Here is a 67,219-nt window from a genome sequence, read left to right as displayed (position 1 = left end):
TGCCTCAGCCCTGACTCCTAACACGTTGGTGCCATATTAGGTACGCTCGTGAGGAGCCGGGTGGTGCTGATATTGGGTATTCTCGACTCAGTCACGCCAAGAGTTCGGCGTGGTGAGCCCCTGCTTCGGATTTTGGCTAAAAGAGAGGCGGGACGGATCTTAAGTCTGCGCCACCCTTGCCCTGATTGAGCCATTTCAAGCTTTATCAAAATATGGTGTCTGGAGGAAGGGCATGATTTCTTCATCATTTGTTGCGATCTCAGAAGAATAGAAGGGAGTTAGTACGAAAGTGATGGCCTCCTGCTTGCCTTCTTATAGGAAGAGCAGAACGGATGGCATTAAATGCATTCAACCTTCCCAAAGAATCTGAAGAAAAAAGAGGCGTCCGTTCCACTTCTCCACCTTATCAAATGAGCCGCCGGATATAAATGAGCCTCGTTAAGGGAATTCATTAAGGGCGCGTCTGGGACGTCCAAGCGGCAGGAGCAGATTCCGAGCGGATTAAAAGGAATCCCTCAAAAACCGCCTAACTTCCTGGGAAACCGCTCATATAAATGCGGGATCAAGCTAAATGGGCCATATTAAGGGCCCGGGTTTGCCAAAACCCTCCTTTCCAATCCGGAATTCGGATAGAAGGGTTTTGAGGGGCTATTGTGGGGCCCAACAATTCGTGGACCAGGCCCATTTGCCCTTAGAGAGTCCGAGGGCCCAATCCGAGGAGAACTGTGGCCCAAGCTCCATGACGCAGAGCACAGACCAATTTTGGGAGGCAGCCGAGGACAGTCTAGTCCTCGGCAAGCCCATAATCCGCCCAGAATAAAGGGATAAATTCGTAAGGAAATCCAAAATACCTTGGGGCGATTACCCTAAATACCCTTCTAGATAAGGCCCAATGCCTGACAGAACCGTACTCTGCAGCTTTATCAAGTCATCCCCAACAATTCCGGGATTAGACTGATGGGACCAATGTCAGTATTTGTAAAGACTGACCCTACACGTGGACGAAGGACATCGAATGCACGCTAGTATAAAAGGAGAAGTAAGTGAATCTAGAAGGGGGGGGGGGGAGAAAAAAGGAAGGACTTCATGAATAAGATCGCTGGAACGATCCATGCACAGAACAGAGAAGGTCCTCCGTTGGACAGCCGGAAAGGATCACAAGGGTCCTCGGATCAAGTCCGAGGAGCCCATTCTCAGAAGTGGCAGCATGGCGGGGCTTTAAACGTTTAGGCCCAGTCCATTTTCCACAGGGACCTTTCTGAAATCCAGACCGGACCATCGCCCCGTGACCAAGCCCAAGCTTTTCAAGCCCACTCTCTACAAATCGTATTGTGAGGGATCTCTCCCGCGTGAACCCAAAAATGTCACTGGGCCGCGCAGGAATCGTGTCCTTACATCCTCCATACTTAAAAAATTTCTAGAAAATTAAATATCAATAGCTATGTCATCAATAAATTGTTTAAATTGCAAGTTTTTGTAATTTAAAATTATGTATAAAATATAAGCTTATTGTAATATCCGATTAATATAAAATTTGATATGTGTATTAAAAGCGAAAAGAACATGCAATTCAACAATTAGATTTTTAAAATATATAATAATATTTATTTTATTGAAGTATATTTAATATCTACAGCCAATTTAATAATAATTTAGTTGCGACCAATTTTGTAGCTAAATTTTGTCTTTAAGTTAAAGTGTATTTAATATCTACCATATGTAAATTAATTATATTTTATTTTTATTAAATTGACTTCTATAGTTTTAGACATATCAAGACTTACTTTTTTTGTTAAATTTTTTTTTTCTTTTTGCAAATATGTAAAAATTTATTGGATTTCTTTTTTATTTTTTTGCAAAAATGCAAAGATTTATTTGATTTAAATGTTATTATTTAAGTAAGAAAATATCATATGTTAAATCAAAATTATAAACATTCCATGTGTAAGTAATAAATAAATATAATATATGTGTGTGTATTATTCTTTGGATTTAATTTTAAATATATATACACACACTTAGTTTTCCCTCATTTGAAAAATTTTCATTGCTTCACCATTGCATTCTATATGATTAATCTGTAATATCAGGTTAAAACTGCAGTTGGTTTTGGTATATGTAGGGGTTCAAATACCAGATCTCTTATTTGACGCAAAGTGATTTTGCCAGTTAAGTTGATTGAAATCTACAATTTTTTTTTTTTTAATATGAAATTGGAATCCACATAATATAATATATAGAGTTAATTGGCTTACTGTGATGCAAGATAAAATCATAAAAGCAATTTTGTACCCTTAAGTGAGGTGATGCCACGGTGGACAATGCCTACAAACTTTGAACCACAATTTAGTTCACTCTTTTTTTTAGGAACTATTTAGATGAACCATGATGCAATGACTATATATATATATATATATATATGGGGAAAATGATATATATATATATATATAAATCATAAATCTGAGTGGATATCTGAAAGTTCAAATATGTGTATAAACACTTTTGAACGTTTAGACCCCCAATTTACAAATTAACCAATTCAAACTTTATGTCAAACAATTAGTGTGCGGAAAATGAACATAAGCTATAAACAGAATTGGAAATCAATCTATGCTAATTATAAATCACATCCACAGTAGAAAATAAAAGGCAAAGATAAAGGGAAGAGAGATGCAAATACAAGGATAACACACGATGTATTATCGAAGAGGAAACCGAAGCCCTCGGCGTAAAACCTCTCCGCCGCCCTTCAAGCGGTCAATAATCCACTAGAAAATGTAGTTGGGATACATGAACAGTAATAGACCCTCCAAGCCTAATCTACCCGATGTACCTAAGCCCTCCAAGCTTCTTGCTCCAACGAGGTTGCGCCGAACCTTTTTCTTTTCTAACTTACCAGATTCCGCTATAATCCATAGCATCCACCATCCTTGGCATCTTCCAATGCTTCCCAAAACTCCAAAAACACTCAACACTCTAAATGGGTGTGGGTAGTGTTTGTATAGAAATCTCATCTCAATAGGTATGACAATGAAAGAGGGAATGAGAAGAGACTACAAAGATTTCTCTCTAAGAATGAATAGCTCTCTCTAATTGGGTGGGTGTTTTGAAGAAACCTCTCTTAGGGTTTTTCTTTCTGAATGGCCACCCATATTTTGTGGGAATGAGGGGTATTTATACTGGTATAAAAATAGAATGCGAAGAGTCAGTTTATCCAAAACAGGGTTAGCTGGCAACTTAACCTTGCGACTTGACTGAATCGCGAGTTCAAGCCGTGAGCTAACTAAATGGCCAGTCTGGATTTTTGTCCTATAGTGCTTCAGTTGGCATGACTGTTCAGCTCCCTTGCATGCTCTGCGCGTGTGCAACTTTTGGCGGCTTGCAAGCCGCGAGCCTACCGCGAGATCCAACCATGAGTCTCTGCTTCACTGCACAGTTTTGAGCATTTCTTCACACTCTCTCACACACTACCCTTACATGATTCCCACCTAAATATAGGATTTCTAAGTGCTGTATTACAAGCAAATTTGTCACGGAATAAAGCCAACACATGGTTGATTGAATTTAACCTTACAATATCCATTAATCAATTTGAGAAAGGAACGACGTCAATCAATCTTTCATCCGAATTTCTAAATATGCTATTAAAGAATGGAAAATTATTAGGTACTTCCGGAGTACCATAAATGTGTACTTTCCCCTCTCACATAAATAGTGGGTCCTACCATGAATGTAAGAGAAGGGAGTATGCATTTATGATACTCCGGGAGTAGACAATAATTTCCCTTAAAGAATTACAATTATTGCTTTCAGGTTCTTCCCCATTTACTAGTTCCCATCTATAAGCAAGCTTAATTGTAAACAAAAAGGCTCCAAGATTACAAATCTTGATCTAAAAAGTGATTGCCCCCAACCATTGACTCTTCGATTTTGTATAAGCCAAGAAACAACTTCCCTAATCAATTGAACTAGCAGCTTACCCATCACCTCCTCTACCACTTGTGTCTATTTCTTGTAAAGTATGCCTCTAGGATTGGTGTGAAGTAGACATTGTGCTCAAATTCTCAAGAGCAACAATGTAAGATGGTTTGTTTTAATATTATATTGTTACTAACTTCTTGGGTGCGTGAGATTGAAGTAAGGGTATAGTTTCACTTACATATGGGAGCATATGTGAGGGTCATTTCATGGGTCTGTATTAACCTAAAAGATTAGGACAATGGTTCATTAATAGATTGAGGTTAATATGATCACGTAGAAGTAGGCTTATGACAATTTTTTTTTTGGTCACAATTGGTTGCCTTTTTTGGTTTTGTGGGATTAGAGGAGGGAAAAGCTTACTAGTCTAATATAAACAAGTGTTTGTCAAGTGTCAACGCTATCATTTGCACCATGATTGCCGGCTTGCCGACTTCATTCCTAAGTTACAACTTTACTTTTGTATAGTATGCAAAATAGACATCACTATGTTGATCTTTCATTTGTATATACGTAATATTTATTAAGAAAATTTAAGACCTCTTAAGAGTCAAGTTTATCAATGTCGAACTTATCACAGTTTGAATGAGCTTAGTTGATTCCTCACTTTTAATCATAAGGATTTATATAAAAAAAGGTTTAAAGACACAACTTTTGTATAAAAAGTATTACCATAATCTGAATTGGTATTGTAAACAAGAGAGTCAATACCGTACCAAAGAGCATTTCGGTTTAGTTATGAAAATGATATATTTTTGTATCAGTTAATACTGGTACACTGTTTCGAAATTACCGCTAATATAATAATAATAATAATAATTTTTATTAACATTTAAAACAAATAAATTTAATAGTCTTTAAATAATTATTGGGTCAATCTGTACAATTATGTTATAGTGTTAGTCAATACCATAAACATCTTCATTAACTCAATCCTGATCTCTTTTTATTATAAAAAAATAAAAGTCAACCACTGCATATTCTTAATGCAATGGTTATTCTACAAGTATAAATGCTTGTAGGATATAGGGAACAAGGGTCAAAGTTCAAATTTTAAAAAAAAAATTTCACATACATATATACTTAGATTAAACTAAAGTAAAAACTCTATACTGTATCAAAAAATAAATAAATAAATAAAAGTCTAACCCCTTTCTCCGATTCATTTTTTTTCTATTTTCTTTCCTCTACTGTCTTGTCAACTTTATCTTTTTTTTTTTTTATTTACTTACTTTTTAGCACTATCTCATTTCTCTTTAATTCCCATCCACACATTTTCAAACTGAATCTTATCTTAAGATTCACTACACAGTAGCCCACGTTGTCCTTCAGTACTTCTCTCTCACAAATCTGCTTCACTGATTCTCTCTCTAGTCTCTCTCGCATACTTTTCTAATCAAAAGATTTAAAACTAACCCATAATCACACTGAGATATTTCTCTCTTCCCTCACAAATCAGTTTCTCTCTCGCAAGTTGCTTCTCCTTACTCAAACGTTGCACTGGCTGGTTCGACCACCCTGTGCTTGAGCTACACTGCCACTACCGTGCCTCCTATCTTTCTTTCTTTCTTTCTTTCTTTCTTTTTCAAGTTGCAGAGGAATTACATTCTGGGCCGAAACACATTTTTCTGCCGGAATGACCAAAATTCGCTGGAAAGGCTGGTACAAACCGAAATAGTCCAGTATTTAAAACGAAACGAAACGAAATAAGGGTCTACTGGTACCAGATTGTTCACCGGTACAAAAAATTCCGGCTATACCAGCTAGTACGAAACGATATTGGCTTCCTAGTAAAACAAAATTGATGAGTTCATAAGAAAATTATTATTCACCACTCTGATTTGACAACTTCTACAAAGAATTAAATTTAAACGAGGTGGTCTGGCTTAAGTTTCTAAAGTGAATAACTTGGGCACGTGAATGATTAACCTAATCACCGCTAATTTGCTTTTGTCAAACTTAATTATTATCATAGCCCACGTTATTCTTAAGCTTCCGCACTATTTGGAAGAGGCGTATGTTTTGTGTTATTATGTTCCAAATAATATAACTGGATTTAACTTTTGACTTTAATCTTTTTAATTAAAGACGAAAACCAAAATAGGGAAAAGAACAATTTAAGACCGTTCTTGCTCAACCACATATTTTCAAGAAAAAAAAAAAGTTCGAGATGAACCTAATGACTTCCTCTTTGCCTTGCTATCAAATTAGTTATTAAAATACGAAGAAAAAGTTCTCACCCTAAGGCTTCTCCTCATTCATTGTTGATGAAGTGAAAAACTTTACAACCAACAACATTTGTTCAAGTTACTAGAGTTAGTCACGTACTGGAATCCATGCAAAGAATTAGTTACAAATTAGAGGTTTGTGCATCAAAGGAAAAGAATGCTATCACAAGATTAAATTTAATTGGGTATTGGAGCAAAGGTTCAACTATAGGTTGGTATTTCGGAATAGGCCAGGGTAGTTGGTAAGATTTCTTATACTTGTAACTGCTTGATTGTTAATTAGTAGATTCTTGGGAGTGCTGACCTTAAAATCACCTAGTGAGATTTTTGTCTTGCAAGATTTTCCTCATTTATCAACAAATCACCGTGTCTATTTATTTTCCGCTGCACTTAGTATTTTTTGTGATTTTGTTGGTACCTTCACGATTTGCTTGCAATTGAATTTAATTAATCAACTTTGGTAATTAAATTAATTAACTTGGATCAAACTATCTTAACCCAACACATACAATCTTTTATGAGTTACTCAAGTGGTAAGTCATGGTAGAAAAGCTAAATAACGATCAGTTTATATTCCTTGCAATCATAATTGATCCTTTTAGCTAGTTGTAAAAAAGGTCATGTTAAGAAGTATCTTTGTGCACTTGTTAAGTTTGAGTTTTATAACACAGTCGATTCCATTTTATAAGAAATTGAGTCATTTTTAGTTTAAAGTTCATATTTTTATTAATTTTTGTTATTTTCCAATGCAAGTGAGACTACTTTGAAACATTTGAGATAGTGGTTTTCTATACCCACCACAACACAAAAACATAGAGGTAAGTGTGAAAAAATTGGTTAAACTTTTGGTGCTAAGAGACTTTTCTCATAAGAAACTGTTAAAACTAAATTTTATTACAAGAAAATTTACAAGATGATATGATAATAAATATGATTGATGTTATCTATATATATAATAATAATAATAAATAAAGCTGAGAGAAACTCAAATTAGAATTTCAAATTAGAGTTTCAATTTTGCGTCATATGTCCTAAATTATTTATTCTTAAAGAATTTTATTTCTTAATTTTAGAATCCAATGTGGGACCACATCATAAATATTCATCCAAGTGAGTTATTAAGTACAAAAACCAAATAGTCTAGAATAAATGAATCCTAAAAATAAATAATAATAAAAAGTTCTTCATAATATTTTTTTTAAAAATGGGCAATTTATATTTTATACCTAATAATATCCTTACAAATTTTTTTAAAGAGTTAACAAAATATAAAAATGACTATCAATAGTATTTAAATTATATATATAAGAATTATATTATACATTTTATTGTATATCTTTAAGTGTATCCATGTATATGCATGGAGTTACAAGCTAGTTTTAATAACATAATAAATAAATATTAATTTTTTAAAATAATTTGTTACACATCAATTTGTAACATTTACATAATCAATTCATAATATGTATTTTTAGCATTTTATATATATATATATATATATATATAATTGTAGGATGCACATATTATTGGAAGAAATATATGTCAATAGATGCATGTTCCCTTTATGTAAGAGCAATATGTAGTTATATAAAGGACGTAGAGAGAAGATTCACATTTTTTTTTTAATATATAGCACTCAATATTCATGAGATATTTTGAAAATTCCATAAACCAATTATGGTGGAAGGAAGATATTATTGAGAGAGAGAGAGAGAGAGAGGATGGGTGCTACGGGCTCCCTCAAAACCTTCCATGTGCTCAATTTAAAAAAGAAACAAAGATTAATGGGAAGAGAAAAAGAAGTGATGTGTCAATCATATATAATCGTCTAATATATATTAAAAAATTAAAGTGAACAATGTGTGCGAATTTTCTATCTCTAAACTGATGTGGAATTGTTAAAAAGAGGAAAGCTAGATGAGATGACATATTTGACCAGATTGTAAAAGTCATGTGATTGTATGCTACATTCTAAAATAACTTTCTTTTGTTTTGTTTTTTTTTTTATTTTATTTAAAATTGCATCCGAATTTTCTATCTCTAACTGATGTGGAATTGTTAAAAAGAGGAAAGCTAGATGAGATGACATATTTGACCAGATTGTAAAAGTCATGTGATTGTATGCTACATTCTAAAATAACTTTCTTTTGTTTTTTTTGTTTTTTTTTGTTTTTTTTTTTTTAATTTTAAATTGCATCCAGTTTTACGAAATTTGAGAGGTCATGATAGTTAACTTTAACCCTAACTTTGTTTGGAAAGGCTAATTATCATATTTGATAGGCTAAAAATATATTGACCCCTTTTGGTAAATTAATTAATTAATTACCCAAGTGAATTAATTATGTCAATTTAATATGCAATAGTGTGGTAGCATAAACAAATCATCAACTAAATTAAATGCAGCGGAAAATAAATTTAACATAAGTGATTTGTTTATGAATGGGGAAAATCAGTAAGGCAAAACCCTACCAAGTGAATTTAAGGTCATCATTCTCGAGAATCCACTATTATCAAAACAAGCGGTTACAAGTAAAAGGAATCCTAGTACCTAATACCAACCTACAATTGAACCCTTACCCCAATACCCAGTTGGACTTGTATTGTAACGGCAATCTCTCCTTTCAATGCACGGCTCCCAGTACGTGACTAAACAACAATGCACGGATCTCAGTACGTGACTAATACACTAACTTAAGAAAGATGTTGACTGCAAAGTTTTTCAGTTCATCCCAAAATGAAGATCAAGAAGTTCCTACGTTACAAAAGCCTTAGCACAAAGACACAGTAACTTTTACAAAGAATATGATGAACTAGGACAAGAAAGTCCCCAGTCACAATATGCGTTGTAACAACAATTGCAACAACCTTTGCATCACTTTGCATCACCTGTGACAGCCCTTAAAATAATCCTTATATATGTCTAGGGTTATGAGAAAAGAAACCCTACACAAATACTCATGGATATGCGTGAAATCAGATCTGAAAATTTTAATTTCGTAATTCTCAACAGATACAGCTTCTGTTGAGTTTCTGTAGAGCTTCAACATTAAAGCTCGATAGAAAGGATTCTGTCGAGCGTTAATAAACAGCACTTCTTCACTTGTTTCTTGATCAGACTTGCATAACTTCAATACTAAACTTGAATACTTATTTCTTGAAGTACTAAACTCATCCTAGATCTACCTAATTACAAATAAAATGCGTTTTGTCAAAGAATTAGTCAATTTACATCACATATGTTTCTAACAATTCCACATATGTCCTAACAATACTCAAATTCACAATCTGTCACTTTTAGTAGAAATAACTTAATTGCCATCTCATCAAGGGGGAGATATATATATGTGTGTGTGTGTTTTACGAGGTTTGAGAGAAGTCGTAATAGTTAAAACTTTAATCCTAACTTTGTTTGGAAAGGCTAATTCTCATACTCAGATTTACAATCTGTCACTTTTTTGTACTGTATAGTCTTGTTGAAGTTCTTAATTATTTGTTTAAAGTACTATAAAAAAAACAAAAGAGAATTTTATTATTATTTTTTTTCAAAGTGTGAAATCGGTAAAATAAATTTTAAAAGTAAAAAATAAAAAATAAAAATTTGGGGGGGGGGGGGGTGGATCAAACGTATTAACATGGTGGATGTGCAAATGCAAAAGTGAGTTTAGGCAGATTGGAATCAGGGAATGAAATTTGGATATTCTATCTCATGTTTAAACCAAAAAAAGGAATCAATGTATATAGACAGATTTGTGAAGAATTTCTCATATCACTTCCTCATAAAAAAGGAATCAGTGTATATGATTTTAATTGGTCCTTTAAAAAAGATTAGGAAAACTTTTTTTTTCGGGGTGGTAAGTAATGATAATTTGATGAAGAAAAATAAAATGGAATCAGCCCATTATCCTCTTCAACATGGGGCAAGAAGGAATAGAAGAGATAGGTTTTGGCTCCCAAACCAATCAAAAAGAGTCAGCCCATTTTGGGATTAGGAAAACTCAATTAAAATCTTGATTCTTATGGTGAGAATGATGTTTATACAAAAACAAATTACATAATATTTTTCACAATAAAGTTGATAAATTTTTATTAATTCTTATTTAAACTTAGTGTTAACATCATTTTTTTTATGTATTACTAATAATATACCACATCAACAGGTGTGAATTTTTTTTTTTTTTTTTTTTTTTTTTTTTACATCTATAAAATTTCTCCTCATAAATAAAAATGAAAGACAATTATGGATATATTATATGTAATCATACGAACTTTACAAGATAATTGTAGAATTTATGTTAGGTTTTAGACCCCTTAACACAATATGTTTAACCTAATATTAAGCCAAATTGATTAACAAGTTTGTTAATTAAATCTAGGTTAAAAAAATATGTGTAAAACAAATATAATGCAGAAAGTAAAGAACACACAGATCTAATGACCCAGGAAAACCAAATCGATAAAAAATCTAGGGAGGATTTAACCTAACTATCCTCAAGGTAAAAACAGATCTACTATAAAAGAATTGAAGTTTGTACAATAAAACTTAGACCACTAACATCCTATTGCTATCTCATACAGAAAACTTAATTACTATCACGACCATGTGACAGCTCAAAGTCCACGGACTACTTCTTTCATTGATCTGTAGCAACCACAAGTTCTCCTACTTGTAACTTTAAGACTCCACTCAAAGGTTTTAGATCTTCTTTAAAGTTCTTTATGCAACAACTAAAACAACCATCAAGTTTTTGATATGAATCTTGATCTAGATAGCTCTATGTGTGTGTTTGAAGGTAAACACTTCTCAGATCTCACAAAAGATTCAACACACAACTCAACAAAGACCTCTAAAACTTAGTTAGGATTTTTTCTTTTATACTTGGAGTGAAACTCCTAACCCTACACGTCATATGGACTTGGGCTGGTTTAGAAATTCTGCAGAAAATTCCTGATCCACGATTCTCAATCGATCGAGTCTAATTTTCAATTGATCGAGCCCTGCAAAAATTGAATAGTAATTTCCTGCAATTACTCAATTTCAAACTTATATTAAACCAAACTTTGAGCAAGTCTAAACCTAAACTAAATTTTTTTATCATGGTTTGCCAACATATACAAAATGAAGTTCTAATACATTAGTTCCTAAAGTCTTAGAACCTAACAATTTATACATTATAAATTTTTTTATTCTCATTAATTTGGTACCAAATACAAAAAATTAAAAAAAAAAAAACAAACAAACAAACAAATCAACATAATAAAAAGCCATAGATTTATCTCTTAAAAATACAAAAAAGTTTGGAACAAAATTTGGAAGAAAAAAAGAGACTAAAAAATGGATAATCTTTTTGTCAAAGTGTTAGTCAGCTGCCTGCCTGGCAGATCCCAAATTTTTTTTTTTTTTTCTTTTGGCAATTTTTATTGTGAGATTTTTTCAAAACCTTTTGGTGAGATTAAAATAAATACTTTATCATATAAAAATAAAGCTCTGTAAGGTCCAAGAACTGTAATGATTTTATATATATATATATATTTTTTTTAAAACCTTCACCCACCCTACCGAAACTTAAATTTTGAGTCTTCTTCTCCTACAAACACCCAAAAGAGCTCAAAATTTCCAGAGAAGAATCATTCAATTTTAGTCCAAAACAAAACCTCCATCAACCAATAGTCAAAATCATCAACCTCAATCTTTTTCTCCCCCTAGTGAATGAATTTTTATTGGACTCAATCAATACCAATAAGTCTATGACTGCTATATATATCCACCAGTTATATAAAAACCAAATAGTTATCAGTTTGGGAACGTAACTATTAGACTATAAGTGATTGTTTGGAAAGCGTTACCTTCAGCACGTCTGCGTTTGACGTTTAAAAGGTAGGTCCCACAGCAATTATGCACTTGTCAGCCAACTCCACTTTAAACACATATTATATATTTTGTTGGGTCTCACACAGCACTATTCATATTTAAAAATTATTTTGTTATAGTGGCAATAAGTTTTCAGTTTTTAACAAATCGACAGTATCCAAACAGACTCTAAATAGTAAACATTCAGAAATAGATTTCTATACAACCTTCCCCCACCCCCAACACACACACACACACATATCTTGGCATAAATGCACCAATACATGCACACACTGACACACATGCTTACTTTTAAATTGTTGAAGTATTAAAAATCTTATAACTTAATATAATTTTCTAGTCAAAAATCTTGTAACTTACTCAACACTTTATAATATTTTCAATAGAAATTATGAAATGTTAAATATCTTTGTCTAATATGGATGAATTATTTTTTTGTTCATATAAATACGCCTCAAATCATATTAATTAATGTCAAAGTTTCCATTATTATGCAACAATTGGTATCAAAGCAATTGATTCGAGTTTTTGGCAATGACAAACACAAAGTTTGAAGTGGAGTTCTTTTATCGGGAAAAATATTTTTTTTCTTTGACAAAGCATCGTTAAAGATATCTTGATGTAGTAAGGATTAAGTGTTTCTTAAAAAGTCAAAGAAGCATGATCACTATGTCTGATGGTGAATGGAAAGAGTTTGAAATGAAAGTAGTAAGGGGTACCATTTGCTTAAGACTTGTGAGAGAGCTTGAGATTAAAGTAGTTATGTAATTTTTGTTTTTTTAAAAATGTAGCTTTTGGTGATGCAAAAATACATTTTTTTTTTTTTTTTTTTGAATCTCACTTATCACTTATCACACTGTTTCGGAAAAAAGAAATCATCAAGCATGGTAACATAATGGGCTAGCAATATGCTTTTGATGCTGCAATAACAGAAGGAAAAACATTTATGGCAGTAGTAGGAAGAGACCAGGGAGGTAAACTTGTAGCTGCATGGGCAGAGCAGCTGAGCCCAGGTAGCCCTTTATTTAGTGAGGCAAATGCAGCCTTGTTGGCCATTCAAAGAACAGCAGATGCAAGTTTTAAAAATGTTGTAATTGAAGGAGATGCATGGAATGTAATTGAGCCCTTGAGAAATCAAGAGTCAGCACCTCATTGGAGCATTAAGCTTGTGATGGAGGACATTTTGTATTTTGTTAAAGATTTTGATAATGTAAAATTTTCTTTTGTTTTTAGAGAAGATTGTATCTCTTTGTTTTGTAGTAAATAAAGTATTTATTCAACAAAAAAAATTAAAAAAATTCTTTAATTACCGACAAGGCCCATTACTATCCCAGTAAATCGGTAATAGGTTTGCTTTTCAAATCTTGTTTGAGAGGTCCACCTTCAGAATACAATTGCAGCCCCCCTTTCTTTTTAAGTACACTTGGTTTCTTGAATTTGGGGCTATTTTTTTATTTTAAATTAATATTTTTATTTTGTTAATTCATGTTTGATTGTTTTTATAGTGACCATGCCGGCTATTTATGTTAGTAATTTGACTGTTAATTGCATTTCATAGTTAACTATTTCAACCATTGTACACCTTTGATGTGATGGTCACTCGACAAGTATAAATACTTTTGGAGTGTAGGGGGTAAAAGCAGAGGTTCAAGTCTCCAGGAGAAAACTTCATACATATATACACTTAGATTAGGCTAGAGTAGAATTTATATCTTGTATAAAAAAATAATTTTTTAAAAAAAAACCCATTTCATGAAATACCAACTCTTAACTACAATAGAACGTTGGAATTTCTTCATTGTATGTAGAATAACATATTATGGACAAGTAAATTACTAACATAAATGGAATGCATGATCAATATGAAAACGATAAAAATAAAAAATAAAAAAAAAAGTGATAAAAAAATTATAAATATAAAAGACTAAAATGGAAACCATAGTAAACTTTAAAGGCTAAAATTGCATTTAGCCTTATAATTAATTATATTGGTTTGATTCCTTTTAAGATCACAACAAACAAAGGGAAAATTATTACGTGCTCGCAGAGTACTATAAATGTGTACTCCTTCCTCTCACATGAATGGTGGGTCCCACCATGAATTTAATTAGTGGGACCCATCATTCATGTGAGAAGAGGGAGTACGCATTTATAGTACTCCGGAAGTACACAATAATTTTTCCAAACAAAGAGTCTAAGACCTTGCACTTATTCACATGCTTTAACTCAGCTTAAACACGTGGCAAACAATGATTGTATTATTTTTCACCATTTTTTTTTCATTAACTGGAAAGATTTTATTACTAAACAAGAAAGATACAAGGAGGGGAAGATAGATTCCTCCCTGATTACAATTCAAAACAAGGAGGGCCACAGGCCATAATAAAAGAACCATACACCTTGTTCTTTAAAAACCATTTGGCCAAGTCATGAGCTGGACCGTTCTAGGAACCCAAGAAATAAAGCATTTTGAGACTTGTGACAGCAAAGCAAATATATCATAGTAAATGCTCTTAACTTTTCACCAATTTCCAATAATGGACCCGTAAGTGATATAATCGTAAATTAACCAATGTCTAAGTTTTGTAAAGTGTGCGTCCATAAAAAATAAAAATAAAAACCTTTGCAACAACACTAAAGCGGCCTACTTTCCCATACATGGGCCATCAAAAAAAGAAAATTAAAATACCATATGATGGTGGGCCCAAGTATAAGATGATATTCCTAAATTTTTCGTAAAAAATAGATTAAAAAATGTTGTGAAATTATTGTGATCATAGCTTTATTGTGATCATCGATATGAGACCTCTGGTTAGAGAGCATGAGCCAAGTTCTTGTTGTAATTGCACTTGGAATTTTGTTATGGTGCATAACAAAATGAAATTATTGAAAATCCTGGCCAAGCCCTCAACCCAACATGATTCCAGTCATTTTCTTCGAAAATGATATGGTAGTAGTAAGGTGCTCAAGACCCAAAAAAATGGTAATACATGATATTTCCTTTTCTTGGGCCAGTCTATCATTAGTGCGTTTTGATAACTATAACTTGCTGTGGGTCTGTGGTAATGATTAAGCAACAAGTTTTAATGAGAATGAGAACTGCTTTCTAATTAATTAAGTGCAGTTGAAAGTTGAAATGGATGGAAAACTCACCTCACAAGGTCCTGTTGATTAGAAATGGGGAAAACTAATTTTGTTGGTGACAATGATGAGTCTGAAATACTGAAAATTGTGATATATCTAATCAAGTCTAGTGAAAAATGATGATGTCAATTCTCATCTATATATGAAGAGTTTATTATTTTTCTTTCCTTGTAATTTTTAGATTGCAATTTTCTTATGATTAATGTGATTTTACTTGGGTCTTGCACGATTGACCTTTAATGCATCATTTAGAATAGGCAATACACATGATTCTCAAAAAGAAAAAAGAATAGGCAATACACCTAACAAAGTGTTTGTTTTAAATTAACTGAAATTGTATACTTTTGGTTATGACATGTACCTTAAAAAATAGGCAATTTACCCACTTAATTGGTGGAGTATGATCCACATATAATTACGTCTTTTAATGGAAAATGGGTCACTAAATTCTCGTTAGGAAGAATTGGAGGAATATGATCCACATATAATTACGTCTTTTAATGGAAAATGGATCATTAAATTCTCGTTAGGAAGAGGATAGGACACACCCATTCAAGTTTGGACAACAAATAATAATAAGAAAGAAGAAGCAATAATTAAAATAAATAAAATATTTTATGCTAAAGTTCTTGAAACTTTTGGAAGTCATGCTAGGGGATGGTCTTTATCACATAAAGCTCTCATCCAGGAATACTGGTGGCCAAGTATGCAAAAAGCTACCCAAGATTATGTTAAGAAGTGTAATCAATATCAAAAGTATGCCCCAAATATTCATCAGCCTGGAGGGGTCTTGAATCCACTTTCTAGTCCTTGGCCATTTGGCCTAATGGGACTTGGACATAGTGGGGTCGTTCCCAAGGGCTGCTGGTAACCAAAGATGGCTTCTCATCGAAACTGATTACTTCACAAAATGGTGGAACGTTTTTCCTCAAAGAGAGAGAGAGAAAGATAAACAATGTGAGATTATATGTAAATTCTCGAATGTTAATGTATAAGAACCCAATCTCTGGACAAAACTAGGGGAGAGCACTAATCTTAATAACTACTTGAATTACATCTCTCTATTACTTTGTATTCTTTGGCCTTAAACTTGTGCTTAGTTTTGGATTGCACCTAAACTGTTTTCCCACTCTCTGTAGAAATTCTATTGTTTAAGCTTGGTTTGAAGGACAAGGTATCATTGTTCTTAGTAGGCTTGAGCCCTCATTTTCTTAGCACTTACACCTTCTAGTAAACATGTTAATTAAATATATTTACAAATAAAAGAAACGTTATCTAAAATATAAAATTAGAATAGGATAAAAGTAAAATATATTTAAAAGTATGAAAAATAGAACTTGATTTATCCAAAGAAACTATTGCAATTTCACTTAATAATAGAATCTCCCAATATACTGAAGCTAAGTAAAGATGAATTGAACACATAAATTGGTAAATTAGTACTAACCAAACCAAAATTAGTTTTACGAAGAGAATCAAATATCGTAGCTTAGAACCAACAGATATCATGCCTAGAGTACCAATGCTTTAATTTTTTTTTTTAAATTTTTTTTAATTTATACAGGATAAAGGACTTGGCAATGGACTTGGCAATCCTTTAGGTAATGATTTTCAAGTCACATACTCATATCTTTAGATTTTCATCGTGGGAAAGATGATGCATGTAAATTAAAGTCTTTTGTCTATTATGTGACCTCTTACTAAACTCAACTTTGAATTGTTGAAACTAATATAATTGTTATTCTATTATGTGGACATTTTCAGGAGAAGTTCTTTGTAACTTTAGGAAGTTAATAAGAAGTTATTTTATTTTTCAAGGTATGTGAGCAGCACTTTTGGAAGTATCTAAGGAACCATGGCAAAGAAAGCGCATTGTCAAGGGACCTTGATTTAACTTTGCTTTGTCTTAAGGTGAAAAATGAGGCAACACTTTTGGGAGTATCTAAGGACCATGGAGAAGAAAGAACATTGTCAGGAGACCATGATTTAACTTTGCTTTTTCTTGAGATGAAAAAGGAGACTACATTTTACAAAGATACAAGCTCTTTGCAGAATGTGTGACCATACAAAGATAAAAACATACAAACATAAACAAAATATTTTTGTATTTATTTATATGTGAGTTTCAGTTGAAATTATTGCAAATTTCACATGAAAATTGTTTTATAAACCTACAGGGAGTACTCAGATTACTATCAACCCTTAATTTATTTGTCCATGTCCTCGGTGTGAATTACAACAATGTGTCAAACTAGAGATAACATATATCATATTATATATTTATATCATGATTAAGTTAAAATTCATTGACATTTTATTTATTTGTAATATATAAGAGTAAAAATGCTGAACTTTCTTATGTATAGCACATGTTTTTTTTTTTTTTGGATGAATTATGCATAGCATATGTTAGCCACTAGTATTTAATATATATATATATATATTATATATATTTTGAAAGATGTAATTTAGCAAATGTAGTACTTAATAATTTAATTTCTTGGATACCACCGTAGCCTAGGCTATGGGGCCCGTTGCCCTCTACAATCTCACAGCAATGCAATGTGACCTATCATAGTATGTGAATTTAGCACAAAATGTTACCTTCTGTCAGACTGTCACACGATACCTGAACCATAAATAACCTCGACTTGATTTTTTTTTTTTTTTTTTTTTTTTTTTTTTCTTTTTTTCTATATATAAAAAGTGTAAATGCGCAAACAGTAATTTGCTACAGTAAATTTGGTTCGTTCAACCCGCACTGTTCATTAGCCTTTTTTTTCCATTCTTTTTTTCACGGTAAGCCGGTTTAGTTTGTGCTATTTTTGTCTTTTCATTTAAATATTTATATGTCTATATACAGTTACATTGACTTAATAAATTCTCACAATATTTTCATAATTATTGACAATATGCACTGTTCATCAATTTTTTTTTTTTTTTCTATTTTCACAATACACAGGATTTGCTTGTGCTCTTTTGTCTTTTAAAAAAAAAAAAAATATTTATACGTGTATACACAGTTACACTGATACAATAAATTCTTACAATATTTTTACAATTATTGAGGTGTCAATTTTTTAAAGATCAAAATAAAATAATAAAATAAGAGACTGAGACCAATCACAATTGAAAATAAATGTATTATGAAAATATTATAATATCTTTTTCTTGTCACAATATTTTCACAATCACCAAGATCTCAGTTCCTTATAGATCAAAATAAAATAAAATAAAAAGAAATATTATATCTACAATATTTTCACAACAAATTTTATGTGGCAAAGTATTTTTGATGAATAAAAAAGTGATATAAGTAGTGCGCTCATTTTAAACCAACATCAACTTGTCATTTAGAATTTATTCTAAAAATGTTATGAATGTAGCATTTCTCTCAAATAAAATAAAATATATATATATATTCGGATCCTAAAAATGAAATTATTGTGAAAATGTTGTGATATTTTGTTGTATTCTTAGACTATTTTTTAGTATATATAATCAAATTGGGTGAGCTAAAATTTACAGTTTTACGCACAATTTTCTTGTGCTGTCTTTTTGTTTTGTTTTTAATGCATAATTTTAAAACCAATAATAATTTTTCATTTAAGATTTGTTCTAAAAATGTTGTGGACGTAAAAAAATAATAATAATAAAATATCAAACTGAGGCCTACCCAAGCTGGAAATAAAATATATTGTGAAAATGTTGTAAAATTTTGTTATGCTCCTAAACTTCTTTTTTAGGTGACATTTTGTTGTGTTCCTAAGCTTCTTTTTTTGTTTAATAAAATTTGGTAAGCCAAAATTCATTGTTTTAGGCATAATTTTCTTCAATTGGCTTTTTATTTCTTTTTTCTTTTTTTTAAATACACGGTTAAAAGTGGTTAGCCCAATTTAAAACCAGAAATAATTTACCACCTAGGATTTATTATGAAAATATTGTGAACGTAGCATTACTCTGAAATAAAATAATAAAATATCAAACTAAGACCCACCATAGCTAGAAATAAAGGTATTGTAAAAATATCATGACATTTTGTTGTGTTCCTAGACTTCTTTTTTGGTTTAGTCAATTTGTTGAACCAAAATTCATTGTTTTATACATAGTTTTTTTAGGTTGATTTTTTTTAACACATTGTTTCAAGATTGTTTTATTTAAAAAAAAAAAAAAACACACACACACACATTGTTTTACACACATACACACAAATTGACGAAGTAGCACTTTCCTCCTTTATGTTTGGGGTAATTTCATTCCCCCCCCCCCCCCAAACTAAAGTTGAATTATTTCGTCCTTATAATTCCTAAAATATTCCAGTGTGCAGTGTCTAAAATACTCCTACTAAATTTTAATGTCCCAAAAAATTTCTTCGTGTATTTTGAATTTTATGTGATAGACTAGTAGTCATGCTTAGAAAGTTAGAATGATGATATATGGTATTTTATTTGTTACTTAAAGAACACTAATTTATTAGGTTCAAATCTTCTAGACTTATAATTTTATCTAATAAAAACTTTGATGACAAATGTCTTTTGTTATTTTGTTCTTTTTTTAATTTATTTTCCTGGTTAAAAGGGTGTTCGTTAAAAATAAGTAAGCTAAACATCGTAGTTATACTCATAAAATAAGATAATAAAGAATAAAGTATGAATAACAAAATCTTCATTGTAGATGATTGCAAGTATTTAATTTGGTGAAGATCTTCAAAAAAATTGTAGCATATATCATCATTCATTGCGAAAATTTAAATATTATGGAAAAATGATGACATTCATTATCATTATTTGTAGCATTTTTTGATGAGTAGATATTACATCTAATAAATAGGTTCTAAGAAATTGTCATAGTAAATAGATATTCAAATAGCTATTTTAAATTTAAGTATATGACTTCATACTTCTTCAAAAAAAAAAAAAAAATCTCTAATTGGGCTGGTGTTTGTTGAGCTAGTGTTTAGTGGTGGATGTTTATTGACTTCATACTTATCCAAATAGCTATATTAATTTTCTCACTAATTGAGCTGGTGTTTGGTGGTGGATGTTTATTGACTTAATAAATGCGAATTAGGCCTTTCCCTATAGAAGTTGTGTACTACTTCCTTCGTCCCAATTTGTTTATCCTTTTTGAAAAGTTAAACTTTTTAAGGAAATATCATTTATTGTCTTGTCTGCCTTATAAAAATATATAAATTTAAAAAACTACCCTTAAATAAATTTATGAATTTAAAAAAAAAAAAAAAAAAAAGTTACTCTTAATGAGGCAACTAAAAAGGTGCCCCAATTAGATTGATTTTTTAAATATTTGTTAGTTTTCTTTTCAAATAGTTTTGAAAATAAAGTAGGGTTATAATAGGAACATTAGTAAATTAATGACTTTTATTTTTAGAAACAAGACAATATTTTGGGACATCTCAAAGGAATAAAGGACAAACCAACTGGGATGGAGGAAGTATTTGTTAGATCTCAGTTTGTTTTCATAGTTTTCCTGTCAGCTCGTGCCAAGAGAAGAAAAAGTCTAAAATAGAAAGTAGCGAAATTGAAAGAATAATTTTAGAATATTTTTTATATTATTTTAGAAGAATATTCTTTACATTCTTATGTTTAGGAGTTTTAATGAAGGGAATGAAAAATTCATTTCCTTATTTGAGAGTTTAAGTGGAATGGAATGAAATAGGTATGACGAAACTCTCATTCATTTTTATTCTCTTAAAATCTCAAATTTTCATTTCTCCAAAAATTGAGAGGAATTGGAGGAGGAAATAAAATTAGATTTAATGAATATTTATGTTAAAACTCTCAAAATATACCTATATATTCAACCCTTTTATTTTAAAATAGAGGTTTAATAGTAATATTGTCATATAATAATTCAATTATTTTCCCTCTTTGTTATTCCCAAACAAGATTACATACTTTCCATTTCTTATTTCCTTTACTTTAAAAAACTTCCAAATAAGATTACTTAATTCTATTTCATTCATTTTCATTACTTAAATACATTCCATTCATTTCTATTATTTTATGATCATTTCATTCCTTTATGAACTCCTATACGAAGACTAGGTGAAGACATTGCATCAATGGATTAAGGGAGTCAAATAGTTGAGGAACACACATTTGGACACACACTTTGTCGCAACTAGTGATTAGAAAGCTTTAAGTAGTGGATTCGTATATAAATGATATAATCCAATCACCAATTCATACCCAAATTAATAAGGTGTGACCAAGTGTGCACCCAAGTGTGTAGTACTAGAAGAACTCATGAGGGGCAGAGGATCTCACTCTTTCTTCATAGACCTACAACCAAATTATATACTGACAACTTTTCATTGCAATTGTTTTATGCAAAACTAGCACTATTTTTTTGTGATGTATGAATGAATCTTCAGAGAGTAATGTTAGAAATACAAACTTTTTTACAAAAAGTTTTACAAACTAATGATGTGGTGTGTGGTTATTAGTAAATGAAAAAGCGATGTTAATGGTGGGTCTAGATGAAAACTAATAAGAAGTTAGACACATCAATAATTTGTAGAAATGTTGTAAAATAGTTTGTGGTTGTAGCATTATTCATCTTCAAATGTAAGGAAAACTTAATAAAAGATTTGCAAATATCATAAAAATTAAACAATAAAATAGTTCATTAAAAATACCTGAAGTAAAATAATAGAAGACCTACCATCGGGTAAGATCAAATTTCTGTCATCTTTATTAACTTTGATAACAAAGTTTCACCAAGAGTAGAATACTTCAATAATTTTGTATACTTAATAGTGTGGTGAGCAGTTTTTTGTTAGTTGCGATCAAAGGGACAAAACGATTTTCTATCTGGCTTAAGGAAAAAAAAATTAATAAAAAAGGCAAAATCATTTACTTGGTACAATAAGAAGGGTTTGGCTTACCTCCAATATTATTTTAACTGGAATCTCTTTTTATTTTAATGAGAAACTGCTACATCACTCACTAACTAGATAAAAGATGGAGATTAAAACCCACTACCACTTGTTACTGTGTATTTAAAACAAAATGACACATCCAATTAAAAAAATACTGGAGGTAAGCCAAACCCCAATAACAATTCGTAGGGTATGCATTCTTTTATCATAAAATATATGACTCCAAAAAGGAAGAAGAGAAAGAGATATTTAAACTAGTGGTGTCCACTCTCTTTAAAGCCACCTTCTAAGAATATAATATCATGTGTAACAATTGTATGCAGTGGTGTACATGGGTCGGGTTAGGGGTATTTCAAGTTTTCAACTCATGAGAAATTACCAATCCAACTCAACTTTTCAAATCTGTAAAAACTAAAAACTAACTTAACCCAACCTAGATGGGTTGGGTTGATGGATTGTTTATATATGTTCTATATATTGTAAAAAATTGAGTTTTCATCAAAATTTAAACTTAAAAAAAAAAAAAAAAAATCTTATTATTAATATAATATGCTAAAATTATATTGAAATTTTCCAAATTCATCAGAACTAAATAGCAAAATCAATCCAACTAAAAAAGTCAAATAAGGTAATAAAATAAACTTATGTCTATGGTGAGTCAAGTTGGGTTAGATGGATTTAAAAAATTATTAACCCAAACCCTACCCGACCCAAGGTTTAAAATAGAATTCCAACCCATCAACCCACAATAACCAATCTATGGTGTTGTGTTGGATTGGGTTGGTTTTGTTGGGTTGGTGGGTTTGATGCATACCCTTCTTTTTCTTTTTTTCTTTTTCTTTTTTCTTTTTTTGAGAGATAATTACAATATGCTGCTAACTCTACAACTTCAATCATTTCCCCTCTAAACCTTTAAGCACTTTGTACATGGGGAGGCGCTAATTCAGTTACAATGCTCTTGGCTATGCAAATTTCTAATTGTATGTAATCAATATATCATAATATATGGAGTTTACAGGTGTGTGGTCTTCATATATATATATATATATATATATATATATAAGATGTGATTTTTAACCAACTGTGCCATCCTTAGGGTTTAGAATAATGGAGTAAAAATTTATATACCCACATGGTTGGTGGCCTGATGGAAAACAACTCGGGTTTCCATGCACATTGCATGGGTTCGAGCACACCCATCAGCACTTTGTGGGTGTCCTATCCATTTACACCCAAGGATAAGTTAAGTGTTGTTATGGTAACACCCAGATGGTGTAGCCATGCGGGTTGCCCCTTCCAACTATTTTTTAGTTACCAAAAAAAAAAATTATATAAAAGATGTGCTTTTTAACCAACTGTGCCATCCCTGGGGTTTATAATAATGGAGTAAACATTTCTGAACTTGTTAATGGTCTCTTGCCATATTGACATCAGGGGCGTAGCCAAAAAATTTTACTTAGGGGGGTTGAATTGTAGTATTGATATATTAACCATAGTTCATATTGAATACAAAATTATTAACTTTGATATATTGTTATATTCTTAAATATTAATGAGCATACAAAAATTATATAGTTTATTATAGACAAATACAAAAAAAAAAATTCAATAAAAGAACAGTTCACATCAAAATTATACCCAACAATCTTTAATGGAATAAAGATAGCAATACAAAAATGTGAACAAAAAAATCTTAAATACCCTTATGCATATCAACACACATAGTGCCAGAAGAAAGAAACAAAAATAATACTAATGGTAAAATAATAATGATGTTTGATAAAAGAGAGAGAAAAGAAAATGCACTTGCATATTCACTTCTTTAAAGAGTCAAGAAGATGATGTTGCACCAAGAAAAAAAAAGGATTAATAATTTTGGTTAAGATAGGAGTTTTTGTGTTGAGAGGAAAGAAAATAGGGCAATGGACTGGCACTAGTAACTACAACAAAGCTCCGTAGGTACCTAAAGATGAAAAAAAAATTGAAATTATGTTGGGAAATATGTTGTCAATGATGTTAGAGAGTGAGTTATTATCCATTGGATTAATTATAAATTTTTTGGACAATGGAGAAGATCAACTATTAGTCATTATCTTTTCGACTAACTATAAATCTTAGGAATAATTGGGATGGATAGGTAATAAAGTTTTGAACAATTGAGAAGGCCAATTAAAAATCCATTGGACTAACTAAAAATCTTAGAAATAATTGGGGGGGCCGGTTCTAATTTTTTGGGAGCGCTATATCTTATTACTAGTATAGTTGTAGGAGGAAAAAAAAAAAAATTGGGTACCCCCCCCCCCCCCCCCCCCCCCCCCAAAGGAGCAATGTAGCTCTGCCGTTGATTGACATCACCTTAACTCTGCAAAGAGGTGGCTAGCCAGGGTGCAAAACTGCAAACAGTGTGAACAATATGCTGTAGGTAATTTAAACTAGAGGGTAGGTGGGTATCTATAATCATTGTACCAAATTGAGACAAAGCCTTAGCTATAAATTTATTTTCCCTTATAGCATTGCCCCTCTCTATTAATCAAATCAAATCAAACAGTATCTATAATCACTGTACCAAATGAAGGCAAAACATTAGCTGCATGTAAATTTATTTCCCCTTGTAGCATTCTCCATCTCTATAATCAAAGAAAAGGGTTTAAGTGAACATTAATAATTTAATATCATTAGTGCTTCAACTGATCCACATCAAATCAATAAAAAGGAAATGTGCCCATTTTTTTTAGTTAACATGCAAGATATAAATGTAGGCTCATAATTAGGAGTTTAGATGTCAAATAATCCATACCAGAAAATCATATTGGTACGTTACATGCATGGAATGAACAAATCTGAAAGTGATTGATAGGGTAGAACCGTGCCCAAGTTAGGTTCTTTTTAGAAAATGATAATCATGAAACTCCAAAATTTGTAATTTTATATGTAATATGTTGGGCTAAGAGGCCTGTTAATTAAGTTTATCTGTGACTGTGGTGGTTTCCAATTAACTCAATTTTTTAAGTCTTTTGCTGTTGAATAAAGATGTGGATGCCATAATGTCTTGACCTAATGGTAATTAAAAAGAGTAATCATGATGGAGTGGGTGCCATAAGTTTCAAATACTATCCTATTCATCGAAAAAGTTTATCCATGGTTAGGCTAAGTCATGTAAGACACATTTTAGCTAGTTAAGAGTTCACAAAAAGAAAACGCTAAAAGTAATATGAATTATACTACTAAAAAGTTCACAAACTAACATGACAATCAACTTTATTGGAGTCACATTGACAACATACCATAACAACAACAAAACTTTGATTCCAAAATTTGGGGTTGATTATGAATTCTTAACAAATTAGTCAAGTTCAACCATATATATTCTTTTTCCGCCATCCTATTATATTCGAAGTTATACTTCATGTTACTTTCATAATTGACATTTCATTATTTACTATTTCTATTAATATTATTTTTGGTCTTCCTCTACTTTTTTTCATTTCCTCAACTTGGATCAACTTACTATTTTTACACTAACAACATGATAAATAAAATTTCCTAATTACCTTATTATTTAGTTTGTAAAATATATATACGTAGTAAAATTTGTAATACTTTACCTAAACAACACTTTTCTAAATTACATATCCATATCAATTTTATTGACTATAACTTCATAAGACATAGTTAATTGATATGTTATCTTTCTTTCTTCTTTTTTTTTTTTTTTTTTTCTTCGTTTGAATTCAAGCTTGTGATTTTTACCGAGTAAACAAGTGGTTAAAGGCTATTTATAACAATGAAAGACAATTATAGGTGGCATTTGGGTATTGTGTTTTTTTTTTTTTTTTTTTTTTTTTTTTTTGTCCTAGACGTGCATCTAGCATTGTATATTATCCATAAACAGTGATTTTATACTTATGAACGATTAATACCAAATTCGTGAACAGTATTTTTATTATTTTTAATTTTTAATTTTTAATAAAATAAATAGTATCAAAACGGATCCATAATATTCACATAAATAAATAAATAAATAAAGGACAATTATGGTATCATCTTCTTGAAAAACATATATAAATAAATTTTAGTACGGACGATGAAATGGCCTTGGTGCTTGTCAAGTTAGATGGTAGAAAGGATGCTTCAAAAGATAAGCTGAAAGCGAAAAGACAATGCTTTAATGGTTCAAGTTGAAGTACGGACTTCCAAAATTAATGTTCTAGATGGTACAAGTGCAGGCAAAAACAAAGAGGGAAGCAAAAAAATGCGAGAAGGGGGACAGATAGACAAGGCAATTAAAAATGTGTTTATCTTAAAAGAAAAACAGATTTTCACCAGCCTCATTACCTCCCACTGGGCAGGGAGTGCATATACTCCATCTCCGATCACTCAATCATAAGCAACATTGTTCACATTTACCCGAGACTACCATAGTGAGAGCTCTAAAAGTATACATTCAGTGGGAAAAATTAGTACTCACCCCTAATTTAAAAACTACGTAACAAAATGCTCATATCTTGAGACTATTTAATAAAATGTCCTTATTTTGAAATTTGCTTTTAATAAAATCAAGTTTTGTGTAAAACTCGATATCTTTAAAACCAAGTTCTATGTGTATTTTTAAGTAAAACTCAACATTACTAATGACGAGTGCAACTTAAATTTTCAAAAAAAATTAAGTAACAAAATATACACAGAACTCAACATTGCTAATATCGAGTTTCACGTAACTCGATTTTGTTAAAATTGAGTTCCAAAAATATGGACACTTTGCTAAATAGTTTCAAAATATAGACATTTTACTACATAATTTTCAAATTATGGGTAAATACCCATTTTGGCCCATTCCTAAATAGATGGAACTTTGAGGTTTACTTTACATTTGTCAATAACATGCAAAGATAAAAAGTAAAACCAATAAAATTTAGGTGCAATTATTTAGGTGTTGTACCTTAAGTTCCCTAATTAAATTTGAACATATGATTGTATCAAATTTATTATCCTTGGGAAACATAATACCATTTGTGCTGCATTGCTCAATGTATGCATGTGATTGAAATTTTTTTTTTTTTTTTTTTTTTTTTTGAGAATCATGTGATTAAATTTAATTGAATAACCTAAGTAATAACATCTCAGGAATAGTAACTAACTTTTTGCCAAAGTTAAAAAGGGGAAAACTTCAGCTGGAAGCATGTTCAATATGAGTGTTAGTTGGAATTTAAAACTTTTATTAAGATGAATTTAGTGCTTTTTAGAATTTCAAAGGAAAGCAATGTTCTGGACACGGACTAATATCTTAAGAAGTGGTTAAATGTCGACTTGGATAATTGATTACCATTTAACAGACAGCACCATATAATGTCATTTCTATCATTTAACCTAGCGTTAAAGTCGTCTTTTCCTCACCATTTCCTAACAAATGAAGCCTCTATAAAATGCTTATCAATGTTACAAAACAAAAATCAAAATATGGCTGGAAAACCTTTCAATGTGAAAACTCTTTTCTTCATGTCCAAAACTTTCCTCAGAAAAATAGAGAACCATCTCAACATCCCAGGAAGGCTTAGCAATGTCCATGCACCCCACTTAAAATTTCAGAAGTACTCTCATCTAGCCCATAGATCAGAGGAGCTTCAAAACCAGACTTTATTATTTCATGTGGAGGGAGCACTGTTGAAATCATCATCACTCTTTTCTTACTTCATGCTAGTGGCCTTTGAAGCCGGATGGCTCTTAAGAGCTCTTATTCTGCTTCTTTTGTACCCTCTTGTAAGCTTTCTTTGTTTGGTTTGTGAAGAAGTGGGATTAAAGATTATGGTTTTCGTATGCTTTGTGGGGATTAAAAAGGACAGATTTGTGATTGGAAGATCTGTCTTGCCCAAGTTCTTCCTAGAGGATGTTGGCTATGAATGCTTTGATGTGGTGATGAGATGTGGGAAAAAGGTGGGAGTGACTAATTTGCCTGAAGTGATGGTGGATTGTTTTCTGAGAGATTACATAGGGGTTGAGGCTGTTGTGGGAAGAGAGTTGAAGGTATTTTGTGGGTATTATTTGGGTTTGATGGAGGAAAAGAAGTCAGCTAAAGTAGTTTTGAAAGAGATTTTTGAGGAGGAAAAAGAAGGTGCTCATGTCATAGGTATTGGTTGCTTCAATGTGTCTTTTGACCATCAACTATTTTCTCACTGCAAGGTTGGAATTATTTTCTCTCTCTCTCTCAATCTCTATCAGTTTCTGTGTTTGTATGTGAAAGATGTCAAGTGTTACTACTAACAATCGCTTGAATGATTTGTGTTGCTCCAGGAAATTTACTTGGTAAGTGAGGCTGAGAAGAAGAATTGGCAAGTCCTTCCAAGGGAGAAATATCCAAAGCCATTGATCTTCCATGATGGAAGATTGGCTTTTAGGCCAACTCCAGTTGCTACTTTAGTCATGTTAATGTGGGTTCCATTTGGTTTGTTGGTTGCCATACTCAGAGTCCTTGCTACCTCGCTACTTCCTCTCCATATATGCGTCCCAGTCTTGAGCTGTATTGGAATGCGGGGTTCTGCACCATCGCCAAACTCCATTCCTACTCCAATCATTTATGGAGAAAAATCAAAGGGCATACTTTATGTTTGCAACCACAGAACTCTTATAGACCCACTTTATGCTTCAGCGGCTGTCAGGAAACCAGTCACTGCAGTCACATACAGCTTAAGTAAGACTTCTGAGCTGGTTTCACCCATCAAGACAATTCGATTAGCAAGAAAGAGGGAGGAAGACTCAAAGATGATAGAGAAGCGGCTGAGCCAAGGTAACCTTGTGATTTGTCCAGAGGGAACTACTTGTAGGGAACCATATCTACTTCGCTTCAGTCCTCTATTTGCAGAGACAACTGATGATATAGTTCCTATTGCCATAGACTTTCATTCTAGCATGTTCTATGGAACAACAGCTAGTGGGTTAAAATTTTTAGATCCTCTATTCATAGTTTTGAATCCAACTACAAACTGCGATATCAAGATTCTTGAGAAGTTACCAAAAGAATTTACATGTGGGGTTGGAGGTAAGTCCAAGTTTGAAGTAGCCAACTATGTGCAGGCAAAGATAGCTGAAGCCTTAGGATTTGAGTGCACCAACTTAACAAGGAAAGACAAGTACTTGATGTTGGCAGGCAATGAGGGGAAAGCATAGTTTGTTATATGTTTATTTCATATTTTTATTTCCTGAATATTCTAAAAGAACTGATTGCAAATAATTTTGATTTAAGCTTTCTATCGATACTAAACAATCGTTTTTGTAATTTCTGTAAAATGATATGATAAGAACACTGTGATTTTGAGAATTCTTCTACATGTATCCTATAGTCCATGAGAAACTTGCTTTTTTTATACACTTGGTTGGATCTACTCTCTCTCTCTCTCTCTCTCTCTCTCTGATATGATTCCCAATGTCTTGGAATAGGTAGCCATTTTTACAGTGAAAATTAATTCCCTTTGAATCTTTAATGTCTCCAATGAAGCTTTAGTTAGTAATGACTAATTACCATTTTTGATGATAACATGTACTAGTGTCCATTTTTTTTTTCTAAGGTCTGATTTATGTAAAAGTGAGTATCACCTTTTTGTGCATCAAGTATAAGGGTATTTTTGAGGTTGGTATAGAAACAAAATGTTTGAATTTCATTTGTGTCATTGGTTTCAATATTTCAAACAAAATGCCTGTAATAGGCTGCTGATAACTCTTTTATTGGCCAACACAAGTTATTTCTTGCCTGAAGATCAAAAACACCTTCAGTGTTACAGTATTGAAAATTAATCTTAAGAGGTCAAAGATTCGAGAAACTATTGTATGGCTGATATGCAAAAATATGGGAGACACTACCTGTAATTTATCTATATTTCTGGAGGAGCTTCTTTTACAAGTTAGACTGCAAAGATGAAAGACCAGTGCTCACTTCCATATTGAGTAAATCTGTGAGCACTGAAATTAGGAAACTTGGTCAGCGCCCTCAGTTCAACTCCATTCAGGGCTGGCTGGATAGAGTTTGAGAGCGACAATTTTAAGTGGTTTTTTTATACTTAAATAATAATTGAGCAGTATTTATTCAACCTTCTATATTTTAAATTTTTATTGGCTTTTTGAGATGCAAATTTATTTAGGTTTAGCTAACACCACATTTTCCATTGATAATGTGACTAACCCACATAATTATTTTGTGACATAATAAGGTACCGTTAATAAAACTTTGTAATCAGCACATGCATTTCAAAAAAAAAGTCTGGTCTATCCCCAATCATGTTCTTGTCTCTTTGCATACCATACAAAAAAAGTAGGGCCTATCTGCTCAACAGTCCTCTGCATAATGATGCACTACTCTGTACCCTATAAAAGGAAGGACTCTATTTAAGTGTGTTGAAGCTTATTTAATTTTCCATCAAAAGTAGGGTAGCGACTCTAGTGAGGAGTTGTATCTACCATGTACGAGTTCCATAATAATTTTACCAAAACTCATGCCCCTTCAATTAATGGCTCACTCAGACCATGCTTATGTGGTGTAGCACATTTTTTGTGCTTTCGGATCTAAATCTAGTTTTGCTATCTCAATGCCATGATGTTGAAATGGAAAAGGACTAGTTAATTAAGGTTTAATTTTCTTTCTTTTTTTATGAATTTAAATGTGTATATAGTGTCACAATATTTAAAATCTCATTCCATAAAATAGAGAATAATAACTTATTTTTTATGTGCTAAATCATATATATTTTATATTTATTGAAAAATTAAACCTTTACTATAAAATAGACATTCTCTAGTAAAGTCAACACAAATGCTTGGATGACTCTCAATCTCATGTTGTGAAAATTTATTTAATTAAAAAAAAGTAAGTATAACATGAAAAAATTATCCAGTCATTTTGTTAAATCATTCACATGCTTCTCCTAAATACAGGTAAATCATTGAGGATTTAAGTAAATGTGTGAATTTCCAGCGTGTGTCAGAGTGTGTATAATAGGGTGAGTATAGTAAACACTGCGCCTTAAATTATAAGTTGACAATAATTGTCTTATTATTATTATTATTATTATTTTGATACGTGTCTTATTATTATTAGTCAAGAGGATCACCTGGGCATTCTTGATTCGCCCTTTATACTAAATAATTTCACCACAGCCTGTAACTTTAAAACCCATTTCATGAAAAGCACAATGAGTCATATTGGTCCCCCCAACAAATAACTGAGGCAGTTAAACATAAATACCTTGCCAGTGCCACCAGGCCTATTTTTCATTGCTTTGTACATGGTTGTTGTGCTTGTGCATAATCACTAATCAATAATCATCATGTGCATGTGTGTTTGGTTCGGTTTTTGTTGGGAGTTTATTTAGCTTATTTGTTTCCGTAGTGGGGTAAACATAGAGCCCAAATGCAGGAAATGAATCCAACATGGACCGGATTATTCTAGTAATAGATACAAAATCTCGAGCAATAAATCAGGTCCAATCTCCTTCCTAGCCAACCCTCAAGGTCATGGACGGAGCCATGGTTGGATTCCCCCCCAACCCCCACAAAATTTAAAAAAATAATAATATTATTATATATATGAGTTCTAATTTTAGCAATTTTGTTTTAGAAAATTACACTTTTGCTCCCTTCAAATTATCATTGATTATTTTAATAGCATTGTTATGGTCACAAATTTTTCTATAACATTTTTATAAACAGTTAAGGTAGCAAATTCTTATTGGTTCGCATTTGGCCTCACCACTTACATTATCAGCAATTTGTAAAAAAGTTTATAGTTTAAACATTTTCCACATTTTAAAGACCATTAAAAAATTTTTATAAGTCTAAAATCTAAAAAAGAAATATGCAAGCCCAAAAAAATTAGTACAACAATAAAAATTATTAAAACTAAAAAAAATCAAGCCTAATCAACTAATTTTACTTAAAACAAACACTCTGACCCTTTAAAAAATTTTAAATAATTAGTAGCTAAACGACTAAGTAGCAACAAAGTTGAAGGCCGAAATCACTGCACACAACCGATGGCAAAGCCGCCCCCCCTAACTCTAAGTTCTGGCTTTGTCCCTGCTCAAGGTAGCGTCCGAACTACCGAGGTAAGTCCTAGCCTAGTTCAATGGTAGTGTTTGAGCTACCGAGGTAAGTCCTAGTCTAGTTCAAAGATAGTGTCCGAGCTACCGAGGTAAGTCCTAACCTAGTTCTAAGGTAATGTTCGAACAACCAAGGTAAGTACTCAAGAAGATCAACTGCACCAAGGAAGCTATCTAAGAGTTCCAGATAATTCCAAAACAACCCCTGCATTAAATGAAGATCACCTACATGGTATCACCATATTTAATGTAAAAGGACAACCTTGAAAAATAAGAAAAGCCCTAGAAGTCTCCATTCATGATGAAAAACCTACAAAAGAAAAGCCCGATAAGACTAGATGTTATCCAGGTGAACGCTAGAATAGTAATGAAGACCTTAGAAATTTCCTTTTCATGATGAAAAATCAAGAAAGAAGGGCCCAATAATGCCAGAAGCTGTCCAGATGAACTATGACAAAATTCAAAAATGGCTCATATAAAAGGAGGAGAAGAAAGTGAAAAACAGATAGTAAAAGAGAAAATAGCAAGAAAAACATTGGGGAGAGATTCATGTAACATATCACCCTTAAATTAATAAACAAGATTTTGGTAATTTTACGTGTTTTTGTCCAAATTTCTCATTGTAGATCAATATCGACTCATAACACAAATTAATTGTAACGCGAGTTTTGCTTCATATCTTAAACCATAGAATTAGAGGGCCACCTTCCTACAGTTTCCCTATTAAAGTCTCAATTTTTATGTGTACAAAAGCATTTTTGTCCACAACAAATAAGCAAAAAGCTATTACAAAAACCTGGATGAACCCATGCGTGGTGAATAGGCATTTTTGTGGCTGTTAGGGCACATCAAGTACATTAGTCAAAAGTTCCTCAAAAAAAAAAAAGAAAAAAAAAAAAGAGAAAAGTGCATTAGTCAAAAGCAAAAAGCTATTCTAAATGAACAATAAATTGATTCTCGAAAAATAAAAAGCACACTAAATTATTATTAAAAATGCTCTATAAATTGGTTTTTTTAGGATCATATACTTATTTAGAATTTTATATGACCCTATTGTACCGTTTCACTTGTCTATTGGTCACTGATACTATAAAAATTGCCACTGGTTTCACGGCAACAAGTTCATAGCATTTGTATTAGAGCATCCACATTAGACCGTGAATAATAGAAAAATTGTCTGATTCTACACATTTTACCCAAAAAACACCCATAGTCTTTCTAAATCATTGTTCCTTTCCAAAAATGCTATAGTAATCGTGTATATTTACATGGTTATTTTAACTTTTTATTTATTTTTTAATTTTTTTTCTCTCATCTCTCATCTGATTATCTCTCCTCTCTCATCCAATCTCTCTCTTCCTCTACCCTTTTTCTCATCTTATCTTCTTTTAAATCCAACAACAAATCATCAAATTCTTAAAATGTAAATCAATCTAGATTCCAAATTCATCAAACCCTCTCCTCAAATATATATATATATATATATATATATATATATTCAAACCCATATAAATAATCAAACCCAAATTGCAAAAGAAGAAGAAGAAAATGCAATTAATAGTAGAAGAATAAGAAGGTGTAAAAGAAGAAGGGTTTGATTGAGATCTACTTATTTTGTTGAAACTGAAAACTTTTTACTACTGTAGATAAAAATAAAAGTTAGCTGAAATAGTACTATGGGGCCCGAAATCTGCTCCCAGCCCACCTTGTATTAAGGGCCCAAAGCCCAGGCCAAGGAGCTCTACTACCGAGGACGTATGATGAAAGCCCCTTAAAGGCTCAAGGATGTGACCGAGGACGATCTCACGCTCAACACCTCACAAAACGCCTGAAGTAAAGGACAAACTCAGTACAAGAGCAGTACAGGGGAGAAAGCTGCCAACACCGTAATGTGGAGCCCAGCACCTGACAAGCCCATACTCCAGACCATGCTATTCAACTTTCCCCAACCACTCTGACGTATGGATTGATAGGATGAGTAATTACCCCAAAAAAGGAAAAACTAACACGTAGATGAAGAACGGGAAGTAAATACTAGTATAAAAGGGAAAGAGAGCTGAGATAAAAAGGGGGGGGGGGGAGGATCCTACAAAAAGGAGGAAGAATGGCGAGAATGCGATGCTCCTCGGATTAAGTCCGAGTAGTCAAACCTTTCAAACTACATCGATGTAAGGCTTAGCTATACAGGCCAAACCTACCTTTGTATGAGCTCTCATAAAATCAGAACCGGACCGTTACCCGGCGACCAAGGGCAGGCCTTTCAAACCCACTCTCTACAAATCATATTGTTCGGGTCCATTACATACGAACCCAATGTAATCCTTGGGTCGTTAAAAATCGTGTCCCTACAATTGGCGCCGTCTGTGGGAAGGCTTGCGCATTGGCGCAGGTGGTGGTGAAGTCAAGCCTCTATCAAGCAAAGGTCTGCAAAGGTCCATCCATTTCCAGCGACATGCAGTCGTTGCTCCGACATAAATTTTTGCTAGGGGCTACGCCTCACAGTACCGATGGCGCGGGCAACTCTAGGGGCTTCTAACAGCAAGCTAACTCTCCCCACCTTGGTCGAGGGGCTAACCTTCGAAAAGTAAATAAGTAACAAAAAAAAAATAAATACAAGTTTTGGACAAAACCAAGGCCTTGTATGGTCCTCGGACTCAAGCCTATGGGGAAACCAACTACTTAAAAGAAAAAATACAAGTTTTAGACAGAACCAAGGTCTTGTATGGTCCTCGGACTCAAGCCTATGGGGAAACCAACTACTTAAAAGAAAAAATACAAGTTTTGGACAGAACCAAGGCCTTGTATGGTCCTCGGACTCAAGCCTATGAGGAAACCAACTACTTAAAAGAAAAAATACAAGTTTTGGACAGAATCAAGGCCTTGGATGGTCCTTGGACTCAAGCCTATGGGGAAACCAACTACTTAAAAGAAAAAATACAAGTTTTGGACAGAACCAAGGCCTTGTATGGTCCTCTGGGGAAACCAACTACTTAAAATAAAAAATACAAGTTTTGGACAGAACTAAGGCCTTGTATGGTCCTCTGGGGAAACCAACTACTTAAAAGAAAAAATACAAGTTTTGGACAGAACCAAGGCCTTGTATGGTCCTTGGACTCAAGCCTATGGGGAAACCAGCTACTTAAAAGAAAAAATACAAGTTTTGGACAGAACCAAGGCCTTGTATGGTCCTCGGACTCAAACCTATGGGGAAACCAACTACTAAACAAAAAAAAATACAAGTTTTGGACAGAACCAAGGCCTTGTATGGTCCTCGAATTCAAGCCTATGGGGAAACCAACTACTTAAAAGAAAAATACCAGTTTTGGGCACAGCCCGGTACAATCAAACCTCGGTCCTCGGAGCAGAGGCCAGGTATTATCGAAAACACGGCCAAAGTTTCACATTACTCGGCAACCCTCTCGGACGGATTATTTTGGGTTCCTCATTCTCGGGCACCTACCTGACGCGCGTTGCGGTACACTCAACCGTTATCTCGGTTAGTCTCATAAGTTTAATTTGCTATTGATTGGTGTTATTACATTTGATAGTTTCAATAGGTTCAAATTTGTAGTTTTTTGTCACAAGGTTTCCTGTCCTATCAATAAAGGAAAATATACACGTAGCATACTCATTCACAAAGTAATTACCGTAGAAAAGAAAAATATTTAAAGGGAAACAAATTCATCTTTTATTAACACAAAGAAACAGTACAACGTACAATGAAAAGCTTGAATAAGCTTACACTTAAAGCTAAATACATAAGCGGAAAGAAAAAATACAAAAAAGTGAAGAAAAAGCCGAAGAAGAGGTGCAGAGAAGAGGGACGCTACCATTCCGAAATGTTGTCTAAGGAGACCGTTCCCTAATACTTTTACATGCCTACGACTCAGGCAGCAAAAGAACCCAACTTGGGGCTTGCAACGTAGAAGAAAAGGTGCAGAGAGCTCTACTTCAGGCTAGCACCGCTGAAGAAAAGGTGCAGGGAACCGGAAGTTGATGAGCCTCCGTATAACCACGTCTACGATAGAGCAGATGGCGCTGATGGCAGAAAACCTTACTTCTGACGCACCAAGAATCTGGTGCGACCAGTACCTGTTTCGGATTTTGACTAAAAGAGGGAGAAATACCATTTCCCCCTTGTCAAAACGGAGGATTGTCTTGAATCTGTGCCTTCCTTGTCCAGACCACATCACCTTGAGTCTCGGAAGGATTCGGTACCTCTGAAGCGGGTGAAGACCCTTCATCCCCACCCATGCCTCAAACATATTGCTCTGAGGCTAGATGGCACTGGAAATGGAGATTGTGGGTATGGCGGAAGGATTATAATTCTGAAGGAAGCATAAGGGTTTATATGCAAGGGGAGTGACCCCCTATCCTATTTATATAGAGAGCAAACCGGTGGCATTTAATCCATGCAAGTTTCCAATAAGTGCTACAGACAAGACGGTCTTGAGACAATTTCCAACACCATCTGTAACCGCAAGGTTTGAATAACCTCGTGAAGGAAACGTATTAATGGCGCGCCTTGAACACTGAAACGTTGAGGATGCCGCGCGAGAAAACCTAGAGGGATGTCTCACAAATCTTGTGCGCCCCCCATGCAAACGAAAAAACCCCAGCATTAAAGAAATGTTGAGCTGGGCCAATCATGGTTTGGGCCTAACATAACCAAAACCCTCCTCCCCAACAACAAGGCCGGGCAATAGGATTTTGAGGGGCTATTGTGGGGCTCGAAATCTGCGGTCCCAGCCCACCTTGTATTAAGGGCCCAAAGCCTAAGCCGAGGAGCCCTACTACTGAGGACGTATGATAAAAGCCCCTTAAAGGCCCAAGGATGTGGCCGAGGACGATCTCACGCTCAACACCTCACAAAACGCCTGAAGTAAAGGACAAATTCAATACAAGAGCAGTACAGAGGAGAAAGCTGCCAACACCGTAATGTGGAGCCCAGCACCTGACAAGCCCATACTCCAGACCATGCTATTCAACTTTCCCTAACCACCCCCAACCACTCTGACGTATGGATTGATAGGACGAGTAATTACCCCAAAAAAGGAAAAACTGACACGTAGATGAAGAACGGGAAGTAAATACTAGTATAAAAGGGAAAGAGAGATGAGATAAAAAGGGGGGGGGGGGAGGATCCTACAAAAAGGAGGAAGAATGGCGAGAATGCGATGCTCCTCGGATTAAGTCCGAGGAATCAAACCTTTCAAACTACATCGATGTAAGGCTTAGCTATACAGGCCAAACCTACCTTTGTATGAGCTCTCATAAAATCAGAACCGGACCGTTACCCGACGACCAAGGGCAGGACTTTCAAACCCACTCTCTACAAATCATATTGTTCAGGCCCATTATATACGAACCCAATGTAATCCTTGGGTCGTTAAAAATCGTGTCCCTACAAGTACAATAGGACCCATTAATAGTACCAAAAAGTGTAGTAGAGCCCATGAATAGTAGCAAAAATAAACTGAATAGTAAAATAAATTTAATTTTTGCCAAACACACATAAAGTAGTAGTAGCAACAGTCAATGGAGAGCCCCAAAATCACTGGCTATAATCAAACTCAAATAGAAAAGAAAAAGAAGAAGAATGAGAATGAGAAGAAGAAGAAGAAGATGCTGAAGAAGAAAGAAGGAGAAGGAAAAGAAAAAAAAAGAAAGAAGAAAGAAGAAGAAGGGGGAAAATAAAAAGAGATAGAGAGTGAGAGAGATATCATTGGAGAGTTTGGTAAGGTGGTGGGATTGGAGTGGAAAAAAAAAAGAAAAAAGAAGAAGGTGAGAATGTGTTATTTAAATAAAAAATGATGTAGAATAGACAAACTGGCCTAAGTGTTTTATAAAAATGGGTGTGTAAAACAAAAAAAAAAGTATTTTTTTTCTTTTTTTTTGTTTGCAAAATAGACAAAAATTTTGCATTCACTTATGCGAATGCTATTAAGTGTGTCAAATACTAAATTTTTAGTACTTGATATACCAAATTCCAAAAACCGACACTCCTAAGAGTATTAACATTGTGGGTATAAAACCTCCTAGATTGCTATTTTAGAGCTCATTTGGTTTTGTTGTTTAAATAATAGTTTTTAGTATTTGAATGTTACTACACGTATTTCCACAACACTTTTTAACTCACACGTATTTCTACAACATTTAAACAACGTTACTAAAAATCTCTTATCAAAAGATTCATACATCCCCTAAAACCACAATTACCTTGGGTGGCTTTTGCTAAAAAGAATTTAGCAACTTTGAACAGTAGGTTCTTAAATATAGGAATTATTGTAACTTGGTGGTAAAACTAAAATATCATTTTTTTTTTTGGGGGGGTAAAAGAGAGATGGGAGTGAAGAGAGAGAAATAAATTTTTATATATTTTTTTGATTGTGTAATTTATATTATTTTTAAGAAATGAGATGTTAGATGTATTGTAAAAGTAAAATAGGTAAATAACTTTTTAAAGTGTTAAACATATATATTTTTTAGAAACTCAAATGTAAATGGTCTGAGATGTATAAGATGCCAAATTTTGGCATTTGAGATTAAATTTGCTACAATACAGTTCTATCAATGGCACAGTATGAACATATGTTCTATTTATTTTTATATATATGCTCTATTTATTTTTTTTTTTAATTTTTTAATCAACTTTCTCTTTCCTCTACAAAAAAATGGTAAATGAAAAAAATATTTTAAGTAGGTGACCACAATTTATTGTATAACTTTTACTACAACTTGCTATGTGACAAGTTGTGAGTGTTAAAAAAATGATGGGATCATACCTTCACCGCTTATAACTCGACACATAATGGGTTAGGACAAAAATTGTGCAATAAATAGTACTCCTAAACGTTGCTCATTGTAAAGTGGTAGAGTAAAAAGAGATAAAGTAATAAAAAAATTAAAAAAAGAAAGAATATTTAAATAAAATAATAAAATATGTGATACAAAGTATATTATAAAAAAAGAAGTAATTTTTTGATATATCAAAATAGCATTTGTTTTATATACCTGATGCTCCGTTTGCATTGGGTGTGCTAAAAAATGCTAAATATTTAAACACCAGAACACCTAAACATCAGATGTGCCAAAAGCTATTTGTTTTTAGCATTTTTTTTAACTCAACTATTCTCTCTCTCCTCCCTCTCTTCTTCAGACTTTCTCATTCTCTCTCTCGGGTTTCCTCTCACTCTCTCGGTAGTGTTTGTGGGTTTTGGTGGTTCCGGTTGCGACTGTGGGTGTCGGTGGTTTCGTTTGTGGCGGTGGTTTCATCTCGTCACGGTGGTTCTGGCTCTCGGTAAGTGGTTACAATTTTTCTCGCCATTAATGGGTTGTGGCTCTCCATTTGGTGGTTTTGTGTCACCATTTGTGGGTTTTGTTGGTTTTTGCATTTGGGTTTTTATTTTATTTTTGCAGAAATCACAGTGGCCAGTTGTTATGGGTGGATTTTGTTATGGGTTCACAATAGAGAGAAAAGAGAGAGAGAGGTTTTTGGGTTTTAGAGAAATTAAAATTTTTTTTTAATTTATTGGTTGTTTATTTATTATTTAATCTTAATATATTGTGATGTTAAAAGTAGCAAAAGTATATTTTTCATTTTTATGCCATTTGAATGAATCACTCTCAAAAACCCCATTTGAGTTCTGAGACACTGTTGCTGGGTTTTTGTTGTTTCTGAGTAAACTCTCATTGACACAGGTAGAAAATAGAAGACAATGGCTTGGAGGCAACTAATCTTCAAAACAAGGACAATCTCAATCTCACCACAACCATATCAAACACCTGGCTTCTCTAGATTCTTCTCCAAATCGTCCTTGTATTTAGGTAAGCTTTATTTTTTATTTTTGAGGTTTAACACTTACCCATTATTCAATTTTCTCTCTTTGTTTAGTTTCCAAGAAAAAAAAAGGGAAAAAAAAATTGGTTATTGTAGTCTGTGCTGTTTGAGCTTATATTGCTTTGTAAAGGTTGAAACTTTCGATTGGAAAGGGGAAAGAAATTCTGGGTTTTTTGATTTATGTTGTTGAAGTTCTTGTAAAGATGAGAGATTTACTGAAAGTTGAGCCAAATGGGTGTTTAAGGCTAAGATTGAAGAGTTTGATTTCTTTTATAGTTATATGGTTGCTGAGAAAATTTGAGAGAACTTGGGAATGTGAAAAAAAAAAAAAAAAAAAAAAAAAAAAAATCTGGGTTTAATGATTTATGTTACCTGAATTTAGGCTATTGTAATGAAAAACACACTTCAACCAAGATAAATGGCTGTGTGAGGGTAAGGTTCGTTCCTTCTAGGATCTGGATATTGGAAGAATATTAGATACAATCATACAACCATTTGATTATTATTATTTTTTTGGCAGCCCAATCTAGCTTTATCCTTTGGTTGGTTGCTGAGAAAGTAGGGAAATGAGAAGAGAAGAAAGAAATTTAGTTATTTTATTAATTATTTTTCTTTTTGAGTTGCTGTGAATTTTGTGATAGGCTCAGTTGAGGAGAGGTCTTGTTGTCTCATGCCCTTACTTACAAAGTTACGACTACTTTCATCAAGAAATTGATATATTTTCTTTTATTTCTTTTTGCAATCTAACAGAATATTGAGGGTTTTTAGTAAATTAGATATTGCAATTGAGTTTGAGGTTCTGTTCTTGTTGCAGAGAAGGTTGGCATACCTGAATTTTTGAATGGGATAGGGAAAGGTGTTGAAGCCCATGTGGCTAAGCTTGAAACTGAGATTGGTGATTTTCAGAAGCTGCTTGTCACTCGCACTCTCAAGCTTAAGAAACTTGGCATACCATGCCAACAGGTAATCATTAGAAAGTCTCCAGTTATCCTTTTCAAACAATGTGCATGTGTGTGTGGATTTCATCATAATTGTGGTTAGTGATATATTTGTTCAAATTACAAAGTTTTAGGATTTGGGAGAGTTTGCATCTGATAAATATCACTTTGAATTGTGTATTCAGATGTTTTTGATTACTCTTTTAGTAATGTTGCTTCTAAGTCAACAAATATGGTAGATCCATGGAATATATGACTTGTTTGACTGCCAGAACATAATAGGAGTGGTTTATATGTATGTTAATTTGAGAATGTCACTGTAGTGTTCTCTGTCTGCTCTTGTTTCATTTCTGTGTTTGGTCTATTTCAGTGTGAGAAATTGAGCTAGTAATAGTCACTAACAAATTCCATGGATTGTCTGCAAAGCCTATTGGACTAGTGAACTGATTTCTAGTCTGGCACATAATATTACTAGAATATCAACACTTAAGACTTTTGACCATGGTTGCCTTAGCTAGATGTCATTTTTGGGACTTGGTGGATAGATGGTAATGGTTTCGTTTCTAACTGTAATTCTGTAATTACGTTTTGTACATTAGCCTTAACACAAATGGATTTCATTTAAAAGATATACAAACCAACAACCAAGCCTAAGTTCTAAATTTTTTAGGGTCAGATATGGATCCTTAACAGAATCAGTCAGGCTCAGCAACATTTATAAGATATGCACGGTGAAAAAAAGCTATAAAAAAGAAAAAGAAAAAGAAAAAAGATGAGGTATGATAAAGTCTTGTGTATGTATCTCTTATTCTGTTAATAACTTGAAAACGATGACACAAGTCTATTTGGGCACTGATTCCTCTATAGTGATCCTGGCATTCTGTGCTTAGTACTTGTTGAAACTTGTTAATGGAGGGAATACAAGCTGCAGTTTTTATTAGGATTAGAGGCATGAGTTCATGACCTTAGACATCAGTACTCCACATGGACTTTTGCCCCCTTACACTAACATTTGATTTTTGTTTTGCAGAGGAAGTTGATATTGAAGCATGCCCACAAGTATAGGCTGGGACTTTGGAGGCCTCGAGCTCAGCCTTTAAAATCTTAATTAGTTTTGGAGTGGCTAGTCCTTCAAGGATGAAGACCAAGATAATTGTCTGGTGGAGTTCGTGATAGCTGGACATTTACGCATGAAACTGTTTAATTTTTGAAGAGTTTGGTGTCTTAATGTTTGTAATCCTATAAACAATCTCATGGACCGAGTTTAGTGGTTTAATTCTATGTATTCAATGCATAAACAGCATGATCACTGCATGCATTATCATATAATTTCTTCTAACCACCATGCGGCCCTGTTATGGATTTGGATTCCAGCTTGCCATACTAAGCTCATTTTATTGTAAAAGAAGTTTTGAATCATTTCAGGTTTTACCTGATACATCCCATATGGTTTAATCCTCCAGATGATTAATGAATGAGATGAATAATGCAAATTGTTTAGAAAAAATTGTGGTTTTATTATGAAATGGTATTTATTTATTTTAACTAGAAATAATAAGATTTGGGCTGATGGCTTGTGTCATACACTGGTTTTTTTACCATTAGACCAAGATGACAATGAGCTTTTTTTTTTTTTTTTTTTTAAGTAGGCAGGATTCAATCCCAAGCTACAGATTTTGTAGAGTGTAGTCTTTTCCATCTAGTGGGTTGAATTCATGACTTACCCTCTTAAGATAGCTTGGCTACATGGATGGTGACTGTTGGTAAAATGGTCGTATTTGTTTCAGATTGTTACATCCTCACTCCTGCATATCTTTTCTTTTCTGATTCAAGATGGCTGGCGGAATTCTTTTCAAAATCACTGGCATTTAACAAGGTGTATAAAGTGAAACTGAAAGTTACAAAAGTCACTTGCCTCTCTTGCCGGATACACCAGCCCTTTAGGCATCAAATATCCACCATAAAAGGAACTCCATTTACTGCAAGCCTATGGCAATAATTCTTAATCCACCACTGCATGCTCTGTGCCCCATGAGTAATGATAATTTCTGTGGTCAGTTTGGCCATATTACAATGATACCAAATATTTAAGAACTCTGCCACACATAGGCCAATTCATGAATAGGCTCAATCAGGGTTCAGCGTTCCAATAGACCCTACTAAAAAGACTTAAAGATTATCAACACACATTGTTAGGGACCCTAGCATTTATTGAATTAACAGTGTAACAAAAAAATATTTAGCAGGATCCAAACACAAGATTTTAGATTTTTCTGCAAATTTACAAAAGCTAAAAAAAATTGTAATTTTTTTGTTCTGTACAAAAATTAACGGGACCCAAAAGAGCACAAAGTTTAAGATTTTTCTACAACAGCTGAACGAAAGTTTAAATTTTTCTGCAGAAGTACAGAATTTAGCATACTTGCCAGTGATGCCTTAGATCATTTCCACCAATCTCATCAATAAGAACTAAAAAAAAAAAAGATCTTTCTCATACTGATACACCAAGGATAAGTTACCTACTATCTGCAAAATTCTTATCCTTCAAAAATATACACGCAGAAAACAGGAAGCAAACACCTGCTCTAGCCTCTATGTGAGTGCAAGATTTGGCACAAGACCTCCTTATTCAAAATGCTTTAAGTGCACAGACATTTTCTACACCAGCACTTGATGGAAAGAGAGCAACATACTTGGGAAACCTAGACTCAGATCCATTGGTTCACTTGCACATGCTTGGGAGTTAAAACTAATCATCTTGAATCACACCACCAAATGGTATTGCTGACTCTGGAAATTTGTGGAGAGTAACTGTCGAAAACTTATGATGCAAACCCTGCAATCAATATATTGAATTATAAATAAACTTGCCTACAGAATTGATCTTTCACTAAGAGGTGGGAGAGACTGGAAGTGAAGGCAGCCTTCTCATTTTTCTCTTTGTTCAGTAAATCTCAATTATCACACATGTATAAAAAGAGCGCTACTTTTGGAGCTATCTAACACAGAATTTAGAATAATTAGCATTGCTAGTTATCACTTCTAATCAAGTAAAGGTGATGACTATTGGAGGTATCACCAACATGTTATAGAATAGTAAGCTAAATTGGTTAGCCTACCCAAAACAATAATAAGGGGGAAAGGACAAAGGGCTAAGAAGGAGATATACAAGAATCTGCTTGATGCAATTTGAAGAAAGACACTTCTAGAGGCATCACACGCGAGAGCCCAAGATACCTGAAAGTTGACAATACAGAGACACATTATAATTCTTAAATGAAGGAAAAATATAAGCAGGAAAAAACTACAAGTGAAAAGTAATGACATTATATAGGGGAATCGAATATTGGCACAAGTATTTAGCCCCCATATTCCTTATTCAATTTGCACACTCATGATCTGCTTGTTTAAACCTTTTATATACATTTGCTAAGATTATTACCTTATATTTCCTCTTTTGCAATATTGTCACTCTCGTCTAGTTGCTCTTTCATTTTTGGCATTAACATATATGACAGACAAGCTTTCCCTAAATCTATTTTGAAATTCTACAGATAGGATAGTACTATCCTATGGTTAAAAAATATTCATATCACTATTGGAATTAAAGAGCAAAAGCATCCTTAAACAGGAAAAAAATTCAATAAATCAAAGGGGCCCTGCGTTTATTGTGCTATCACTGACAAAAAAGAGTGTACACAGTACTCATGTAAAAGTAAAACTACGGTTTTTGTTAATCTTCTCCTCTAAAAATTGTCACATAAATGCTAGCTGATTCAGTGATGACCTTTGAGTACAATGATATGAATACAAACAGCAAAAAGAAATGTCAACTAATCAATCAGTGATTACATCATGCAATCTTCAAGTGGTAAGTAGTTACTGTGATTGGTAGAGACAATATTACCTTGGAAGATTATCACCAAGCAAAAGAGAAAGGTGATGACTAGTGCAATAAGATTAGTATTCGATGATGATGCCTTGTCCGTTCTCATCTTCTTCATCTCCCTCCTTTGTTCAATCCTTGCACGCCTCATTCTTGCAAGTTCAGAAATTTCTTTGACCAACTTCATATCGGCTGCATCCAATAATGGCCCATTAGGAGGACGGGGTGGTTTAGGAGGCTTATTAGAGTTCATCTTTTTCCTTTTCTCTTTTTCCATTTTCATCTCTGCCATATTCACTGCCCTTCCCTCCACCTCACCTACCAATATCTCCAAATTCTCACCAGAAAGTAACAGATTTTTACTTGAACCGAACCCATTAGTATCCCAAATTGGTTTATCAAAACCAGTATGTCCATTCCTCAATCTGCCTTTCTTAGCACGCATACTGCTCACATTCAAGTTTTTAACTCCTTCCTCTTCACTTGTAGTCTCACCACTTTCCAAATCAACAATTGAATCATTTTCCTCTGAATCACTACGATCCATTACAAACCCAATTACCCTCCAACCCTATACCATCAATATTCAAACTTTTCCATAAGAATAGACCCTCCAAATCCCCAATATCAAAACCGCATACTTTCACAAAAAGAGAGGAAAACCCACAAATCTTTTTCAGCTAATCCATTTTACTAAAATTTAATGAACTCACAATTCAAGTATATATGACCATGAAACCATCAAAATCACACAAAGAGCCATCAGTTTCTAATTTCTTGACATTCCATATAATAAATTAAAGCTAAAAGGCTTATTCTATTGCTGCATTATCCAAAATAGTCAAAAGGGTATACCAATCTCATCAATATTAGCTAAAAAAAATGATCTTTCTCATTCCCTTTTCTTCTTCCTGCAATTTGACATGAAACCCAAAATAATTAACAATCTAAAATAAATATTAAACAAACAGTCATGAAATTCACAAAGCAACCACATTATTAATAACCCAAATGCCCTATTTGGTTGCAGAGGAAATGTAAGGCAAGCAAAAGTTAGAAATTGTGGAAATAAAAATTTTCATTTTTTTTTTCCTTTAATTTTGTAAGGAAACAAAAAGCTGGAACTTGCATGAGCCACAAAAAGAGAGTTAAATTGACATAAACAAAAGATGGGTTTTGCATTTTGAGGTAAAGCAAAAAAACCATAAACAATAAGATTTAGATTTCACAGGCATTCTTTTCTCTTGTTATCTTTTACCTCGGTTTACTCAGCAACCAAATGAAAAGTAACACACAAGCATTTTTAATCAGAGTCACAACAATGATCATCATAAAACGTACCGTTTGTAGAGAGAGCGAGAGAGAGAGAGAGAGAGTTCTGAAAACAAAGAACCAAACCAATGGGCAAACAGCAAACTTTAGCAGATCAGGCTCGTTTGGTAAATACCACCTTATTACTATTACCAATGTAGTGCTGACTTCTTAGTTCCCAAAATGGTGGTCTTTGTGCCACGTAATCTTCCTTTATTGTCTTTTTTTTTTTTTTATTGTTGTCGACTTGTCGTTTTTGTGGGTTTTTGGTCTTTTCTGTTTACTTTTAGTTTTTACAGTAAAATATCTTATGAGACCATTTAAAAAATGTTATCAACACGTGTATATTTCATAGGTGCAAGACCTACATAAATGAGATTTAAATCGATTAGGTATAATTTGAGACTTAAAACGATAAATTTACTAAATGAAATATTTTATATTTAAATATCAATTAAATAAATTTATTTAATATTAACTAAACTAATATTATTTTGATGAATTAAACACATAACTTAATGAATTAAAATTAATCAAGGTTAATTTTATATAGAGAGTCAAAATCATGGTTCAAGTATAAAATTTAACCAAAAAAAATTTTATTTTTTAAAAATGAGGTCTAGTTTATCTTGGATAAGACAATATATGGATAAGTAAAGTTATAATCCAATTTTCAATTTTTATTTTAGGGTTGAGAGAGAGAGAGAAAGATTGTTTGGTGTGTGCCCATATAAGAGATTATAGGTGACTAATGTTGACAATTTACCAAGTAGGATATTGGTGTGCAAAAATTGAAATTTCAAACTGTTAGGGAAAATTATTCGTTACTAATGATGAGACACATTTAATAATTTTTTTTTCTTTATTGTGTTAATCAATTTAGGGTTTTTATTGATATAATATTTTGAAAACCTTTTTGGAGGTGGGAAAAATAGTGTACATATCAATTTTTTTTTAAAACCAATTGTTTTCATAAAAATTTTGGGACTTTTTATAATGATGGTGAAACCTTTTTATAAAGGGAGTGTGGCCTTTTTGTAATCCCTCTTAGGCTTAGTCCTAGATGCAGCACTAACATGATCCACATGTGTTATGAGAGGATGACTCATAAAACTGTGTTATGAGATATTAACAACTTTTGAATCTATGTTTGGTATGCAAAGAAGCAATAAAATATAAACTTCCAAAATTAATCTTTATTTAACTGAAAGTCTAAAGTCAAAGACCAATCAAAGGCCATTCTAAACTTCCAATACTCGATCCATTATGTAAGCTTTTAACATTTATTCATGAAGAAATTTTTTTTATTTTTGAGAAGCAAGTCAATCGTCATATTAATCAAAGGATGATAAATCAGCAGTTACAAAATTATTAATATTAGGAGGAACAGACTCCGTCTAGACTAAAAGCAGAAAAGATAAGCTAAATCTCCTAGCTAAGGCATGTGTTACTGCATTGTCTTGCCTATATGTGTGAGAGAAAGACCAACTCTAAAGATAATTGATAAAGAATATAGTGTCTTTTATCAGATGACTGAGAGCGGAGTTAAGTATATCACCTTTCTTTAAGGCATTAACGACAACCTCTGGTCTAAATCACCTTCAAAAATTGAGTTACCAGGTCCAATTTCCTGAACAAAAAGGACTGCTCTCCTAGCTGCCATAAACTCTAGTAATTTCTTGATTGGATTTAATTCTCAATCCAAGATTTTATTTTCACTTTGATATTTGGAGTGAAAGTATCATAAGAAAACAAAGATCATTTGGGTAGAATTCATTGACTTTTGAAACTCTCAGTAAACTATTGGAATGTTAAATTTATTTTCAAATACTTAATTAGTTCAAAATTTACTTTTATTTACAGTACTTTTAACAAAAAGTTTTCAGTTTTAACAAAATAAGCGGATCCCAAATGGACATGTAATAAATATTACGCTGGATTTTAATATCTTGAATTTCAGTTTCATATGCATTTATCTCAAGAAAAATAAAATTTGAAATCTACATTGTTGTTGAGGTCAAGATTATGCTAAGGATAAGATGACAGACTGCATTAGATCTTTATATTAATTGGATTGCCAAGCAATTGAGACCATAGTTTTTCCCCTTATAAAAGCTAAAAACAGTCAAGCTCATATACATGCTGAAATAATATGTATGGTATGCAATATAGAGTCAAATAAACATTCACTTTGATTTAACCCATGTTTAACACAAACATAAACTTATTCAAAAAGTTTGAATCCCAAATCTCAAGTATCATCATCATCGGAATTGGGGTCCACCTTACGTAACAATATGTCCACTATTACATAAGAAGTATTGGCATTGTGCACTGCATACTTGATCTATTCCATTGAGAACACTCTGGCATTCCAATCTGGGCATTCGCCAATTGGTTCCTCTATATGCATTCCAACTTCATCAGCCAACTCTTTTAATCCATACCCCTCGATGTTGGGTTTCCTCAGAATCCTAGCAAAAAGATAACCAACATCAATGCCTGTCCCACATTGTATATCATCAGATTGTAGTGCTTGAACTATGTTACTCATTCCTTTACCCAGAAAACAATAAGTCTCATCAGCCAGAAACTGCTTGAGAGTCTTAGGAACACAGTCCAAGCAGCTCAATTTGATGATCAAACAATCAGCACCGATACAAAGAATCAACACTTTGCCTGTTGGTGTATTTTTATAGTCGAGTCCAACAACACGCCTCTCACGTGATGAATACTTCAAATCATTAATCATAGCAACAACCAACGCAGAATTATCGGCCACAAATACCTCCACTTTTGAACCATTTATTTCAATTTCACATAAACCTATTTTTTTGAGTTCAAATCTTCTGTACCACTTTTCCTACTCCACTTTATACTCCACCAATAAAAACTTGTCACGTGTTCACCTAATTAATTAAATACTACTATTAATTAATAACAGTAGTATTAATAAGTCAATAATGATAGTATTTAATTAATTAGGTGAATACGTGGTAAGTTTTTATTGGTGGAGTATAGAGTGGAGCAGGAAAAGTGAGATAGAAGATTTGGACTCATTTTTGAAAGGTAGCCCGCTAAGCGCCACATAGTCAACATATTCAAAACGACACTTCTTGTACTGGCAAGAAAACTACAAGTAAAGAAAGAAATTGCCTGGGGATGTTTATATAGAGGCCAAGTCAAGGTGAATTTATTTATCAGAAAAAGAAAAGGTCCAGGCAAGGCGAATTTATTGCTAGAAATTAATTCATGTAAGTGAATCCGAAGGTTTTTTTTATTTTTTATTTTTTTTTTAATTCTAATTTTTATTTTTTATGGGAATTAATTGAAGAGATGGAAAGTCAAGAGTTGCAATGTTAGAATGGTTGTGGTTTGTGATTTTATGATTTTGTTGTGTGGATGAAGACAATCCCATTACCAATTTATGGTGTAATTCTAGCTGATTCAACCGATCTATCTTTATAAAAGTTTTTTTTTTTTTTTTTTTTTGAGAAAGATCTTAATAAAAGCTAAGCAACTTGTTTTCTCAAAAAAAACAATATATATATATATATATATATATGGCATTAAAGTTGAGTAGTGACATACTTGATCTGCTCAGCTGTCAGTACTTTGGTACCACAAGTTTAGCAACCCAACATGGTGGGCTTATTAATGCTGACCTCGCATTCTTCATGGGAAATTTGCTGTGTAATCCCGAAGAAACTTAATCCAAGAAGCTTAAAAGCAATTACCATTCCCAATTCAAAAGGCACTCCCAAGTCTCAAGAGTTAAGTCTCAACCGGCTGTTGGTCTTTGAGCTCAACCATTTTTCAGTCCAAGAATATTGCCTTCCCTATGAAAAAATTTTCAACTCTAGTCACACTTTTGAAACACAAAACCTTTCACTCCAATGAATTGGAGGGTGAGTGAAGAAATGATGGAAGTTCTGTAAGAATTTGGTACACTGATGCTATTCCAAGTAAAATCCATGTTCAATAGAGAATTCATAGAAGCTAGTTTGGGTTATTAGTGATTGCTTAAACTTGGTTTTGTTAATACTATTAGCTTGGACGCCTTAAAGCTTCTGCCAATGTTTATATTTGGTCATACGGCACTTATTAGAATCAAAATATAGAGGCCAAGTCAAGGTGAATTTATTCAGGAAAAGAAAAAAAAAAAAGTGTAATCAACACTTATCATTTAAAATTCTCAAAAAAAAAAAAAAAAAAAACATTAATCATTTAAAATAAAAAGTAACACTCTTAGCATGATGGTTACTTCACCATTAAAGTTGTATCATTCTTTTTTACAGTTTCTAATGGAATTAGTCATTGTTTTGTCCTAACCAAACCAAATAGAGGCCAAGTCTTATTTGGTATATAAAAAAAAAAAAGGCCAAGTCAAGGTGAATTTATTCATTAAAAAACAGAAAATCAAGGTGAGTTTATTGCTAGGAATTCATTCATCTAAGTGAATTCGAAGGGTTTTTTTAAATTTTTTTTTTTTCAATGGGATTTAATTATATAGAGCTGAGTGATCAAACGAATCTAGACCATATTAGCATATTTCCATTGGAGAATGGAGTCTTCAATAACTAAGGAAAATGGAAAGTCAAACGAATCTAGACCATATTAGCATATTTCCATTGGACACTCTTAACGTCGAGACCTACAACACAGCTTCGTGATTTTTGTAACAAAGACTTTAATTCATTAATCTTCGAACTGAGTAGATGATAATCATTGACTACACTTGCTTTAACCTTTGCACCATCTATTTCAATTTTCTTAGTTACGGCCTAATTTTGACTGGAGAGCTACAGGTAATTGGTTGTTTATCATGATGAAATCATTTAAACTACTGTGCCTCTTGTTTACATGGGGATGTTTATATGGAGGCTGAGTCTAGGTGAATTTGCTAGGAATTAAATTCATCAAGCTCAGGTGAATTTGATGGATTTAATTTACAAAGAATTGAGTGATCAAATGAATCCAGAGCCTGTGCTGTGTATCCAAGAGTTAAGTCCTTTTAGATATACACCGTTGTGAGTTTCTTTAAAAAACCTTCTCCCTTCTTCCTGTGTATGTATGTGTTAAAAATTAGTATTCTCAAAAAAAAAAAAAAAAAGAAAAGAAAAAAAAGAATCCAGACCACATATATTCACATTCCCTATTGGAAAATGGAGAGTTTTCATGAACTTAGGCAATGTATTTAATTTTTTTTTTAATACAACTTAAATTATCCTGATACAAAAATATGGTTCTGAAGTTTACTTTTGCCAAGTATAACACGTGCTTGGCTTTCTTCAACTGTTATAAGAATAGGCATAAATATCTTGATCCCAACATGTAACTGCATTTGGGAATGGTTTACTAGTTTTTGGTAACTTATCCAAGAGTTAAGTCCTTTTAGATATACACCGTTGTAAGTTTCTTTAAAAAACCTTCTCTCTTCTTCCTGTTTATGTATATGTTAAAAATTAGTATTCTCAAAAAAAAAAAAAAAAAAAAAAAAAAAAAAAAAGACCAATATTCACATTCCCTATTGGAAAATGGAGAGTTTTCATGAACTTAGGCAATGTATTTAATTTTTTTTTTTAATACAACTTTTATTATCCTGATACAAAAATATGGTTCTGAAGTTTACTTTTGGCAAGTGTAACACGTGCTTGGCTTTCTTCAACTGTTATAGGAATAGGCATAAATATCTTGATCCCAACATGTAACTGCATTTGGGAATAGTTTATTAGTTTTTGGTAACTTTTATGTTAAGTAAGTGAGAAAAGTAATTGACTCTAAAAAAAAAAAAAAAAAAAAGTGAGAAAAGTAAAATAAAAACTACATAATTTTTAAGGAAAATGAATGACAATATACTGTGTGCTAAACTAGGTTACAAAAGTCGAAAGTTCAAGTTGTTAAGGAAAAATGATAATCAATGATGATTAGGTACTCATTTAAGATTTCAATTGAACTAGATTTATGTGGTTCCACAACTTTGGAGATATTCTTAAGAGTGAGAGAGCTCACCTAAATTTTTTCCCCCCGGGACAACTAATTAATATACATGATTTACAACAAACCAAACACAACCAGAAGTTTCATGAAAGTAGTTCAAATACACAAATCACAAATCACATGTAGCATTAGCATATACATATATATAGCTCTAATGTGGACACTAACAACACAGAATCAAAGCAGTCAAACCCATAAACAAGATGGCCTTAGAGGCTTAGAGCATATCCAGGAGCTTATTCCCAATAACATAAGAAGCATAGGCATTGTGCACTGCATACTTGACCTCTTCATTTGAGAACGCTACTGCATGCCAGTCAGGATTTGCACCAATTGGTTCCTTTATGTCCATTCCAACTTCGCCTGCCAACTCCGATAATCCATACTTAACAACATTGCCTTTCTTCAGAATTTTAGCAGCCAAATAGCCTACTTCAACACCTGTCTTACAATCCACACATTGCGTGTGTTTACTAAAATAATGGCGGCCTAGTTCTTCAACGTTCTCTTGCATTTGGGTACCCAGAAAACAAATAGTCTCATCAGACAGAAACTGCCTGAGGGTATCAGTTACCTCCATCGAGGCAGGTAATTGGATCATCAAGCAATCAGTCCCCACACAAAGAAGCAAAATCTTGCCTTCAAGTGAATAATCTTCAGCTGGAAAAAGTTCTTCATCGTCAACGTTCCTTAGCGCAAACTTAATGTCGAGCCCAACAACATGCCTTTGTGAAGTTTGTAATGAAGATTTTAACTCGTTTATCTTAGCATCAACCAAAGCAAGATTGTCGACTACGCTTACCTTGACGTTTGCACCGTGTATTTCAATGTCATACACACCCATTTTTGACAGGAATGATAGTGGAATGAGGTTGATCATGTTGGACATAATTGATAATTCAAACTAGTGTTGCCTGTGCATAAAAGGAAAACCCATAATAAGAAAGGGAAAAGTCAACAAATGCTCTGAGGCATTGTTTTAGGATTTATAAACTTTTTATGGGAAAAAAAGAAATATAAAACTAATTTTTTAACATTTTTCTTTTATATTTTTATATCAAAACTTTTTTAAAATGATAGATTAATAAATACTCTAAAGCCACCCGTTAAAGAGCTAATAAGAATAATAGTTCATAAAAATTGACATGGAAGTATAACGGGATGGTTTTTTTTTATTAGTCATCACTCCTCACTCAATTTTCGTCACTTATCATTCATCACTTAAAATACTCCAATTTCTTATACCCATCCGTTTGGCACTCTTCCCTCAGTTTCTCATCACTCAATTTTTCAACTTTTTTGTGGTACTTATACCTGTTAATTGGTGCATTTTTTTTTTTTTCTTCTTCTTCTTCTTCTTTTTGCCCCCAATACCCAAACTCACCGAACCCAGTGAGAAAAAAAAAAAAAAAAAATGAAGAAGACCAAACCGGAACCAGTGTGAAAGGGAAAAGAAAAAAGGAAGAAGAAGATCACCCAGTGAGAAAGGAAGAAGAAGAAGAAGACCACCCTCACCGAACCTAGTGAAGAAAAAAAAAAATGAAAAAGACCACCCAAGCTCACCAAACCTAGTGAAAAAAAAATGAAAAAGATGAAGAACACCAGATCAGACCTAGCGTAAAAGAGAAAAGAAAAAAAGAAAAGAAAAAAAGAAGATCACCCAGTGTGAAAGGAAAAAGAAAAAGAAGAAGAAGAAGAAGACGACCACCCTCACCGAATCCAATGAAAAAAAAAAAAGTTAAAAATTATGGTTGAATTTTGACTATAGTTCCTTCAGTGTGTGTTTAATTATCAAAATGCTATTATAACTCTGTTTCCATAATTTAGTTATGGAAACAAAAACAGAAAACACAGCCAAACAAACTTTCTTAAAGTGAGTACCACTTATTTTGAATTATGAGTGATGAAAACAGAATGATAGGCGATGGAAACATAAATACCAAACAGCCACTAATCATTTTGGTGGCAACTATAATATCTATTTCAAGTCAACAGTAACAAATTTGATAAGCCAACCAATTACAGAACTAAAACCAAATTTGATCTTTCTTCATTTCAAGCACTAAAAACTACTTCAATTCTTTGGAAAGCTAGCTGTAGAGATTGAAAAGATTGAAATTTAGGGTTTACTCAAGCTATTTTAAAACAATTTCGTACACATCAAATGAAAGTACTTGCCCATACTATAAACAAAATTTTGTAGCACATATCAAACATATTACTGGAAAGCCTTCCATGAGAGAGGTTTAACTGACTACATAATGCATGCTTCAAATGAAACCGTTTTTTATTTTTATTTTATTTTATTTTATTTTTTTTTGTGAACTGCTTCAAATGAAACCTGATATGCAAAGTGAGCAACATACAGCTCTATTTTCAAACAATTCACAAGCTAAAATACTACACAAAATAGAGAGAGAGATCAGAGACACTCACTTCTTGATATAAAAATGGAGAGGGTTCTCTCTATCTTTCACTATCGCTCCTGCAAGAGCGTTTGGCTGGCTATAGGAGTATAGTTATAAGGAAAGCGAGAAAGAGAGAGAAAGAGGGAGATGTACAGAGTAGAGAGAAAAGAGAACGTTAAAAGAAAAAGAAATTGATAGATGCATAAAGTGGGCTTTATCTTTGGGCCCATTAAAAAGAAAAGAAGGAAAAAGGAGCAATCCCATTTAACTTTTTAATTCAAAAAAATAAGAAGGTTTAATATTTTAATATTTTATAATTTTTTTACCTCTTTTTTTCTCCTCCACGTGCCTATGCCTTGACTCTTAAGTCTTCGTCTGCTGCTTATCAAATTGAAGAGTATTCAATATTTAGTTCAAGTCCGTAGTCACACCAAGTGAGAGTTATCTATCAGTCATTTACAAGGATGCCCTTATGCAAACAGTTAATTTAGTTTTTCGATGAAAGTTTAACGTTCAAAATGTGTTAAAATATATTTGTGTATTAAAATTTTTTTAAAAAGTAAAAAATTATAAAAAAAAAAATTTTAAAATATTATACATAAAAACTGAACTTATAAATTAATGTCAAACGTAAAAAATGTACTAAAAAATTTAACTTTTAACAATTTAAAAAATTACTTTACCTATTTTAGCACCTAATATTATTATTATTATTATTATTATTATCATGACAACACCTTACTTTATAATACACTTATAATCAAGGACTCTATTGTTTTACAACTTCATTTAATTATTATTTTTTTATTATTTCTTGAACTGCTCAGGTCTATCACAGGATAATGAGTGAAATATTAATTATAACATAGTATAACAAATACTTTTTTTTTATCATTTATATATAGATATCAAGTCCATGTATTTATTAATTTATTAGTTATGAGCTTGCACTCATTGGAGAAAAATCATGCTCCATGAATGTTTTCTAGGGTGGTCATTAAAAAGTTTAAATTATACAAAATTTCATAAAATTAGAAATTCATATATTGACCAAAAAAAGAAAAAGAAAAAAGAACACACACACACACATGTACATACAAATACATAAAGTTTTACAATTTCTTTTTCTAATTTTCTTATTCGAAATATTTGCATGATAGTCTCATTATCAATGCTTCAAGTTACATCTTTTTCAAAATTTAAGTTTGATAAAAATTTTCTTGGGCTTTTTCTTTTGTTTGTAAGGACCTTTTGTTTGTTTGAGAAACTGTTTGTTTATAAGGATCTAATATATTGTTAAGGGGATCAAAGTTTATGGAAAAGTTTGGCTAAAGACTAAGTTGTAGCTTAAGGTTACTCTTATTAAGCAAATTAACATTGTTACAAATTTTGAAAATCTAAATGTTGAATTGTATGTTCTTTATATTTTTAAAATACATGTCAAATTTCATGTCAATTGGATGTTATTTACTTTTTTATCCATAAACTTATTTTTTATGTATAATTTTAGACAACAAAAACTCGAAATTTAAAGATTTGATTTATGACATAGTTATTGATATTTGATTTTCTTGAAATTTTGCAAGTATGAAGGATATAAGAAGAAAATATAGTTCAACTGTGGATTGTCAAAATTAGCATTCAATAAAAGAAATATTGAGTAAAATTGTGGCCTTAATTTATAACCAAGTTTGTTGCCAATTTTTTTTCCTAAGTGTAATTATGTTGAGCCTAACAAAAATTAGAATGAACCCAAATATTTTTTAAGGATTAAAAAAATTTTAATTTTTATAAAATAATTATTTTGTTTTCCAAGTCAGGTGGTCATGACCACCTTTAACTCAACGTGGAGCCACTAGTGCTATGGATTGAGCACTCCTGTCCTAAAGTAGGAATTAATCATGTCTAGCCTAAACAATTCTACTTTATTATTCATTGTAACCTATCTCTAGGAAAATGACACTAAAGAGCGCTGATTGGTGCCTCAAGAACCAAGATAATGGATATGAAGTATCCGTTTGAATACCGCTTATTTTGCTGAAAATTGAAAATTTATTGTTAAAAATACTGTAATAAAATAATTTTTAAAATACAAAACACCATAGAAGTGAGTGATTGCTGCATTTTTCATGGTTTTGGTGGTCCATGAACAGTGTAGTGGGACAAAAAAAACACAAAACGTAACTTAATTGCTAAACAAACGCACGCGAAATGATAGCCTATCTATTGCCACAGTGACACTAACAATAATTCCCCAAGCTTTCTCAATTTATGTGGCATAAATCATTCTCATTTAATTTTTTTTTGTGTGTTTACCATCCAGCAAAGATAAAGTGCGAAAGCAAAAATAATTTGATTTTTGGCACCTTTAAAGTTGTGGGTTTTTTAGTGTTTTAGGTGCTAAAATGCTAAAATGCATTTTAGCATCTTTAACGTGAATCCTCTAAGAAAATAATAAAAGAAAGGAAAAGAAAACATTAAAGATACAATGAGAGAGAGATGGAGAACATGCAACAGTGCAATGCTGAAGACACATGCAGAGTTGGAAATTTGAAAAAGTAGAGAACAAAAAAAAAAAAAAAAAAAAAAAAAAAAAAAAAGAAGAAGAGGAGAGAAAGGGATTATATCCTGAAATTGGGGGACAAATTTGATATCAAGGTAAGAAAAATACAAAGGAAAGTGTTTGTCTAATTTTGGCTGGTATGCATTTATTGGCCAAAATTTGATATATTCTTCGGTACAACCAAAATGAGTCCGACCACGACCGGTATTTGAACTGGCACAAAACATCAGTGTTATGTAATATACATGTCAAATTTCATGTCAATTAAATATTATTTAATATTTGATCCATAAACTTATTATTTATGTATAATTTTAAACTACAAAAACTCGAAATTTAAAAATTTGATTGATGATATAGCTCTTGATATTTGATTTTCTTGAAATTTAGTAAGTATGAAAGATATAAAAAGAAAATGTACTCCAATAATGAATTTGTCAAAATTCACATAAAAAAAATTGAGTGGAGTTCTAGCTTTAGTTTACAATCAAGTTTATTGTCAAATTTTGTCCAAAGTGTAATTATGTTGAGCCTAAAAAAATTTAGGGTGATCTCAATTATTTTTTAAGGATAAAAACACACAAAATTTATAAAATTGATATATAATAATTTTTTTTTCCAAATTAGGGTGGTCATGACCACCCTAGACTCAACGTGGATCTACTAGTGCTATGGATTGAGCACTCCTGTCCTAAAGTAGGAACTAACCATCCCATGTCCAAACAGATTCTATACTTTACCCCTATCTAGCCTAACAATTCGACTTAAAATGAAAATTTTCAATTGTTAATCATGGTAGCCTATCACTAGGAAAGTGACACTAAGAGCACTGATTGGTGCCTCAAGATCATGGATATGAAATGCTAGCCTATCCATTCATCCATATTGAGCAGTACATGTAACATGCACACTATATGCCACAGTGCCATGAACAATAATTCCCCAAGCTTTTCTCGATTTATGTGACATAAATTACTGTGTATTAATTCTATCTCTCTCATATATATATATATATATATATATATGTTGTGTTTACCATCCAGCAACAATAAAGTGCGAAAGCAACAATAGTTGGTTTTTAGTGTTTTGTGTGCTAAAATGCATTTTAGCTATTTTAGCATCTTTGACGTGAATCCTCTAAAAAAATAATAAAAGAAAGGAAAAGAAAACATTAAAGAGATAGTGAGAGAGACATGGAGAACATGCATATAGTGCAATGCGGAAGAAACATGCAGAGTTGGAAATTTGAAAGGGTAGAGAACAAACAAAGAAAAAGAAGAGGAGAGAGAGAGGGATTAGATCCTGATAATGGGGGACAAATTTGATATCAAGGTGTCGTGGTAATTTTTGCGACAAAGGTCGAGATTGCAGAAATGAGCCCAAAAAAACTCCCCTTGGGTTCGTTAAATTCGTCTGTTATTTGGAGAGCCAAGCCCAAAATTCACAATGCGAGGTACACAAAGGCTAATGGTGTTTTATGGAAAGAGAAACCTACACAAAAATGAAACACAAGAAAGTGCAGAAACTATATATTCATAAGTCAGAAATTTCTGCCCGCAGTCACCAAAAGGGAGAAATTGAGGGAGGTCCCGAGCAAGAGAGGGAGAGTTCCCTAGTATCTATATTTTCACCTCCAAGCCTTCAAATCCTCCATACACTGGTAGCTGACTGGGCTTTTGTGTCAAAGTTTTGGGTCTTTGTAGGGAAATGTTGTTCTTCTCTTGTGGGCTGGTGATGAATATTTATTTCAAGCTTTAGGGGCTACTTGTGACCAGTTTTTTAGTTGGGAGGAAGGCCTTGGACCTTTAAGATGCTATTTCTATGACTTGGTGTAGTATGTTTTATGCTTAGGGAAAGGTTTGGTTGCTTTTTGCATAATTTTGGAAACAAAGTTGTTTCCTCTTCATGGCTACTGTCTTTGGTCTTTGCAAGCCTTGGAAAACTACATTTGGGTGGCTGAGTGGGCTAGGCTATTCAGCCTTTTTCTTAGAGTCAGCTGTGTTTTGGTGTGAAAAATGGAGCTGGGCTGAAAATTAGGGGCACAGTCACCTAGAGCATGGAGCCAAATTTGGGGTAGAAATTTCTGACGCTGGACCTCCTTCATGGGCCCTAGGTGCCCCTAGCGTCCCTAGCCCACTTCATGGCACATATGGACTAGGCTCATGTAAAGGGTCCAATAGGAACTAACCCAAACCCACCAAACCATTCTTACTTAATTCCTCAACCGTTAGCATGGGCTTGAGCTATGAAACAAAGCAAAATACACTAATATGATACGTTAGTCGGATCCACAAAGCAATTGAGCTTAGCCGTTCTGTCGAATCATAAAAATTGTCGTGAAAATGACTATTAACACAAGGTAAGAAAAATACAAAGGAAAGTGTTTGTCTAATTTTGGCCTGTATGCATTTACCGGCCAAAATTTGATATATTTTTCGGCACAGCCAAAATGAGTCTGATACAGCCGGTATATGAACTGGTACGAAACATTAGTATTATGTACTGATCTATCTATTGAAACGATAAAAACTAGTCGTACCGGCTGGTATGGTACGAAATTGTCATCCTTGGCCTCTATGTATGGTTTTGCAATGAAGATTTCAACTCATTTAATTACCTTAGCAACAACCACAGAAAAATTATTGAATAAACTTAACTTTAAATTTGCACCATGTATTGCAAATACACATACACCGATATACATATTTTTAAAAGATAGTGCCGTAGTTTGTGGAAGTTGAACATCTTCAAACCAATGCTTCTTGTACTTGCAAGAGTTATAGTAAGAAAAGCACTTGCATAGTTGCATGGGGATTTTTATATTGAGGCAAAGGCAAGGTATTGATTTGTGATTATTCTTTTTAATCTCCAAAGATCATGATTTTAATATATACACCAAAACTTTTGATACCTAGTTATACAAGTGTGGTACTATAGTTTAGTTTTCTCTTGTGTAACACGTGCATTTCATCAAGTTTTAATGGCATACTTGATGACAATCATATAAACAGCTGCACAGGCAATAGCAGTGGCATACTCAATTTTTGTTTTGATAAATCAATAATTGGAGTAAGAAGAATTTAAACTCTAGATGTCTCAATTAGAAATACTAAGAAGTGCAAAGTGCAAACTAATTGAGCTACAAGCTAGGCCCTTGCAGTAGTGATATACTTAATTGCTCAATGGTTAGTACCTTGGTACCACAAGTTTAAGAAGCCGACATCGTGGGCTTCTTGAAAAAAAAGTTTATCTCAGAGAGAGAATTGAATCCTCCAATCTGATTTGTTAAACAAGCTCTACAGTGTTGATAATTTGAATGAGATAAAGAAGAAGAATTATGGATTTACAAACCCGATTGAAGGTTTACTGCATTATATTCAAGCCTTACCCTGTTAGTCTTTGTTCTAGAGGTAACAATAACATACAAATCTCGTAAATCACTAATCCAATATTTGATGGACCAATGTCATCTAGATATACTCTATAAGGCTACATCAATATAATGAAAATTTCATAGTTGAAAGAGATGTTAAACTAGCTATTTACATCTCTCTATGCACAAAGTGTTTGAGAGTTTAGGAAGAAAGGGTTTGAAATATGGAGTTAGCAGTATATTGTAATTATTTAAAAAAAAAAAAAAAAGTGAAAATTCCTTAGAAATAGTTCCTCTTGAACCTTGGCATTTATAAATGTATCTATCGCAGGTGCATGCCTCGTGCAATTGACGGCATACTAATTAAGTAATTATAAGAGTGGATAATCTGAACTTTTGAATATTTTTTTGCATATATGTAAGGTGCATTAACATTTTTTCCAAGTAAAATTTAGTATTTAACATATATAAAAGGACTGTAATTATGTACGTAAGGGACATTTTTAAAGCATTACCGTATATTTTGATTCCTTACCAAAACTATTTAAATTGTAGGCCTCAAATTTTTATTTCAGCCAAAAAAAAAAAAAAAAAAATTCAAGTTCTTGCAACCATATCAATATAATTTCATTTCTCCAAAAAAAAAAAAAAATCAATATAATTTCTATTGTTTCCTTGTTACAAAATTATTTATAGTTATAACATCAGTGGGTTATTCGAATCTCTAAAAAAAATAGGGTCAATTTTTATAACAAAGAAAAGGGCCATTTGAAGTTATTCATACCAGAATACGTTAAATATACTCCATTTTTTTTAATTATTTTAATTAATTTTATTTTTTATGAAAGGCCGTGGTATCTCATCCTTTAGCCAAACTATTCCACTTCCCACCTAAGAGACACCTAGAAACCCTCTTTGACCTATTGATACAGATTTATTGGCTAGAACCTTTTATTCATTGCTGGTTAGGAAATATGATATTCACGCTTGTTCAAAGGCTGAAACAAATGTGGTAGTATGGTATTCAAAGAAGTAAAATTTAGAGATTTGTGAGTTTCAGTTAGCTCAATTGGTAAAGTTTCTGATGGTTGAAACTCTCTAAAAAAATAAAATAAAAATCTTTTTACTTGCAAAATATTGTATGGAAAGGTATAATGCTTGGGCCAAGTGTATTGCATAACGAGTCAATACAACAACTATATGGTACATTGCAATTTTTTGTTTGTTTGTTTTGTTTTGTTTTGTTTTGTTTTGTTAAAGTGATAGGTACCACTTAAAACAACTTATTTATATAATATTTAAAAGTTGAAGTGTAACACTTACTGTTATTATATTTCTGTTGAGTCACATTAGCAACAACCATGTCATTTATATATAATATATTATACTTGTATACATTCTCAAAACTAATTGTAACTTACCAATCATGATAGAACCATTACTTTTCACTACCATAATTTTACATATTCTTGACCCTAAATGTAATTTATAATAGAAAATACATATAATACAAATAGCTTGGGAGGAGACACCATTTATTTATTTTTAGTTTATACTTACCCTAAAATAAATCACATTCCATAACTGTATTCATATCCGTATGCTAATGTAATATTTAAGTCCAGGTTGAAGGGTCCTGTTATACTTCTACTTAGAGAATCATATGTCATTTTCATAAACTTCAAAAGATAGAGATAATAAACATTCATTTTGGTCCATTTCGTCTAATTTGGTCCATTTTAATCCACTTCAGTCCAATTTGGTCCATTTCGGTCCAGTTTAGTCCATTCAATCCATTTCAGGTTAGTACGAATTGTTGTTTATGTTATATACACTCTTAACGTCTAGACCTACAACATGGCTTCTTGGAGTTTGTAACAAAGACTTTAATTCATCATCTTCCTACTGATCACATGATAATCATTGATTACACTTGCTTTATCCTTTGCACCATCTATTTCAATTTCATAATTACCCCTTTTTTTACTGTAGAACTATAAGTACCCAGTTTTTTATAATGTTGAAATAGTTGAAACTACTGTGCCTCTTGTTTACATGGGGATGTTTATATATACTAGTGATAAGTCCATGCGTAGCACCTTTTTTTTTTTTTAAGTATATATAAATATATATTTATTATTATTATTATTGTGATGCATAGAAACTCATAAGTATTTCTATTTAAAACATTAGATAAAAGTAACAATTTAATAGAAATATAATCATAATCTTGGAAAAAAAAACACTTAGAAATATTATTATATATATAATTTGAGGCTATACTACAATATATAAAATACTAATATTACAATATTTATATTATTCTTAATGTGAAGGAAAGAAAAAGATATGATAGTAAAACTTATTTTATAATGAGATACAAATTAGGGGAAAATTAAATATCTAAGAAAAGGTTTATTATTATTATTATTATTTTTTTTTTCTAAAAGTAATGTTACAGTTATAAACTATTTTGCAACATTTTTACAAAATGTTGATGTGGCCAACTTTTTATTGGTTTTCATCTAAACCCATCATTAATATTATTTTTTCATTTACCAATAATTACTTACCACATCAACAGTTTGTAAAATTTTTTGTAAAATAGTTTGTATCTCTAGCATTATTCTTCCTCTAAATGTAGAATGTTAATTTTTACCATATATGTTAGTAGTGGGTTTCAATAAGAATATTAAAAAAATATATATGTAATAATTTTTAGGAGGTTTTCCATCAAAAAAAATTAGGAGGTTACATTTGCATAAAAACTAATATAAAGGACAAGACTTTGGTACTATTCCTTAGGTTTCCATCTTAAAATTCTGTCATATGGCTTTTTTCTCATGGGATAGAAGTATATTTTTTAGTTAAGTCACCACATGGCAAAATCTTAAGAGGAGAATCTAAGGAACATCACCTAAGGTACTATACATAAGTTTTGTCCTAAGTTAAAAACTTCTTATTTGAAATAGGAAAGGAAAAAGTTGTATAATTTAAGGATGAATATAAAAAATTCTAACCCAAATATTGGATACAAAAATGTTGACATAACTATTAGAAACTTTCATATACACAATGAATTCCACAATCATGAAAATAGGAATAAACAGTTGGATCACAATTAGAAAAAATGTATACGAATATTAAAATTAAACATCATCTATTAATTGATTCTCCAAAAAAAAAAAAAAAATCACCCACTAATCAAAACACCAAAAGAAAAAAAATATTCATATCAATGTCAAAATAACAACAACAATTTTTAAAAATTAAAATACATAAATCAATATTTTGCCTTAAATATTGTTCAATTTTTAATTCCATATACAAAAAACAATATGTGAAATGAAAAGTGTTAAAGCAAATTAGAGTATAAGGTTAGGGATTAATAGCAAAATGTTTGTGAGAGAGAGAGAGAGAGGTACATCTAATAGTAGAGAACAAAAACAAAAATGCAATTTTAAAACAAATTTGTCATCAAAATTCCTAAGCTTGTTGGTTATAAGAGGGATAAAGAGAGAATATATTTATATCTAAAAAAATAGGGATGAGGAAGATGAAAGCTTGGGGAAGATGATGAAATATTATACATGTAAATAATTGAAGTAAATGTAACTGTAATTGCTAAAATAATGGTGTCAGCAAAAACACTTCCAATCAATATCCAAAGCAAATATATATATATATATATATATATATATATATATATATATATAAAGAGAGAGAGAGAGAGAGAGAGAGAGAGAGAGACCTCTGTGTAAAAATAAAAAAAAGCTAAAAGTAAGGAGAATATTGTATAAATTTTATTGCTATAAGTACAATTTTAATTTCATATATCGAAAAAGTGAAAAAATAAAAATTAAATGACTTCTAGGCTTATGTGCTAATTGTGATGTGTATTCAATTATGATTCCACATAATAAGTTTTTTTTTTTTTTAATTTTTTTATTTTTAAATCTCAATAGATAATTAGATTACACATATTTCAACAAATTACTTTTTTTTAGAACAAAATACTTTAAAGTCTTTGGAAGGGGAATGGTTAGGAAAATAAATAGACAAATGACAAATTAAGAACTAGTGACCATAAATAATAATAAAAATATGAACTTAAAATACCATAATGAAGAAATGCATTTATTTCATTCAAAATTTTAATTATAGATGCCACTTGTCTAGTATTATGGCAAACGCATTAATTAAGATGTACAAATAATATTTTAACATGTGGCATTATTTGTCCAATCATACCAATTAAATATAGGAATTTGCCACGTGTCATTGTAGTATGCTTTGAAAATTAATGTGTGTCATCATAGCATGTATCCATCAGTTTTGAGATCTAACTTTTATAATATATTATAGATAGATAAATAGAGGCTAAGTTGGATTTTCTAGGAATTTAATGCATCAAGTCTAGGTGAATTTGATGGAGTTTAATTTACATAGAGTTGAGTGATCAAATGAATCAAGACCAAATTAACATTCCCTATTGGAAAATGGAGAGACTTTATTAAGTTAGGCAATGTATTTAAATTATTTTTTACTAATAAAATTTATATAATCCTGATTCTGTTACAAAGATATGGTTCTAAAGTTTACTTTTGATTATTCTCAAAAAAAAAAAAAAAAAAAAAGTTTTCTTTTGGCACGTGTAACACCAAAAATGGGGTGTTGACTTAAGTTCCCAAAATAGAGACGTAATCTTCCTAAATTGTCTTATGCGTGTCATCATAGCATGCATCCATATGTTTTGAGATCTAACTTTTATAATATATTATAGATAGATAAATAGAGGTTGAGTTGGATTAACTAGGAATTTAGTGCATAAAGTCTAGGTGAATTTGATGGAGTTTAATTTACATAGAGTTGAGTGATCAAATGAATCAAGACCAAATTAACATTCTTGTGGGCGTCAAGTTCTGCTAGATGGAGCAAATACTTGGACCTTCAACTTATTTGTTGGTGGGCTTTACTCTCAATCTCACTTATGGAGCTCCAACTCAAGCTTGGTTATTTCTTCTCAAGTCCAAGCCTCACAGACAATCCACTCCTTTCTCCCTATGTTCCCAATTTCTCTTGTATCACCTTACTCCCTCTCAATTTTCCAACCCCTTTTACAATGGCCTAGCTCCCCTTTTATATCCGTGAGTGAGTGGGGTTACCATCATTTTTATTACCACTCATTCACATGTTCCCACATCTCATAGAATCCCAAGGGATCCTCATGTAATCAGAGGATTCCCTTGGAACTTGTTCCAGAAGCCGGTTTAGGCTCGGTAGTGGATTCTTTCTCAATCCTTAGTTCTTGGTTACCAACCACACTTAGACTAAATATTCGGGCCCTCCTAGTGCTTGGCTAGTGGTCGGGCCTGTTAGGATATATGTGATTCACTTGTTAGGAACATATGTCACTATTTTATGTAATTGGCTAATCCTTTGACAAAACGCACTTTACTTGTATTTGGGTAGATTTAGGATGTGTTTAATACTTCAAGAAACTTTGTTTCAAGATCAAGTGTTGAAGCCATGCAAGTCTGTTCAAGATTAAAGTCTAAAAAGTTCCTGTTATTAAAGCTCGACAGCTAGCCATCTATCGAGCTTGAAGAGCTGTTCCAGCCCCGTGGCTTGACAGCAGCTCGACAGATAGGCATCTGTCGAGGTTTATGAAAAACAGAATTTTAGTTCTGTTTTGACTCTAATCCGTGATTATGTGTTTGAGCTTTCTTTTCTCACAACCCTAGACATATAAAAGGATTATTTTAAGGGCCGTCAAAGTGGACACAAGTTGCACAAGTGTTGAGCAAAGTTTGTTCAAGCAAATTGTGATCGAAGACACAGCTTTGCCCTAGTTCATTATTCTTGTGAAGAAGTTGCTGTATTTGTGTACCGTAGGGTTTTGTGACCAAGCATCTTCTTGATCTTCATTGTTGGGATGAACTGAAGAACTTTACAGCTAACAACCTTCTCTAGCTGGTGATTGAAGTCGCGTACTAGGATCCGTGCAATTGGTTAGTCACGTATTAGGAGCCGTTCATCAAAAGGAGACATTGTCACTACAGAACAAGTCCAATTGGGTATTGGGGTAAGGGTTCAACTGTAGGTTGGTATAAGGTACTAGGATTCCTTTACTTGTAACCACTTGTTGTGATGATAGTGGAATTTTGGGAGTGGTGATCTTAAAATCACCTGGTGAGGTTTTTGTCGTATAGATTTTCCCCATTCGTAAACAAATCACCATGTCAGTTTAATTTCCACTGCACTTAGATTAATTGGTGATTTGTTTGTGCTACCACGCGTTTGCATGTAAATTTGGTTAATTAATAAACTTGGTTAATTAATCAATTAATTCATCACAAGGGGTCAATTCGTTTTTGGCCTATCAAGTGGTATCAGAGTAGGCACACTCTGATTAGGTTTTAATCTTTGTTGTGTTGATCCATTGACCCCTGTTTGTCATGGATAGAGGACAGTCTTTAATCATACCTCCTTTATTTGATGGCACTAACTATGCATACTGGAAAGTACGCATGAGAGCTTTCTTGCAGTCTCTAGATGAAAAGGTGTGGCAAGCTATAGAGATTGGCTGGACCAAGCCAAAGGTAGCGCTGGCTAATTGGGATGAAGCCAAGATCAATGTGGCAAACTTCAACAACAAGGCATTGAATACTTTGTTCAGTGCAGTCACTAATGAGGAA

At 32.5% G+C, this 67,219-nt stretch overlaps 5 protein-coding genes across 7 annotated transcripts; 2 read left to right on the top strand and 3 right to left on the bottom strand.

Annotated features, from left to right (window-relative positions):
• Positions 1–27,459: 27,459 nt before the first annotated feature.
• LOC115982698 (probable glycerol-3-phosphate acyltransferase 2) lies at positions 27,460–29,482 on the top strand. The gene is made up of 2 exons (XM_031105379.1): positions 27,460–28,297; positions 28,409–29,482. The coding sequence occupies exons 1-2, from the start codon at positions 27,467–27,469 to the stop codon at positions 29,279–29,281; spliced, it is 1,704 nt and encodes a 567-aa protein (XP_030961239.1). The 5' UTR covers positions 27,460–27,466; the 3' UTR covers positions 29,282–29,482.
• A 9,847-nt stretch (positions 29,483–39,329) lies between these two features.
• LOC115979266 lies at positions 39,330–42,399 on the top strand. 2 transcript variants are annotated; one of them, XM_031101249.1, is made up of 4 exons: positions 39,330–39,502; positions 39,908–40,029; positions 40,857–41,005; positions 42,011–42,399. In XM_031101249.1, the coding sequence occupies exons 2-4, from the start codon at positions 39,921–39,923 to the stop codon at positions 42,086–42,088; spliced, it is 336 nt and encodes a 111-aa protein (XP_030957109.1). In that variant the 5' UTR covers positions 39,330–39,502; positions 39,908–39,920; the 3' UTR covers positions 42,089–42,399. The 2 variants fall into 2 exon arrangements, with proteins under 2 accessions (XP_030957109.1, XP_030957108.1); XM_031101248.1 differs by having other exon boundaries at positions 39,331–39,502; positions 39,904–40,029.
• A 914-nt stretch (positions 42,400–43,313) lies between these two features.
• Positions 43,314–46,302, bottom strand: LOC115978909. Of its 2 annotated transcripts, none has more exons than XR_004088892.1 (4): positions 46,208–46,302; positions 44,888–45,777; positions 44,100–44,217; positions 43,314–43,816 (listed from the first exon to the last, which is right to left on the bottom strand). XR_004088892.1 is itself a non-coding variant. In XM_031100823.1 (4 exons), exons 2-3 carry the CDS (start codon positions 45,411–45,413, stop codon positions 44,195–44,197), a joined length of 549 nt encoding a protein of 182 aa, XP_030956683.1. In that variant the 5' UTR covers positions 45,414–45,777; positions 46,208–46,302; the 3' UTR covers positions 43,314–43,816; positions 44,150–44,194. The 2 variants fall into 2 exon arrangements, 1 of the variants encoding a protein (XP_030956683.1); XM_031100823.1 differs by having other exon boundaries at positions 44,150–44,217.
• A 2,222-nt stretch (positions 46,303–48,524) lies between these two features.
• LOC115980405 lies at positions 48,525–48,929 on the bottom strand. Its single transcript, XM_031102652.1, has one exon. It carries the CDS (start codon positions 48,927–48,929, stop codon positions 48,525–48,527), a length of 405 nt encoding a protein of 134 aa, XP_030958512.1.
• A 3,301-nt stretch (positions 48,930–52,230) lies between these two features.
• LOC115981635 lies at positions 52,231–54,737 on the bottom strand. Its single transcript, XM_031103917.1, has 2 exons — positions 54,614–54,737; positions 52,231–53,091 (listed from the first exon to the last, which is right to left on the bottom strand). The coding sequence occupies exon 2, from the start codon at positions 53,064–53,066 to the stop codon at positions 52,395–52,397; it is 672 nt and encodes a 223-aa protein (XP_030959777.1). The 5' UTR covers positions 53,067–53,091; positions 54,614–54,737; the 3' UTR covers positions 52,231–52,394.
• Positions 54,738–67,219: the final 12,482 nt, after the last annotated feature.

The sequence above is a fragment of the Quercus lobata genome, chromosome 3 (assembly GCF_001633185.2).
Source record: "Quercus lobata isolate SW786 chromosome 3, ValleyOak3.0 Primary Assembly, whole genome shotgun sequence".
NCBI classification, from domain to species: Eukaryota; Viridiplantae; Streptophyta; class Magnoliopsida; order Fagales; family Fagaceae; genus Quercus; species Quercus lobata.
This window is presented reverse-complemented; position numbering and strand designations above follow the sequence as displayed.

Coding starts and splice junctions, on each gene's coding strand:
- LOC115978909 (XM_031100823.1), bottom strand. CDS start 45,413: ATGGATCGTAGTGATTCAGAGGAAAATGATTCAATTGTTGATTTGGAA. Junction 44,218..44,887: donor CTTGGTGATAATCTTCCAAG/GTAATATTGTCT, acceptor GTCAACTTTCAG/GTATCTTGGGCTCTCGCGTG.
- LOC115981635 (XM_031103917.1), bottom strand. CDS start 53,066: ATGTCCAACATGATCAACCTCATTCCACTATCATTCCTGTCAAAAATG.
- LOC115979266 (XM_031101249.1), top strand. CDS start 39,921: ATGGCTTGGAGGCAACTAATCTTCAAAACAAGGACAATCTCAATCTCA. Junction 40,030..40,856: donor CAAATCGTCCTTGTATTTAG/GTAAGCTTTATT, acceptor TTCTTGTTGCAG/AGAAGGTTGGCATACCTGAA. Junction 41,006..42,010: donor TTGGCATACCATGCCAACAG/GTAATCATTAGA, acceptor TTTGTTTTGCAG/AGGAAGTTGATATTGAAGCA.
- LOC115980405 (XM_031102652.1), bottom strand. CDS start 48,929: ATGATTAATGATTTGAAGTATTCATCACGTGAGAGGCGTGTTGTTGGA.
- LOC115982698 (XM_031105379.1), top strand. CDS start 27,467: ATGTCATTTCTATCATTTAACCTAGCGTTAAAGTCGTCTTTTCCTCAC. Junction 28,298..28,408: donor AACTATTTTCTCACTGCAAG/GTTGGAATTATT, acceptor GTGTTGCTCCAG/GAAATTTACTTGGTAAGTGA.